Below are 70815 nucleotides of genomic sequence, written 5' to 3' on the forward strand. Positions count from 1 at the left end.
TGAGCAGGACTGTTCTGGGATCTTCCAAATTATTCCCAGTTCCCAATTCTCCAGGTGGCTCCACTCTGTCGGGTTGTGTGGGTCACTGTAAGGAAGCCATGGCCCCAGACAGGGATAGGGGGGCTGCAATCTATCAACCTGATCTATTAAATAATGAAAGAAGAACTGAGGTCTAACTAATAAAAAATGCAGCAACCATCAGAACCCCCTACCAGCCTGCGGTTACCTCTAGCGCTGGGGCTGAAACAGAGCTGCTCAAAGTGTCCAGCACCAGAGCGCTCTACCACGCTTTGGGGCAGAGGGAGACAATAGGCAACAGCGGATGTTTTTAATGCTGAGCCGGATTACGGGCAGATTGCCCTCTGAGCACCTTGTGTTCCCGCTGTGCTAATAGCCTTAGCGGGAGCAGGGGGTCAGCTCTGTGTGCGTGTGTGTGCATGACTCAGTGCATATGGGTTCTGGAGACACGCACAATGGCATGGGGACCTTTTATTAGCTTAACATGGCTCTAATCCTGCTGGTGAAACCGAAAGCGTGGAGCGCCCATTGACAAACTCAGGTCAACGGTCTCCTCTGTGGAAGTCCTGCAGGCGTGGGAATCAGACCCGTCCTGTAGGCTCCTCTCACAACAGAGAGAACTCGTTGACACACCCTGGAGTATCTCCCATCCCCTGTGTCTCCTGATTGCCCGTGTTCCCCACTACACCTTCAAAAGCAGTCGGGTTGAGTTACTGCTTTGCTGTCTGACACACCAGTGAGCCACGAGACACAGGATGATTTTAGGTTTTCTGTCTGAGCTCTCCACGATTTCATCAAATCGTTTTTTGACATCGTTAGCCCACATTACCGGTGTTTCCGAGACTTAGAGTTAATTGGGGTTTTAGGTTGTCTAGCTGTCCTGGCAGAGACATGGCCGTCTGGGATGAGGGCCGCTGTCTGCCAATCTCATTTGAGAAGGTATTGGTTTGGAGCCTCCTTTGAGGGTGATGCCAAAATCACGCCCTAATCAGCTGTGGTATACTCAAGACAAAAAGGGAGCTTATGGAGGAAACGTACAGATAGTGAACTAAAAGAAGCCTAAACTTCTCTACAAAATCTAATTCTGTTTTTCTACCTATTTTGACAGATTTAATGACAAATCCATAGTGGCAGGAGTTTTCCCCACAGCACTGAAGAATGTCTTGATTTCTCTAGCAGTAAAAAAGCCAGGTATTAATGAATTGTAATTCTCTAATCTCTGCCCTATTTCCCACCTCCCTTTCATGGCTGAAGTTCTTGAGCGTGTGAGGGGATCCCAGCTTCAAGACTATCTGTCCTCATCTAATGGGCTCAGACGTTTCCAATCTGGCTTCCGTCCTTTTCCTGGGACCGAGACAACCTCGCTGTGTGTTGTTAGCGACCTCTTGAAGATTATGCTGCTGCTGTTCTGATGCTTTCAGATCTAGCAGCAGCTTTTGATCATGGGATCTTACTTGATAGCCTTGAAAAACGTATTGGTATCTCTGGTATCTGTGTTATCTTTACTTCAATCCTTTCACTCGAACGGCACAACCCATCTGTGAAATATGGAGTTACTCAGGGTTTGTGATGCTATCTGCCCACACTACCCCTGTGCGCCACCAGACGTCCTCATGGCCTGAGTTTTAATCACGCTACAATTCCTTTCCGCTCCGTGCACCCGCTCTTCTCTCTCTGCTCTCATTCGTCACTCACCTCAGCCACAGCTGCCTGCTTGACTATTTAACCCCCCTGGTCACTTCCTTCTACGCTGCATCTTGTATTCCCTTGGTTTCATTTCAAAACACTACTTCTTTTGTCTTCCTGTTACTGATCTCTTCTTCGTCTCTACGACCACCGTCTCCTGGATTTTTTGGATTGGCTTGTTCGCCCCGTGACTGACCTACTGCCTGCCATATTGCCTCCGAGTACTGGACCGTCCCTATTGCCCTGTTTAGCAGCCCACGACCCTTGCCTGTTCCTGAACTCCTCTGATGCTCTGCACCTGGGTTCCTTCCCTTGGTGCCGGTGCTCCTACAGCCAAGGTTAGATCCGTCCATCTTCCAGTGCCTGAAAAATATGATGTCTCACCTGACAAGTGTGAGGGCTTCCTCACACAAGCTCCCTGTACTTCTCACACAAGCCAGCCGCCTTCCACAACGATTCAGCCTGGACCGCCTTCATTATCACACTGCTTACGGGGAAGACTCTACATGTCCCTTACTGACAATGTCACACAGTCACATATGAGCTCTGGTCACGTGGGGTACTAAAAGTCTCTTTGTATCTGCTTTGTTGGAATCAGGGTCAGCGGGGAACTTCATACACAGCATCACCTTAGAACGTCTTGGGATCCCCCTCAATCCCTGTCTCCCTCCTCTCCATATCTGCACTGTGAAACATCGACCCATTGGCACTGGTAACATCACCCGAAGAACGGTTCCCATCACCCTGCAGATCGGACTCCTTAACACACAGGAACTCTCTCTGTTCGTCATTGACTCTCCCAGCACTGACGTCATCCTTGGGCTCCCCTCGCCTGTTCCTGGACTCCTCTGACGCTCTGCACCTGGGTTCCTCTCCTTGGCCGTTACGTGACAGGGTTCTACCCTTTCCCACATTCGATGTAATTTAAATATAGAGCCCTGAGGAGAGATCACTGAGGCTTGTGGTCTGCCGTACCACCAGTATGCAGATGACACACAGCTGTATGTACGTCTCTCAGGAGATGAGGGAGACATGAAGGACAAATGGGGCGGCACGGTGGTTACGCCGCTGCCTCGCGGATCCAGGGGTCCCGGGTTTGAGTCTCAGCTCGGGGTGCCTGTCTGTGTGGAGTTTTGCATGTTCTCACTGTTTCCTCTGGGTACTCTGGTTTCCTCCCACCGTCCAAAGACATGTGGGTTAGGTTGATTGGCCACGCTAAATTGCCCAATAGGTATGAGTGTGTTGCCCAGTGATGGCTTGGTGTCCCGTCCTGGGTGTATTCCTGCCTTGCGCCCTCTTCCTGCTGGGATCGCCAGGACAAGTGGTTTCAAAAATGGATGGATGAAGGACAAATTAGATCTCTGCCTGAAAGAGGTGGACAGGTCACTTAATAACAACTGGCTTACACTAAATCCCTCAAAGACTGAGTTTTGGTGGTAGGCTAGTCAACTACTCTTAAGAAGCTTGGTTACCATTTTATTCCCCCTACGATTAATGGTTAATAAAGCTAGAAATGTTTTCATAGATAACACTCTTTCTTTTCATCCCCACATTAATAAAGTGTAATAAGCTCAAGTACCTGTCTTCTACATAATTTAAAAACTATTAAAACTTTTCTGTCACAAACACTTTTCCAGACAGTAGAGCAAACTCTTGTGAACCTTAAACTGGATCATTGTAATTCTCTTTACTCAGGCCATCCAGCTTGTCTTCAGAGAATACAAAATATGGCCTTGTGTGTACATTGTGGTCTCATACAGATCTTAGAGAACAGATCTTAAAATCCTTTGCATGGTATATAAAGCCTTAAATGGAATAGGTCCTGTTTATCTTAAAGCAAGGCTCAATGTTTGAACCGCTACTGGGGTGCTGTGCTGTAACGGGTCGCTCTGTATTTCCCCTCCTGGGTTCTCTACAGTGGGTGTTGGAGGCTGTGCTTTCGAAGCTCGACAGGGCCTTTTATGTAATTTGCTGTGTGTAGACATCAGGGTCTCCTCTAGCCTCTGGGGGTTTAGGAAATAATTGAAAACCTGGCTATTTAAAAGAGCTTTTGCATAATTCAGACCTGGGGGTGTAGTAGACTATTCATATGATTAATCTGGGTACAGCGAGAGGTATTGTTTTATGTTCTTATTGTTGTTTGAATATTTTATTGTTATATATGAGGGTGTTGTACTGTGCTGCGATGCCTGGTGGCGAGTGGGGCTATAGAAATTGTTTAAATAAATAAATGATAAACTGAATTGTGCAAGTCACATGTCTGCCTGTCTGTGTGTGCTGGTATGTATGTGTGAATATATTATGTATGTCAATTATGCCTTTATCCAAGATGACTAACACTCGAAAGCGCAACTGCGTTATAAATCTACCTGTCAAAAATGACATGGTGCAAAACTGTACTTAACTTAGTTTGATTCAATAAAGAATATACACTATAGCTTACAGTATAATGCAATAGCCTTTGAACCTTTATACGGTCAGTTAATGTAGCTATAAGATATGCCGAAACATCTATTTCAATTTCCAGACAACATGTAACAACCCTGCCGTGAGCACCATTTGATATTTTAGTTTGATATTTTAGTTATTCAAACAGTCGCTCCATTGTCCTTGAAGGCACAATCGCCTTAACACCAATAAAGCACATCGATGAACACCGGCGCTGGAACAGGAACAAGTCAGGATTAGACGCTTTGACCTCCGTTATTGGCGGAGATGTTCTCGGTGCTGAAATAGGCGCACCTCGCCTGACACTATCACTGGGGTCCAGAGCGCCCGATAAAGCAATAACCGGCATAGCTCACTTTGGACAAGAATCGTAATTAAAATCCTTCATGGGACTATTACTGTAATGTTTCTCACTAACAATACATTTCCCAGTCTTCTTGGTTGTTCAAGGGTTAACACCACTTTGTGTTACAACACAATAATGTGTCTTTTGAACACCAAAATGTGTAAATTTAACACATTAGTGCTAAGTGTGGGAAAGAAATCCACAGCACATCGGACTGAACCACCCTCGACACACCAGCCTGGCAGGTAGGCGTTAGAAAGGACGCCGAGGCAATCTGTCCCCTGTCTGCCGCGCCAGCTCGTTCATGTCCAGCCGCTTGGCACGGCGCGCTGCGCTAATACAATTACCCCGGACTGGACCTGCGAGCCACGGCGGATTAGCCCTGCAGTGCCGGGCCGACTATTTACAATCATATTGACGCAGACAAATCTCACACCCGTTTTGGGATATGACGCGCGCCCTGAGGACTCCTGTCAGGCTTATAAAAATGGGACAGATGAGGATGAGATGGATGCAGCACCCAAGGAGAGACGGAGACAGCAGAGTGGAAAAGCACAGCGACAGGTCAGAGCACTCTTGTGACACCAGGGCCAGGAGGTGGACGTGTGGAGCCACTAACCTGCTCCTCAGCGCAAGCTGACACCAGAGGAACTCGGGTATCCAGCTGGGATTCCCCAAGCGCATCGGTGCTCAGTCGTGGAAAAGATCGCCTCCAGTAAAGGGATATGGAGCCCATTGCCTCCCCCGCCACCCCCACCGACACCGGGGCCCACTTTCCCAAGCGGCCCTTCAAGATAGCCACTCGGGGGGCGTCGTCACATTTTGTCGGCAGTGCCATCGTGATCCTGTCGTCGTACGCCGTGACCACCCTGGCCATGAACTGCGCCAAACATCTCAACCAGAAGAAACACAAAGCGGACTCGGACTAGCGGAGGCCCATGCGCCGTGTGGGGCCCAACAGAAAGCACAGAACCAAAAAACAGCTGTTCCTACTTCGGAGAGAAGTTGTAGCTTTTATTTGTAATTAATACTTCCAGTACTGCTGCTTCTACTACTGTTAATACCATTGACCGCCACAGACAGAGCAGGAGCTGTGTGCTCGGACCTGAGCTCAACCTGGCCGGCTCTTGTGCGCGACAGTCGCCGTCTGCGTTGCAGGGCGCAGGAGCCACTGCGTTACCTGGATCGACCGAGCGGTAAAATGCCAAATATGTACATATCTCGTTAAAGGAGGGTTATTAAATCGGACTATAGGGTAGCTTAGGAGTCCAAATGTTTTACAATGTTCTTGTTTATTTATTTATTTTTTAAAGCGTTGACAAATGTCTGGACACATGAAAAGCAAACGCACAAGACGACAAATTATCAATCTTAATCTGCCTCTCTGCACGCCTGGCTCCAGCTACAGCGTCTGTCTCTGCAAGGGGGCGCTCTGCCCAAAAACCCGCCTGGTTGAATGTAATAATGGGAGGGTTTGGAAACGGCGGACACGTGTGTTGGTAGCATGATAACCAAACATATGATCTCCAATCATTCCCTTTAAGCACGAAAAGCCGTGGAAGCGCCTCAGCGTGGCAGACACCCAACCCCGCTTTTCCTCACCTTGTCCACTGAAGAGCGAAGGGGTTTGGAGAGGGGAAAAAACATCAAGTGGCTGCGAGGCATCCGGAGGCCACAAGAGTGCGGCATTGGGTTGTCGCTCATTTCCACAGACAGTCGATACAGCCAATTCAATTTCGCTTCATCAGTTGAAAAAGTGCTTGTCTTGGAGATGCCCCTGACGCCTGGAGGAAACTGCATTGGACAATACAAAAACAACAACAAAATCTTGTTTCCTCTGTTGTGCTTTTCTTTCAGAGGCCTGTTCTCGTCCTGATGTGCTCAAGAGCCGCAGGGTTGTTCTCGCCCTCGGTTTCAGTGTCATTTAGACAGAGTTGACAGCGTGACCCTAACTCTAATCCTTTTGTTTTCTACAGATCAATAAAACCATGTTTAAAACACTCCTGAACAAATGTCACTTTTTCAGCACACGTTTTCTCAATAAAGTAAACTACTGTTACCCCCTTCTTTCTCTCTCTCTCTCACACACACACACACACACACATATATATATATATATATGTATGTATGTATCCATCTATCTATCTATCTATCTATCGACGGAGCAGGGCACTAGTGTCTAACAGTTGTGTAGTTGGCTTACAGTCTTTTAGTATGTCAGCTGTTTGGCACCATTCCGCTTTTCTTCCTGCAGTTTATATCGATATTTAATAAGCGTCTTCAATTTCCAAATACAGCGCGTTTATCATGCATTCAATGTCACTTTAAACTAAGATTTGCTTCCTCTGAATAATTGCGCACAAAATAAAAGGTAAAATGAGGCACTGAGGGCCGGTGGCGGGGTATGTCTCGGGTTTTTTCTTTCAGCACCGAGGACAGCACATGGCGCAGGTTTGTACAGCCGCTGTCTGCGGTCTATTATAACCGACCGGGCCCAGACTGCGTCAAAACATGCATTCATCATCCTCATCTTCATCATGAGCGAGATACTGATACAGCTGATCTTCTGTGCAAGTGAGGAGAAAGCCCCGATATTAAAAGTGTCACCGGGGCTCCTCGCTGCAGCCTCCCTCTCCGGGCCGCAGTTATCCGGGGATTACAGGCGCTGTTTGGACGCTGCTTAGATGCTGTTTGTTTTAATAACCGCGGAATTACCTCTCCGCCTGGCTATGCGCGGCATGTGGCTCTCTTTACCGCTCCTGACATCTCTCTAAAATGACCCCCCCTTCTCTCTATCTCTCAAATAGACTGAGCTGTGAGAGGAAGTGTGTGTGTGTGTGTGTAGTGGGTTCAGGGTCCTCCAATACAAACATGATTTAAGTCCAAAGCCTGTATACCAAATATTATCGCATTGTGGGTTGATTTGCGTTATTTGCTTTCTCCGGCTCGTCTGGCATTATTTATAATCTATCCAAACATTACAAATCAAATATTGCTATGCCGTTTGCATCTCCAAAAAGAGCACAGCTGAATAGTGACCCCAGTAATTGTAAGAAAATCCGCACATCAGCCAATTATTAATTAGGATGCTATTCTACTGATGCTTGTGTTCGGACATTTTTTATTATTTTTTTAAATCAACTTTGTATTGCCAGTTCCACATTTGGGGAGCTTGATGAGGAATTATGTAATCTTTTCTCTCCAGCCCAGCTCCAGCTCAGCTGCCACAGCGAGATAACGCTCAAAGTGATGTAATACCGGGAAATGCGGGGAGAGGAAGAAGTGAATGGAGCAGATTTAACCGCATGTGTCCGGTTGGATTATCGGTCACTGCAAAGCATAAAAACGCTGCGTTCAATTAATTGAATTTCCATTTTGGCGAGGCCGTTTCTGCGTATTACGACACACCCCCAGGCCTGTATGTCAAGACTGTTGGCCAAAGCAGACGTTTGACCCCACAATCACGAATTTGCAAACTTAGACACGTTACTTCAGTAGGCCTACACTACTGCATCGTATGAAACAAACACACAAACTAACCCCACTCGCCTAAGCCTGGCGTCAATCTGTCATTAGAAGTGCGTCGGGTTTTTTGTTTGTTTCTTTCTTTCTCTCCCCCTATAAAAGCTGTGGCATTTCGGGGGATTGGTCTAACCTGACCTTTCTTTAATGTCACACGTTCAGGGATGGCTTTTGACAAAATGCCACCGCGATACAGCACACCCGTCAGGTAGCCTTACATCGCTTTTTCATTTCTATAATGCGCCAGGCTCCTCACCTGTCCCTTCTCATAAAGCCGCCCTCGCCCCCAAAACCTCCCGGAGGAAGCGGCGTGCCCACCATAGTCGGGTGTTTACTCAATTAGAGAAACTCTCATGGCCATTTTTAGTCTCCCTTTCTGAAGTCTAAGCACACATTGCTAACGGGAGACGGGTCCAGTGCAGTCTGCCAAATCAGACACGAATAAAACAAACGGCTTTAATCACTTGCTGTGCCAGTTACAACATTACTCTGCCCGACCACCCAACTTTGTCGCGTTTGCCAGGGGATAATAAACACCCTGAATCAAACAGGGGTCGCGGCGACAGTACTGCAGGACAATGCGTTTTGTCTCCAAGGTCACGGCGCTCGGCACAACTCTGAGCAGCCCCACAGCAATAATCCAATTAAGAAACCAATTAAGTGCACTGGGGCCCAGCTCCGGCAGAAGCAGGTGCGCATGAATATTCCTAACGCAGCCCGGCCGTGGTGGCGCAGATTGGGTTACCGGAGAGACTGTGCCCGGCTCTCACTCACCGGTCTCCGCTGTGACCTGACGCCCAGGCAGCCCGGAGGAGCTGACGTGGTCTCTTTACTAATAGGTTTGCCTCACATTCAAATTATACATTTGAGCAATTACTAGCAGCTCGTGTGCGTACATGTCAATTATAACTTTTCTAACTGAAGAAGAGATCTGTCTATCACACACACACACACTTTTGCTGTGTAGAGTATTCCTAAACATGCTTTTTAATACTTAATGTCTGTTTTTGCACAATGCGTGACCAGACCAAAACAACAACAACCACCACACGTTTCTGTTCAATCTGCTGCTGTTGTTGTCGTCGGGTGTACAGGAAAGAGGCTTAGGACTCAGTCTGATAACGGTTTAATTGCACTGGCATCTTAGCACAACGAGCTCCGGCTCTGGAAGCAGCTAACTGGAAAATCACCAGAAGTCTGGCCGGTCCCCCTAATTGACCGTGACGACGAGCACCCTATTTACGGTAAGCGGCGGTGGCCTGAGTCCTGTCCTGTCAGGGGGGTGGAGGGGCCTTCTTCTCATAAACAACAGCTTGTGACCGAAGCCTGACCCTCCCCTGCTTTGCGCACACATGAGTAGTCCGGAGTGAGCAGCGCAGACGGGGACAAAGACAATCATTTACCCACCGGCTTCCACCGGGCAGGTGGCCTGTGAGAACCGGCACAGAGTGGGGGCTGTGCGGCTCAAAACTAGATTCATTTCACCCAGGTTGTTAGCAAGAAAGAGACAACAGAACCATTTCCAATACAATGGAAAGTTGTGTAACACATTTGATTTGAAAAGAGAACTCGTGTGTTACATTAATAACGGGTCAAATGAGGGTAACCGTCAGAGAACAATGAGATGATCATTATATACCTATTAACGATTCTACTGCAACATTTACCTTTGTGACTTTTCTAAATAAAGAAAGAAGAGAAACAGCCCCGAGAGGATATATTCAGTATTACGAAAAATGATGCGTGTGAAATGTATATCACAATATGGAACAGAATTATTGATCGTCCAGAAAGGACGGGGCTGGAGGCTGGAAACTGGACCCGCAGATAGAGGCGCTGCTGGGGGATAAACACATAGTTAGAAAGACTCCAAAGTCAACCATATATAAAGGCATAACAAATCTGTCTAATTCAGCTGAGAATGCAACGCCTACGCCTATATTATAATATATAGGCCACATGTATCACATTCATCTATAAAAAAATCTATAGAAAACATGGTTTCCTAGTCCACCACAGACCACGACTGGCTACATTCAGGCAAAAACATCTTTTGAGATGATATTAATTTAATATGTGTCAGTATTGTTCAGTCGCCACATAAAAAGACCAAAACCCACCTTAAAATAATATGATAACCATTAAATGCCCTTATCAAGGTGTGCAGCACCATGCACAACTCAAAAAAGCACAGGATACATAATTTACATTAATTTATAGGTACACATTATACATTAATTTATAGGTTTGTGGGTCACACTACCGAGACAACAATGTATGTGTCTTCATTGGACAGGTCTTATATGTGTCTTATGACGCCTTGTGCACGTATGTTTCTTACATGTAACTTAGGAAAACACGCCGTTGGATATCTAGGGCACCGCATCCATCTGCTTCCACGCAAACCGATGCCAAGAGAGCGCTAATTCTGCTGCTGTCGGGATTATCAGAGAGGTGGCTGGTTGGGATTAATATTAAAACGGCGTCTGGGGGACATCTACCCACACCGATAAGAAAAAAGTGGCAAGCAAATTAGAGAAAGAGAGGAGGGGACAAATTGAGGGTGTCTTACAGAATAAACGAAGCATAGGATCAAGAATAGGAAGGCCTATTATTATTATTATTATTATTATTATTATTATTATTATTATTATTATTATTATTATTATTTCTATCTGTGGTCCAGGTGTCCTGTTTGCTCTGAAAGGGTTACAGCGAGGAGTTTGCGCTGCAGAAATACGAGGAGGACGAGCGGCAATGCAGTAGCTTCAGATAGGAAGAGCATCAGATTCCGTTTCCTCAGCAAGGGCACGGAGAGGAGCCGCAGACAGGGCTGGGCTGTAATTAATGCTGCTCGAATTAGTCCCTGACCCGCGGGCTCCGGCGACGTGGGCGCGGAGGGAGATCGCGCCCCGGACGCAATGGCGAGTGACTCGGCACGTAGTCGGCCGCCTGTTCACCATCCATCTCCCGGGGCCCTATTGCCCACTGTATAAACACAACGATTTCACCAAGCTTTTGCCAAAACATTAAACAAGGCAATGGGATATAGTGCCACTGTTTTACACACACTGAATATCTCGGTATTGGGACCTTCTGTGCTTTTACAGGTGTTTGGCGTAATTGCATTCCCAATGCGACAGTGTGGTTAAGGTTATTTTTTAGTGATTAAAGAAGGAGACAAGAAATTAGTGGCTAGCACTAATATTGTGACATGCATGGGAGATTGTACCGACAGCCGGCAATGAAGTGAAACCGAAAAGCAGGACGGATTATGCAATTAAAAGTAACGCAGTCACGTTGCCGGGGACGGTGGATGCGTTGAAGCGACTTGCGCAAAGTTCACCAAAAGAACTGCGTTGCCCACCCACCGTCCCACCCTGTAAACACACCGGGCTGAGCATGACGTTTACAAATCTCCTTTGCCTGCCACCGTGCACAACAAATCATGCACTATTCAATGCTCGCTTATGTATTGATACTAATATGTAGGCAGTAGATAGAGGCGTGAATAGTTCGTCTAAAAAGAATCTCTGTTCTCTGTTCCTATTCATGTGTATGCTTTGTTGAGAGCCTTGCGTTGCCTTTGGAGGGAATGGCGCTATATATATATATAATATAGGTATATAGGTATATGGGTTGGATTGCATATGAGAGCACCTCTGGGAACTCCTCTCGAGTCCTGAAGCACATCCCCTCCACTGTCACAGCCCCGGAGAACTCGTCTTTCATGAGGAGGTTCAAGGGCCCGTACGTGTAGTTCGCGCCTGGGCAGAATAAGCCATGAACTCGAGTACTGGGCTTATCTGTATTTGTCCTGTTTCAGATTTTCCATGACGTGACGCGACAGGTTGAAGCGGGCATGAGTGAGCAGACCCCCACCCCACAGACACGCACCCTCACAGCAGGCTCTGGAGAAGGATTTTGTCTTGGAGACACAAAGAGATGTGTTTTCTACTCGCAATAAGTATCTCCAGACCCCCTCTCGGTGCCTGTGCCACTACTGAGCGCATGATAAACAATGGCTTTTCATCACCGGTAACCTTGATCTGGACGCACGCAGCCAATGAGAGAGAGAGAGAGAGAGAGAGAGAGAGAGAGAGGAGGGGTGGTTTGTGTGTGTGTGGGTGTGAGTCAGTGGGGGGGGGGGGGGGGGGCGATCAAGACGCCCTTCGATAAATCACAGATAAATTAACCAGCCGGAGAGCCGAAGAGCAGGAGGATCTCTGTAGAAGACGCAGCCACTGGGTTCGCCTGCCCGTCTCTCTCGCAGCATCGCAGCAAAGCGGCCGGACAGGAGACTCGCACACACGGGCATCTCAGAACAGGTAGGGCGCTGCCTGTACCCGTCTGCGTTTCTGACGGTACCCCGTAGATGTGGTCCATCATTTTGGGACCCCTAAAGGTTCTAATAATCTTTAAATAGGAATTGTTATTACTATTAGTAGTAGTTCTTGTGTCCTTGCAAGGGAAATTGCAGTTTAATTGTAGCACAGACAGAAAAGGAGAATCACTGGACATGTGTTGTTTTGCTATTAGTTTGTTGATGTATTTTATTGTATTGTACTGTATTTTAAACGCAACCCTGTGGTGTGTGTGTCGTACTGAGGGAGCAGCACTGGGTCGCTTTGGCAGGAAAAGGTTTGAACAGCAGGGCAAGAAAAGAGACGGTTACTTCAGATGTGTTTGACAAGATTCAATGTAGTTTCGCAGGCAGATATAATAGGTATTCAATTATTCCTCAAGTGAAGATGCCACTGATATTGTAATGACGGCAGATTGTAAGGATGAGCGAGCTCTTAGATATATTGCGACACGTTTACAACTGTACAGTGGGCATCAACGGGGAGGATTGCACCTACTTATTCCAGTCACACACTGCAATTAATTTCTTCACGAAAATAAGACCCCAGCCGACGACCGCTTGCTAATTATTTCGAATAAAGTTGATTAACAGATCGGCTGTGTGGGCTGAATGTGATTTATACTGGCGAGTGCACTCAAGGAGCACAAGATGAGAATATATTGATTTATATTCAAGATAATAATGTAGCAAGAATGAATATGTGAGACTTATTGTAGGTATGTTTTAGGTATGTATTTTGTTAAAAACCTTAAGAGAACATGACCGACGGTCTGTTATTGTGACTGCGTGCCCATAATCTGATCGCGTTCCCGACTGTTGCAAATGTAAAAAACAAATCTGGCTTCTTTAATTAATGATCTACACAAACAAGGTTTATATATTAGACATGACAAGCTCAGTTTTTGTGTTAATATCAGCAAACGATTACACGATTTTGTTGAGTTTTCTAGAATAACTGGTCGTCACAGATTTGACATTGTGCTGTTATTTAAAATGAACATCAAATGCGTTCTTTTTTGCAATATGCATTGTAAGTACACACATGTCGACCAGATCTTACACACACACACGTATGCACAATTACAAAACCTCTGACTGTTTTGTACTGAAATGTTTATAAGTGCATAATGTAAGCAATTAAATATGCACATAGACTACAATATGCGGTATTACAAGACCTCGACATACGAATCGCACACTGTACAAAAGACTGAACGTTGGGAGGCGATACCTTCTCATCTGCAAAACTTTTTTTCAACAGTGTTTAAAGCTGGAAGGAAAATCAGGTGAAAACAGAGACCCACGCAGCGAGAACCCGGTGGGCTGTATTGTATTACAGTGTGGCCCGGATCAAGGGCCACAGCGTGGGCACTGACTTAAAACTGCAGAAAAACTCTCGCACGCTCGGGTTGACTAATGCATCGAGACCCATCGATCTGTCTCGACCAGCTCCGATGACCCAGTGCATTGGGGATGAAACGGTCCAGTCATACAGAAGGATTCGCAGAGGCAGGATCGGGCTTCAGCATAACACACTTAAAATAACAATAATATAATGAAGTATGCATGCTTTTACTTGTAATTTAATTTAATGTGTGTAGCGTAAACAGGTCAGTATTTGCTGTCCAAGGTCCTGATTTCAATGGAAACAAACACTATGTATGTATGTATGTATTTGTTTGTTTGTTTGTTTATTGCAGGTTGACGCAGGTGAAAAGATGAGTGCCAAAACGTGGCTGTCACTGGTAGCGGTGTCCTTCTCCATGCTGATTGGTTTGGCTTGGTGCCAAGATGGGGCGTGTCTCCAAGGTGGGAAACACAAAGCCACGCCCAGTCCGGAGCCATACCTGCAGGAGTGCACCCTCTACTCCGACAGTGAGTCCCGCTGCTTCTCCACCTGAGCAACATCCAAACAGACAACTACACACATAAACCACCTGAGCAACATCCAAACAGGCAACTATACACACAAACCAAGAGCCCTACACCTGGCACAGCAAGAGCAGGGGTGGCCAAGCCTGCTCCAGCAGAGCCACACTGGTTGTTGGTTGAATCCAAACCCTTAACTGCCTAACCAATTGAATTATTACTGGACTTCACTGGCTGTCAGAACTGTCCTGACAAATTACTGCCTGAGCACCCTAGCCTACCACTAACTGCCTGAATGCACCACCTCCAACCCTGATCCTTGAAATTGAACTCCCTGACACCCTAGGCATGGGTGTGTCCAGGGAGAGGTCCGGGGTGGCCACAGCCCCCCTGAAATGAGGCTGGCCCCCCCAGTGGGCCCCCTTATTACGACCGAAGAATGAAGAATAAGTGCGCCGCAGTCAACCGCGGATGTAACACTGTCAGCACCCAACCCCCCCCCGTGGCGTTGATGAAATAAGGATGTTCTGGAAACGCCACTGACCCTACGCCCCAGTGCCCAGCTCTCAACCCTTTAGATCTCACAGCCCCGACCCCCTGTGTCCAATCACCAGCTTCCCGTCAGCCACTGCAGTACGTCCGATTCACTTCCCCTTTTCCTGCCGCCATGTTCCGGGTCCTGCTAGCACTGATCTATTTCTGTCTCCCAAAGCCCATAGCATGAACCCAGCCTGTGCGAAACTGACTGGAGCCCTGTCTGACCCAGCTCTGTGCTTCCCCTCCTGTCTCTCCCTCTCTCCCATCATCAGACGCCTGCTGTTCGGAGCAGGAGGCCCAGGAGATCGCCGCCACGCCCGCCTCCCGGGTCGATGATATCTACTGGGACAGGTGTGGCCCCCTCAGCGCCAGGTCAGTCCAACTGCAGGCTACACAGCTGGGTATTGTCATAAACTGCTTTGTGTACCAACCCATGATGACTTACCCTCTTGTCCCCCGATCCCCATTCTCTCCCGCAGCTGCGAGGGGTTCCTGAAACGAGTGGCTTGTTTCTACCAATGCTCCCCAGACGCTGCCCGCTGGCCTCACCCTCACCGGCCGGCCGCCCTGCAGGGGGTGCCTCTGTGCCAGAGCTTCTGCCAGGACTGGTGAGCCAAACCACGCCGTCACTCCCTCCCCCGTATCTGGGCAGACCTCAGCCACACCGCGGGGCCTGATCTTGGCCTCTAATACACTTCCATAAACTGACAACTGCCCGTCAGAAACACGAGCCCGTAATCGCATTGTGTCGCCTGGTTGGCAGCAGATCATAAGAGACTGCTATTAAAATACACAGTGAATTATGCTTCTTATGGTCTATTAGCTAACATCAACATATACTGAACATAAAGCACACATATGACCCTTTAAATAAAGCCCCTATCAACACCGGTAATTGTAAACCATTCCAGCTGTTAGACTCTGCCACCGCCAGCTGGGTAATGGCTCCAATGTTTGATTACATAACGTTATAACATAACGAACCGGGCGCTTCTGCCAAAGACCTGCACTGAATTGGAGTCTTAATTGAATTGGAGGTTAATGAAAAAACAAACACACCAACATCACCATTCGCACACTCAGATGTGGAAGGCTATAGAGAAAGCCCGGAAAAATACACAAAACAGTGGAGAGAAAAAAAAAGAAAAGCTAAGACAGAGGGGGAAAAACAATCTCCCGAAATGGAAATCGCTAATGGGGCCGACACAAGCTGAGCTGTCAGAAAGTGTTACATCAATCTGGCAGGCCTGTCATCAACGCTTCTTCCTGGAGCTGCGCTGCTCCTACGACCGCGCTCCTAATGTGAGGAACGTGCTGCACTTACCAATGCCATTGTGTCCGGGCTCTGAGTATTCAACAGTACCCACCAGGCACGCCGCATTGGCACCGATTTAGCAAGAGCTGCAGTTGGCGTCTGTGGTGCATGTAAGGCTTTTATTGCCCCGCCTGTACGACTGACGTGTTTCGTTTTCAGGTTCGAGGCCTGTAGGGAGGACCTGACCTGCGCACGCAACTGGGTGAGCGACTGGGAATGGAGTCCCCAGGGAAACAACTGCACTGGAAAGTGTGTGCCCTACCAGCAGGTAATTCATCATGGTTTCAATCCTACAGCTCCTTATCCGCCCAGTAGGTCCACTCCACCACTGTGTGTGCCTGGAAGGGAGGTTGTGGGATCTGGCTTGAATTGGTCTCCTACTCTCCTTGTGTATTCCGGCGTCCCTATAAGTGGTTTGGTCTTAGGGGTGAGGTCCGGGGTTGAGCTTTGTCTTCAGCAGGGAGTAAGATTAGTCCTTGGCTGCCCTTTTCCTCTCGTCATACTATGGACTGAAACCGTGGTTCGCAGCTTCGAGGTTCTCTCAGGTGAGTCCCGGCTCAGGAAGGATACAGGAGAGCACAAATCATCTCAGTCTCCACCCCTAGAGAAAAAACACTGATCTGATTCTATGACGGCGATCTAGGAGATGAACAGAACACCCCACAGTTTATTTGTTAGTAATTAGTCAAGCAGGCATTAGTCATGCAGTGGTTAGTCATTTAGCGGTCGCTTTTATACAGAGTGACCTACAGGGAATGATGCTTCTTCGGCACAGTCTGTTACAACAGTTATGCTAAGGGGGGGCAACACAAGGAGACGCCAAGCTGAGAGTGAGTTTCCAGAAGTGGCCAGGGCCGGGTACTTGTGCCGATACCCTGGGCAGGAGGTCCCAGTCCCAGCCGGTGTGGGGTGCTGGTCTTATCACGCTATAGCTGATGTCCACCAGCGGAGGACAGGGATGCCAATGGAGGTGAGAGCACGGCTCAGGAGCAGAGACGGAGCGAGGGGGCGTCCGCTCCACAGAGCTGCAGCGTGTTCGTGTGAGGAGAGTCCCGGGGCCGTGCACAGCTGGTGTGGACTGTGAACCAGGCGCTCGGCACACAGTGCCCCTGTCACATCCCATCACTGTCGCACGGAGCGCAGGTGTGTGCATGGAAGCTCGAGGCGCAGACACACACACATACATACACACACACGCACAATCGATTCACTCAGCCTCATCCAAGACCCGTTGTTCAAGTTCAAGCGCGTTTTGTGACCTTGAATGCTTTTCGGCCTCGTTACTGCCTCGAGGCCCACGGTGCTTCAGCCATTTTCTGCTTCAGTGCACGACTCCGATCTCCTGCTTCCATCTATTCACTGGCTCTGTGTTTTAGCATTAATATCTGCTTTTTATTCGCGGTGTATCAATGTGTTGACATGTCAGGTTCCGTGAGAGTCCAGGTACTCTTGAACACAAGAACATAAGAGAGTGTCCAAGCGAGAGAGGCCATTCACCCCATTGTGCTCGTTTGGTGTCCATTAATAACTAAGTGATCCAAGGATCCTATCCAGTCTATTTTTAAATGTTCCCACATTATCAGCTTGGTTTAGTAATGAGAGAGAGTGAAGGATTCACATTGGGAAGAGGCTTGGAGTTTGTTTCATTAATTTGTTTACAAAGATCAGATCAGATCAGTAAAGGATTCACATTGGGAAGAGGCTTGGAGTTTGTTTCATTAATTTGTTTACAACCTTTTTTACAACTCCACAGTTACGCTGAAAACCATGCCTTAAATAAATAAATGTAAACCTTCCAAGATTGCCCAATGCTACGCTGACTGACCTCCTCTCCTCTCCTCTCTCTGCTTCCCTCTGTTTCTGTTTCAGATGTACAAGGACGGCAGGGAGCTGTGTGAATCGATGTGGGAAGACTCCTTCCGCATGGTGGAGGAGGGCGAGCCAACAGAGGAGGCGTCCTGCGGCTGCCTGACCCTCAGCCCCTCTGACCAGGAGGTGGTGGGGGCTCTGCGGGCCCAAGAGGGCAACCCCGACGAGCTGGACACCACCAAGAGCGGGGTGCCCCTGTACCCCGCACCCTGCCGCCGCCCCGTGCGGCCCCCGCAGGCCCGGGGGAGCAAGCGCAACACCCTGCTGCACAAGAGATCCATCTTCGTGGAAGACGTGGAGGGCAGCGGCAGCGGCTTCTAGGGATGTTCCAGGACCGGTCCGGAGTCTCCCCTGCACCTGCCCTGCCTGTACCCCCGCCCCCCATCCCCTCCTCTCCCTGTTGCCCACGCCCTCGGCTTCTGAAGAAACGCCACCTGTTTTGAAGAGCTGGTTGACTAGGGGATCTGTGTGGCATGATCTCATTGTGCGCCTCGTAAAGTAAGCAACCCAAAACTGCTTGCATAAAACACCTTGTGTACTATTTAATGCCACAAATATATGCATACACATCTATTTATAATGCTCACAGGTACATGTCTTGTTTAGTTACACCCTCAAAAAGAAGCAGCACTTTAACTTGAGGTGTTTTGTGCAACCAGGCTTCTCGGCAGCAGCGGTTACTCTGTGAGGATGACGGACCAGTAAAGCCACATGGGCAACCGTAGAATTACTGGACCATTTCAGCCGATATAAGAAGCTGCTAGTGACGCAACAAGGACACCAGAAGGAAGGTTTTGCGTTGGGGGTATTGACAAGGGCATGGTCTCCAGGGGGCTCCCCAAGCTCAGGCACCCACAACATGTCCCACCCCGAGCCAGTCACCTGACCTCCTTGCGCTCCGTCCTTCAGACAAGGCGAGGCAGACCGAAGTCCCGCTGTCAGTGCCCAGGCCGCAGTCGCTGCTGGTGATGTCATAGCTCACCCTCCAAGTCTCCGAGTCTTTCCCAATTCCAGTGTCTGCTAAATGACTTCGGGTACAGCTCTGCCAGTTTAGGTTCAGCCTTGGCACACCCCTCCCACCCTTCTTGCTAGCTCTGTAATGCACGTGTACTCGTCTACATTTCATAGGGGGAAAACGGCAGTTCCAGGGAGGGAAGCGGCTCCGGGGACATTCCCGTTCATTGTCCCGGTGATGAGAAGTAAGAGCAAAACTTGGATGCAGAGGCGTCGATAAATCCACATCCCTCAGCATAGTAGCTCTCGTGTTTCTTTAAAAACAAAACTACATATATATCTCTCATGTATTCTCTCATGTCTGTTATCCTGCCACAACGCTACTTCCTTGTGGACGAATGCTTGGTGATTTGGCTTTTTTTGTGTCTGTTACTGTTAACACACTTCACTTAGATCGCCCTGTGAAGGACATGCGTGTGAAGACTTGAATGCCATTGCAGATTCATACCGGCTCTTAGACAAAGAAGCACAAGAAAAGTCAACCCTGAAAACGACAAGCTTTTGCACAATTTTCTTTTAACTCTGAATAAAAAACAGAACTACACTCGGCCTCAGGTGTCCAGAAAATCTTTTAAACCATTAAACAAATGATCACTTAAGGCATCTAGAAGCATTATATATATATATATATATATATCAGTATAAAACACGCCTCGGGTCATTTTTCAAGCTATAGCATAGACTGTCAAGCAGGTTTAGTAGTAAAGTCAATCTGTATTTAAAACCCCGCAACAACCTTAGAACACATGAAGACAAATCGACAGCCAACACGTGTCCCGTTGCACACGTCTGAAAGCTCGTGTGTCGGACCGCTTCAGCTGTTGTGTGGTCGATGTGTGTCACCTTCACTTCAAAGTGTACTGTATTGCGTTTCTTTTCTGAGCGCTGAATAAAGATTGGGTTTTAATTGTCTCTTTGAACAGCGTGGAGGTTTCTTTCTCATTTCCCTTTTCTCCTCAGTGGCTTACCTGGAGGCGTGTTTATCTTCAAAGGCCAGATCTGTCCTCCACAGCCGACACGCCAGCGGGGAGCGCATCAATCGTTCCATTTAGCAACCTTTTAATTGTATTTCTTATAAAGGAAACAGTGCACCGGGTCAAACAGTGGCGCCTCAATGGCAAACAACAGCAATCAGTTCAGCGTACAGTACACTTGCAGGCCCTGATTTCTTGGCTTGCGCTGCCACGTGATTGCACTAACAGGCCCACAGCAACAGTGATCCATTCAACACGTTCAGGACCGAGGTGTAGAGCATGAGGAACTCAATGACACGCAACGGGCAGGGTGACCAGCAGTGACCATCGTTCCTGTCCATGCAGTGCTACACAACACACATACTCTATAAACTGCTGTAAGAGTTATACACAACACACACTGAATTGTCATGATTGAACAAGTAGCGTTGCACTAAAATGCTGTTGTAATATATCGTTGATTTATCTACAGATTATAAATATAGCAACACAGTGGAAACAATAGCTTAGGCAGGCTGAATCATCATGGATGTGATTAATAAAAGGCTGTGCTGGTCAAGGACTGACTCATGTAAAGAGTAGAGCTTCAAACGAACATTAACCTGTTGAATGTCATGTAAAAATACAGATTTCCGCCTTATTAGACACATCCAAAAGACATTATTTATCATGAGAGGGCCGTACATAATAACCATCATGCTGCATACTATAATAATGAATATTAAAATATTAAAACTGTTAGAACACAAGCTCAATTGCCTAGTAAAAATATGATGGAAATATGAAATATATATGATATATAAATGTTGAGGAATGGGGTTTGAAATGACTGATATGGCTGGCATGTATTAATCAATAAACTGTCTGGCATCATCTACTGGTACAGTTAGTTAACCTAGTTTGCTACCAGGGATATTAAAATCCGTTTTAATTAGTACATGTTTTAAAATGAAAGCTTAAACGTTCAAACTGTCATGCAACATGCTTCATCGAAATGTGTGTAAAAAATGACAAGGTCATGTAAACCCCGAGGGTCATTTAATCTGGTGCTTGAGCATATTGTTTTGAGTCAAAACACACATGTAAAATCCGCCATTGATCATGCTTAATATACGACCATTTCTATATGTTGCAGCAGTGCTAGATAAACAGTTTGCCAGCTTGTATTAACGTTGGTCTGCATTTTCAAAACGTAGAACTTCAAACAAGACCTGAGAAAAACCAAACATTTCACCTGTCAACTCACGGATATAAAACAAACAGAAACATATATGTGTCAATATAGCCTACTCCATTTCAAAAGAATGTTTGGTTTTGGAATAATATTGCTGTTACTGCAAAAAACAGCAGATGTGTCGTGGGGGGGACAGGTTCAGGTTCAGGCTCAGACAGGCAGACAGAGTAAGTTTGGGATCTAAATTTGAATAAGTGAGTGACATGCAGACAGAGTCAAGGAAGGCAAACCTGCACTGTAGAACAACTGAACCCACCGCCGAGCAGTCGGGCATCGCACTGCAGGTCTGCGCGGCTCCACCAATGGGATCGCTGGGATTCTGCAGATCTGCGCAGAAGCGAAAACGATTAGGCCATAGGGGTCAAGGATGACATTTTTAGAGTCTTTGGGTTGCTTATTTGTTTTGAGGGTGCCCTCTTTTAAGTGAAGATAATGGAAGACAAAAATAAAAATACACCCAGAGCTGCACTTTGTGAGGGGCAGGGGCCATCGCCGACCCCAGGCTTGTTAAAGGGCAGGTCGCCTTGATCGTAAAACCCTGAGCCACGGGTGACGCATGTTTCACTGTAATATGAGCAGTTTCACCACAGCTGATGTTCTTGTGACTTGAGAACTGTTGTTCTGGACAAAAGATGCATGGTACATTTGCATTGCGGTCTTGATGCAAATTAAAGGTTCAAAAGCGCTTTAAATGCTAAATGCTTTGATGTATTTTATCTGTTGATATATTTCTATGGTTGGTTTGCTGGTTCCTTAAATGCTTGTTTAACTTGTGCCAGTCACTGTCTTACCTAATTTTAAGTCATATTTGTGTTCATTATGTTTTTTCTTTCATCTATTTAGTGTTGGGACTCAATACTATTAATTCAGAATGGACTGGCTGCTGTGTGTATTTCCTGACAGGGTAAAAGTCATTCCACCAAACTGGTACGATTTGGTCTTTATTTTGGTAAAATATATAGTTTTTTCTCCTGAACACACCACAACAGACTAGTGTAACGGGCTTGAAGAGACGCAGGACGTCCTCTAATTCACTCAGATGTTCTGTAAACATTGTATCTCTTATATAACCATGTAATGAGGGATCAATTTGAATTTTATTAACCTAACTACAGTAAAAACTAAGCAAAAACAAACAAGACTGATAAAAGGCTTTCTGAAAAAATACATTCTTGGCAAAAGAGGACAAATAAATGCTTACATCAAAGGAAAATGTATGCATTATTTGGATTTGTTTTTAGTTTTATTCTAAGTACAAATTCAATGAAGCCCACAGAGGACATGACAAAATACTAGGTGTCAGTTAAAAACAAGATACTTTTTTATATTTAAGGTTAAATTAATGTAATATTTCTTACACCTCATTACAGGGGACAGATCACTTTATATAAAAAATCCTTTTTAAATGAGATTTTGGTGGCCCGATACTTAAAATATACTTGAAAAGATCAGAGGGACTCAAATTCTACCAGTTTCATGGAATGACCAGAGACCCAGAATGCTGGAACACTGGAAAAAATTACAAAAACGTCCAAAAGAGAGAGATGAGTATTCTGGGCTTTCAGCAACTTGTTTAAATTGAAAATATTGAAATGCATTTAAATTGACTGTATGAATAATGTATACACTCACCTAAAGGATTATTAGGAACACCATACTAATACTGTGTTTGACCCCCTTTCGCCATCAGAGGATGGGTACATGGTGGTCATAAAGGGATGGACATGGTCAGAAACAATGCTCAGGTAGGCCGTGGCATTTAAACGATGCCCAATTGGCACTAAGGGGCCTAAAGCGTGCCAAGAAAACATCCCCCACACCATTACACCACCACCACCAGCCTGCACAGTGGTAACAAGGCATGATGGATCCATGTTCTCATTCTGTTTACGCCAAATTCTGACTCTACCATCTGAATGTCTCAACAGAAATCGAGACTCATCAGACCAGGCAACATTTTTCCAGTCTTCAACTGTCCAATTTTGGTGAACTTGTGCAAATTGTAGCCTCTTTTTCCTATTTGTAGTGGAGATGAGTGGTACCCGGTCGGGTCTTCTGCTGTTGTAGCCCATCTGCCTCAAGGTTGTACGTGTTGTGGCTTCACAAATGCTTTGCTGCATACCTCGGTTGTAACGAGTGGTTATTTCAGTCAAAGTTGCTCTTCTATCAGCTTGAATCAGTCGGCCCATTCTCCTCTGACCTCTAGCATCAACAAGGCATTTTCGCCCACAGGACTGCCGCATACTGGATGTTTTTCCCTTTTCACACCATTCTTTGTAAACCCTAGAAATGGTTGTGCGTGAAAATCCCAGTAACTGAGCAGATTGTGAAATACTCAGAGCGGCCCGTCTGGCACCAACAACCATGCCACGCTCAAAATTGCTTAAATCACCTTTCTTTCCCATTCAGACATTCAGTTTGGAGTTCAGGAGATTGTCTTGACCAGGACCACACCCCTAAATGCATTGAAGCAACTGCCATGTGATTGGTTGGTTAGATAATTGCATTAATGAGAAATTGAACAGGTGTTCCTAATAATCCTTTAGGTGAGTGTACACATCTTCTACATTTTAAATTGAACAGAATCTGTAAAAGTAATAGCAGTACTAAGTTAGTGCTACAATGGTTTCACCCAAACTGTTTCCTTTTGCACTATTAAGGAGAGCTTAGTTTTCCTAGGCTTGCTTGGTGTTTAAAAGTCCCCAGAATCATTTTAGGTCCTATTGATGTTAGAAAGGGTTCAATTTTAAACCTACTAGTGTTATGCTGGGGAGCAATTTGTGGAACTGGGAGCCAAACCGGTGTCCCCATGCCACACTTGTGTGTCTTGAATTGCATGGCGAGCGTTCGGAGGCGTTCGCCCGTGGCGAGAACAGCACAGATAGAAGTTTCTGTTGGAGGAAGTCTGTACAGAGCGCCATGCCCTCTAATTATACAGATTTGTAGTAACATTTGTTCTTTACAACTGTAGACTTGATATCAGAGTTTACAGATGGTCTCTGCTTGCAGGAACCTGTGAGACGTGGCAAAGAAAAACATGATTGCCTTCCAGTCTTCAGCGCCACGAGGAAACCAATTCCAGGACCCGTTTCGGGAGTTCATCGGGAGGATCCACAGAGCGGGAGGTGCAGGAGGAGAGCGTCCGTGCCTGGGAGCTGTACTTGAACAGTAAGGATCTGTGTTGCACGAATAATAGAATACAGATTTAGTTTTGTTCCCGAGATGTGACGCGTTCCAGAGTCTGCACATATACAAGCCATCAACATACGATTTTATATATGATCTGGTTTCATTATATCGGATTTGGCTGAGCAGCAAACTTTGCTATTGGTAATCTTTTCTTTCTGTGATTCAGAGGAATTCCTGTATTTTGACTTTAAATATTTGCCATGAAATTGGGTCATGTTTTCCTTTAACCATGATTACTCTACATGTGTATAAATAATAACGCTGAGGATGTACACTGTGTGAGTCATAGTTTATATTAATACTCCTTTGCCTGCAACAGATGAGAAAATGACGTGACATTTGAAGACCTGTTGATGTTCATAACCGGCGCTGATGCCAGACCTCCTCTGGGATTTCCAAGCAAACCTTAAGTGAGGTTCAACGCCACAGGCCTCCAGATGCCTCATGGGACAATCCTCCCCAAGAGGTGCAGAGGAAAAACATGACCTAAAGGACTTGAGAAGAGTTCCCAGCACAAGGAGGCGTCTTTGAGTGCGATTGTCTTTTAATGATCGACTCTCTGCCAGCAGCTGAAGCCGGGTTCTTCACATGGTCATGTTACGCGGTCGGGTCTGTGAAAACAGCTGCAGGTCCCTCTCAGTCTTTAACTTCCCTTTTTTCCCTTTTTGTATTCCACACAAACCTTCCCATTTGCGTTTCAGTTGCTCCGGCTGATGTTCTTCACTTCTGATGTTGCTCTGATTTCTCTCTTCCAATGTGTTGCTGTTCTGGTGTTCCTCGCCCAACGCCAGCTCTAAAACCACTCTGTCACATAGTCGAAGTCTCTGAAGATATCCCGCTCCTCCGCGGAGAGGTCCCTACCCTCGGGGGGCGGAATGGGCGTGGGGGGCTGCTCATGTGCACAGGGCCTCGTGACCTCGTGGCCTCACTAGAACCAAAATTAAGCCATACCTGTCAAAATCTTCACTGGCTATGTATTCTCCTTTCTTCAGCACTTTGACTGCAAACCTTTCACAGGGGTTTCTGGCCTCTGCAAACCTGTCAAAGCAAGACCGATTTAAAGATGGGAAAACTGGCGTTGAGCAGATATCTCTTCTCCACTTTCTCGATTGGATTGCTGATCGTTTGGTGCTTCTCCACATGATAACCACTATGACTCGGGTCACTGGGATGAACCTTTCCACAAGTCCCCTGCCCAGCACAGCAACACATTCAAAGTCATTGAAGCCACCCGGAAATTGACGCTGATCCCTGAAGCAGAGAGCGTGGTGGGGAGTGAGTTAATCAATAATTAAATTCAGCCTTTGTAAAAATAGTAAAAATTCACTGAAATAATCCACTGAGTTAGTATGTTGTTGTTCCTGACATGTTGCGTTATCATAAATTGACATCCTGAAACTGCTTTAAAATCATAGGAACTTCTTGAATGGATCTTCTCGACGGGCTCTGACCAAATCCTCGAGCTGTACTGCACTCCGTTCGCTCTCTTATGGACAGAAATCGAAGTGCAGATTTATTTTCCGATGCACCAGGGTCAGAAAGGGTCAGAATGGAGTTGAAACTGTTCAAAAGTACCTGATCTCTGTCGTTCAGGAAGTCAGAAGCCAATCCATCCTGCAAATTGGGCACTTGCGTGTTCAAAGCAACAATAACAGAAGTGTGGCCCAACAACCGTTGTGTTCCCTGGGGTTATTAGTTCTCTGTTCTCCATCTGCTACAGCAAAGCACACCTGCCACAGTGCATCAGCAAAGAGTCTGCACTGCTCCTGGCTCAGGTACAATCCTGGATTATAGGCAGATTTTAGTCATTTATATCGCCTAATCATATAATAACTGTATATTTGACCTGCACTTCTGTAATTATATTGTTTGATTTGTCATTTTGTATTGTATTTTTGCACTGTTGTATTGCTCTTGTATCGCCCTGGAAAAGGGTGTCTGCCAATAAATAAACTTAGTTCAAATGTTTATATACTGCAGCAACTGCACTTTCTTCAATTCAGTTTTAAAGCCACCATACATTTAATAAAATTGACATTTGTATACACTTGAAAAACAAGCTTGCTCTCCTCCCATCCCCCCTTCAAAAATCATTATTATGGGTGTTCACGCAGGTCGTGTCATGGGTAAACATTGACACAGTGGGGTCTGCCAACACACACAGCAGCGGGTCACTAAATATTTGGTGAAGTTGCAAACCCAGCAGGTCATTATCATCCGAATAGTTTAGTTAATTTCTTCTTAATCAGAGGAATCTCTCTCTGGGGGTGTACGGGGGCCCTTTGGCACCCAAACTGGCTCCCGTCTGTCTCTCCACACGTGCTCATTGTCAGAACAGGTACTCCAGAAATGGATCCAGATACAGAAAGGCTTTCACCGTAACGGAGGACAGTGGATCGTCTTGCAATGTGTGCGCGTCAGCACAGCAACTGAATGAGAATGAGAGCGGTTTAGTGACATCACACAGGGGGGTGCTGGTGGCCTGTCGAAGCTGCCAGGGGTTTTATCCTCTTAGACGTGGGGCAGACAAGGTACCTCACAGACCGAGCGAACCCAGTCTCTCGTACAGATGCCCGTGCTTTACGCCCTTCTCAACAGTCCGAGCGTCCGTATGCTACATCTCGGTCACAAAACACGTACCGAGCTTCGTGCAGGGGGGCTGTGTTGCTCACACTGACACTATAGGGCTTATTATAATTGTATTTCTATTTTCAATGCTTCGATTGTAGAAAGACATGCTAGTGCGTTGGGTTTATTTGTTAGAATAATTCTAATAGAATTAGAATTATCGTGTAGGTGAGCCCTGGGCTGACTCTCCCGTCCTCCCTTTCGGCCGCGTTGGAAAAGGCAAAATCATGATTTGTATTCCTCGTTTGCGTTGAGCCCGGCGTTATTGATGATCCCTCTCAGAGCGAGCCGGCCGCCGGGCCTGACACGCCGTGACCACAATCTGCGCAGGGCGTCCGCGCTGTCCGCTCTCATCACTCCGCTCCGCGCCAGCCCGGGAACACGGGGCCCCTGGAGTCACCACGCACGCGCAGCAGAGCTCGGCTCTCCGCAGATGCCACCCACGCGATTATTATGGATGTTTTTTTAATAGGATCAGCTTTCCCCCGAGAAAACGGCCTTCTGGAGTGAAAAGACAGATCCGCACTGGGGCCGGGTTTGAAGACACAGACGGGCCGAGGGGAGAAATTGCAATTCACATCGTTTAAAAATGAGGTTTAGCAAATAAATACACACAAATGGTGTCACCGTTTGTTTTTTTAATAATTTCTTTCACTTTTGTTAAAATCCCAACACAAAATATTAAAAAAAACATAGAATATTGTACAGTAGATGACAAGTGGGAGGGTCTACCCACACAGCGCTGTGCTCTCCATCCCCCTGGGCAGCGCCGCCTCGTCTCTGGGCCTACAGACACGAACACAGTTGCGCTCTATCTACACACAAATGGGAGCCCACTGTTGTGTCTCCCTCTCAGGACGCTGATCCGATATGAAGAAAAGCTCGGGGGCTGGTCTCTCCAATCCAGCTCGAAGCTCCGATTAACGCAGCATTTAGACACCACCAGGCTGACAGCCAAGGAAGTCACAGAACCGGGTGCACGAGAGAGAGAGAGGGAGGGGTGGGAGGGAGGGAGTGCTGCTCACAAGCTGTCCACCGCCTCCAGCCTCCTCTCGGTGAAGTAGCGGTGCGGCTCCCTCCCGGCGCTTTCCGGTCTCTGGCGCCGGAAGTACGACAGCATGGAGGTGGAGTTCTGCTGGGCCGCCCCCTTCGTCCCGTCCTCCTCATCGTCGTCCCTGCCAGGGGCAAAACACCCGAGTCAACCAGCCAGCCCGTTATCAGATGTGCCTGGGACACGCCCCCCGGCTTGCCAGTCCTCGGAGGACTGGCAAGCCGGGGGGCGTGTCCCAGGCACATCTGGAAGACTCCCTTTTGGCGCAAGACCCTCACCAGTGCACCGCCACGGCCTTGCCGTCCAGGATGGTCTGTGCCGTACTCCAGCTGAAGCGCACGAACTGCGGGTAGCCGAACACCGGGTCCAGGTACTTGGCCATCCAGGCCTTGGTCTTGGGGTCTGTATGGGACAGAGAGGGGTGTCAGGAGTGCGAGACGCCCCAGGAGGAGGCACCGCAGAGGGGCAGTAAAACAGCCGCTGACCGTTGGGGTATCCAGAGCCGTAGTCTGTGTCCACCTGCCCCAGGTCTTCCTTGAACGTCCAGGATTTCACTACGCGGTCCCGGGCCACCTGCACAACACAGTACAACACAACATGCTTTATACACTCGCTGCACTGAGCACCAGAGCACACACACACTAAAACACAAACATTTCACTAGATTTTGCTTGGTGTTGTTAGTTTTCAATCCCGTGGGCCACGCTGCCCCCTGCTGCTCACACTGAGGAATTGCGTCACGTCACAGTGCAGGACTGACGCCGCTCGTCTCTGAAGGCTCTTCTAGTCGTATTGCGTTTATTTTATCTCTCTTAAGCGAGTCGTTTCAACGGGCGGGTCACCGCAACCACGCCAGGCCCACCTTGGCACAGATGCTGGCGGCGCTGACGACTGGGAAGAGCGAGTCAGCTTTGGGCCGCACCGTCACCTCCACCCCGGGGAAGCGCTGGGACAGCTTGTCCTGGTACTTCTCTGCTGGGCCCACCGTGTCCACAAACACCTGGAGAGAGGGAGAGAGAGAGAGAAGACCAGGGATTAAAAGAAGACGGGATGAATGGAATTAAAATTAATTAAAAACTGAAAGCTACCTCCTTCAGCTGCACCCCGCAGTCCAGGGCGTACTGGACCAGCCCGATGGCCGCGTCGTGGGACAGGGCGTTCAGGTTGTACTTGGCCCTGAGGGAGGGAGGGAGAGAATTAGAATCAGAGAAGCTGATGATTGATACGTCAGTGCATCTGTGTGTGGAAGCCTGAATTAGTCAATCACTGGAGGATTGAGTGCTTTCCACCAGCTGCCAGCATGGATTCAAGCCTGTGTCATTGTGTGTGTCTGCGTGTACGTGTGTCTGTGTGTATGTGTCTGCGTGTACGTGTGTGTGTGCGTAGGCAGCACACCTCTGCAGCATGCTGGTGGAGATGGTGTTGGGCGAGAGGATCTGCAGGGCCCAGCCCACGAAGCCCTTCGACTCGTCCAGCTTGGCGAACAGGTTCTCTCTCTCCTCCTCCGACAGGGTCTTCGAGTCTGGGGGGGGGGGGGATAGAACCGGCACGTGACGGCCTGTTGCCTAGAGACCAGCGAACAGCCCCTGCGAGAGCCGCCCCCCCAAATCTGTTCAGTCAGAGCTTACAGCTGACGGGTAAACACATCCCACATCTCTCCGGTCATGTTTTTACAGATTCTCCACGTGTACATACACTGTCATCAGCAGTTATTTAGTAGAAACCTTCCGCCAAGACAACATATGAATAAATAAATAAATAAATACACGGCATTACCTGCAACTTTCAGCTCCTGGAGACCTTTCTTCTTCGAGATCGGACAGAAGCAGATCCCATACACCATCGGCCCTGAGAGACAGGGAGTTCGGACATGGAAGTGGATTTGTAAATGAAAGTTCCCTCCACTGAACATGGTGACTTGGTGAATTAATTGACTAACTAACTTAACAAACCTAAAAATGGGTGACCCCACAAAGCAAACTGGACTGGGGCCCCCACGCACCATGAGACCAGTCGTCTACTACAACGTCACCCACGACGCCCCACTCGCTCACCCAGCACCGGGCCCCTCCCGGCCTCGTCGATGCCCAGGCAGCAGTCCTCCGTCTTGCACGCCTCCGGGATGGCCGAGGCCAGACGGCAGCTCCTGGAGTTGTCCTCCTCAAACACACCCAGGTCCATGGCTGAGGTCCGGGCTCTGACACGGGAAGGAGGCGGGTTAGAGGGTGCGCCGGGTGGGGGGCTACTTTAGGAACAATATGAATATATACACCGATCAGCCATAACATTATGAGCACTGACAGGTGAAGTGAATAACACTGATAATCTCGTTATCATGGCACCTGTCAGTGGGTGGGATATATTAGGCAGCAAGTGAACATTTTGTCCTCAAAGTTAATGTGTTAGAATCAGGAAAAATGGGCAGCGTAAGGATCTGAGCGACTTTGACAAGGGCCAAATTGTGATGGCTAGACGACTGGGTCAGAGCATCTCCAAAACTGCAGCTCTTGTGGGGTGTTCCCGGTCTGCAGTGGTCAGTACCTATCAAAAGTGGTCCAAGGAAGGAAAAGCGGAGAACCGGCGACAGGGTCATGGGCGGCCAAGGCTCATTGATGCACGTGGGGAGCGAAGGCTGGCCCGTGTGGTCTGATCCAACAGACGAGCTACTGTAACTCTAATTGCTGAAAAAGTGAATGCTGGTTCTGATAGAAAGGTGTCAGAACACACAGTGCATCGCAGTTTGTTGCGTATGGGGCTGCGTAGCCGCAGACCAGTCAGGGTGCCCATGCTGACCCCTGTCCACTGCCGAAAGCGCCTACAATGGGCACGTGAGCATCAGAACTGGACCACGGAGCAACGGAAGAAGGTGGCCTGGTCTGATGAATCACGAGTTCAAGGTGTCGACTTGGCCTCCAAATTCCCCAGATCTCAATCCAATCGAGCATCTGTGGGATGTGCTGGACAAACAAGTCCGATCCATGGAGACCCCACCTCGCAACTTACAGGACTTAAAGGATCTGCTGCTAACGTCTTGGTGTCAGATACCACAGCACACCTTCAGAGGTCTAGTGGAGTCCATGCCTCGACGGGTCAGGGCTGTTTTGGCGGCAAAAGGGGGACCTACACAATATTAGGCAGGTGGTCATAATGTTATGGCTGATCGGTGTAAATTACGCGTTTTCCTCCAAGGTGCCGTCCTCTAGAACAGTTTTGCTGGGGCTCATACTGCAGGCACACAGTAATGTCTAAACTGCAGGGTTTACAGGCTTTCTGTGCAGGACTTGTGTCCATTTCCTGCCATATTATTCACTTATTATTTATTTTCAGTGTGAATCACTCATTTCTCTGTCTCACCCTCATTAATGTCTCTCCCAACTGGGGAGGGGGGCAGATATTTTAATAAGAGACCATTGAATGCGTGTCACTCACCATATGACGGGTTAAGTTAGAAAAATGTATAATTGCTTAATTAGATTATTAATTAGCATTTGTATCTCTGCTTCCTCCGCTCGGCGTTGACGTCACCAAAGGTACTATTGTAATGCAGACACCAGTTATCTTCTAGCAAACGGTTTCTCGCATTCAAACCCCATGTGCAATGCTATAATGTATTTATCTGTTTTATGCACTGTATTATTTCCACGGCATTTCGGTAGGTCCGTTTACTGTCTTTCTGCAATAGTTTGGGGATATCTCATTGATATTAATGAAAAGATTTCAAAATATAGCGCCCGCACAGAAGAGAAAACGGCTCTCAATCTGCCCCACGCGTGTTTATTCGTGATCGTTGCAAAACACAAAGCTATAATGATATTACAACCCCTGCAGCATACTTACAGACACAGCGCAGCAGTGCACTATATTCAGCTTTCCCCGCGTCAAAGCAGGTTGACCTTTCACCCTTTGCGTAACGCTCGCTTTGGAAATTAAAATACAAATCTTATTTACGCAATGTTAAGGGTTACAGCTGTTGCACTGTAACACTACACATATCATAGTTTTATATATTGTTTCATCAGAATATAAAACAACGAATTAATTAAGTTATTTTTAACGCAGTGCTTTCTGGGATTTGTAGTTGTCGCTGATCTCCACTCCGAGTTCGCCGTTATAACCAAAGTGAAGAGACGATTTTAATTCTAAATAAGATAGATAGATAGATAAAACATACTTCGAAAACAATGTCCTTTTACAACAGTGGCACTGGACAACTCCGTCATTTTTAAATAAATTCAGTGTCATTTATGTATTATAAGACACGTCGCTAACTCTCGCGAGACGTGCGGGCGACGGTGTCCACGCAGGGTCAAGGCGGTAGTTCTTCCTGGCGACGCAGCGCAGGAGCGGCGCACAGTGGAGAGCGGAGTCGGACGCGCTGCACGCTTTACCGGAGCCGAAGGGATTCATCCAGCCTCACACCGCTCCATCACCCGTGAGTGAGCTGGAAGTGTTGCTGTGCATGATTTAAAAGTGCGCCTCCATCGAATACACATGCATTCATTTAATTGCGGGGTTTATGCGTTTACAGATAGCAGTCGTTCTAATTAGATGCGTTACTTTCTTAGGTCTGCAAAGTGTGCAAAACTAGATGTGTATTAATGCGGCCGCAGACAAAAGAAATGAATGGTCGCTCTTTGCTGTTGGTCTGGAAAGTTATAATACTCTAAAGTACGTGTTGTTTTATTTTGTATTGTATTGCGGGTTTAACGAGCTATCTCTGTACTGAGGTGTGCAGTAATTACGGCTCATGCATTGTACAGGTTGGTGCACATTTACTAGTTCATGCACTTCTATATCATCGTAATCGTATCACATCTTTTATTGGGTCATTGCTTATAATAATTCACTGCATCGGTAATGTTGCATTGCTTTGAAGCATCTATTTAGATGCGTGTGTTAACTTTATTTTATTTATTTATTTTTTAATGCAGCAACGTAAAAAAAAACAGCCTAGGAATGGTTTAAAAGCCTCCATTGTGCAAAAGCCAGAGGCTGAACAATGAGACGCGGTTACATTTCGATGTGTGACGTCGCTCACACGGCGAGAAACGGTCTGTGGCGCTATAACGTCCAAATGTGTTTGTGGCTGCAGACGTCATTAATCCTCCAAAAGTTTTATTCCATTGATCTTAAATTTATATTTCTAAAATTTGATTGCTCGTGTAGTGGACTTAAAATACATCAAAATGTGTGTTTGCTTTTCCTAATCTGTTATAGTATTCAGAGATCTCAAAACGCTTGTCAGTGGCTGTATCAGTCACTGTGGACAGAGCAGGAAATCGGACATTAACCAGCAACACCTTTCTGTATTTCTCTCCTCCTGAGTTTGTAAGCAGTCATTAGGAGTATAGAATTGGGGAGACTTGAAAGACAGTCCATTGAGTGGTTAGGGCTCTGGACTCATGACTCATCACTTCGATTACTCCAGTAAAATGCCCAGCTGTATAAATGGGTACAAATGTAAGTCGCCCTGGATAAGAGCGTCAGCTAAATGACAAAAATAATAATAATAATAACAAGTGACTTCTGTGTGACTGGGCAGGGCTGTGGGGCTTTGCTTGTTTAAAATGTTTTGTGTTAATCTGGCATCACAAGGGCTTGACGTCCTGGAATAGTAATCCAGGAAGCACATGACCGCAACTTCTCAAGCCCTGCTGTGTGACTCCCCCCCCTCCGTACCAGACCTCTTGAGCCTGGAGGGGCTGTTTCACAGCTGCCCTGGGTTCCTGTGTGAAGAAAGTGGCGTGAGTGCAGCGCTGCGTGTGGGAGATTCACACACGCACAATGCGGGGAAAACTAAAAAAAAAAAAAACTCCAGTGTGTTTCTTCATATGGGGGCGAGTTTTGCTTTCCTGCACTTCAGAAACCGAAACCATGCCTAGTAGTTTCAACCCAAATAAACAAATGTGTGACAAACCCGCTGCACAGCCGTCTTTGTACTGTCTTTTCTTTTGTTTTGTTTGTCTTTCTTGTGGTCGATGCCCTCTGCGCCCACAGGTTGCACTTTCACTCAGCGGCAGTCAGACACAAGCAGGTGCTGAGGGTGAAGCCCGTCTGTGTGTCTTGTATCTCGGCGCGGTGAAAGCTCCCGCCCTCTCCGACCGGACGCGTGTCCCGGCTATCTGACGCCGACCAACCCTCTCAATCTCTTGCAGGCACCGGCCGCCATGTCTTCTGGGAACGCCAAGATCGGGAAGCCCGCCCCGCACTTCCAGGGCACCGCCGTGGTGGACGGGCAGTTTAAGGAGATCAAGCTGTCGGACTACAGGGGTGAGCCGTCGAAACTCTCTTCCTTGCCGTCTGTGACGCGTGTTGCGGAGCGTGCCTCTCTTAGCCCGGCCTCTGAGAGTTATAGGGGCTTGTGCCTCCCAATTACACCCCGATTCTTTATCCCTGCCCACTCTCTCTCCCCAGGAAAGTACGTGGTTTTCTTCTTCTATCCCCTGGACTTCACCTTCGTCTGCCCCACCGAGATCGTGGCCTTCAGCGACCGGTCCGAGGAGTTCCGCAAGGTCAACTGCGAGGTCATCGCCGCCTCCACCGACTCGCACTTCAGCCACCTGGCCTGGTAAGGCTGGGGACGAGGGGCTGTTAAGGATCGGGGGGGGCAGGAGCCCTCTGCTCTAGATTGTTCTCCGCCAGACGCCGGCCGGGGTGTGTCTGCGGTTTGCCGTTGGCCGGTCCCGCCCAGTCCTTATCGGCAGGAGTCAGGGTGGCGCCGGTGGTGGTCCTTGTCGGTGATAGCTGGGTGGCTGTAGGTTCGGGTTGTCTGAGATAGATAGCGGGGTGGGCACGGGGATGTGGCGGGAGACGGTTGTGGGGGGGTGATAGAGCCGTGCCAGCGTGCTGCCTGACGCGTCTGCCCTCCAGGACCAACACGGCCAGGAAGGAAGGAGGTCTGGGCCCAATGAAGATCCCCCTGCTGGCCGACCTGACCCAGTCCATCTCCCGGGACTATGGGGTGCTGAAGGAGGACGAGGGCATCGCCTACAGGTCAGTGTGACGCACAGCATAATAAGATGCCCACTCAGAGTGGCTCAGTCTGGCTCTCTGTCCTGGAAGTCAAGTTCCTGACGAGGAGCAGGCCAGAGGGATCGGAGATCTGGCATCTAGTTGGCCCCGAGAACCTGATGCATTTAAATAAACCTAACTGCAGAGGGGGTCCCGCCGTATAAATAAACAACTCCTCTGTCCTCTCGCCCGGCCGCCGCAGGGGCCTGTTTGTGATCGACGACAAGGGCATCCTGCGCCAGATCACCGTGAACGACCTGCCGGTGGGCCGCTCGGTGGACGAGACCCTGCGTCTGGTGCAGGCCTTCCAGTTCACTGACAAGCACGGAGAAGGTACGGGGAGGGGGGAGGAGAGCAGGGCGAGGGAGGTCGGGTTCAGAACACGAGAGAGTGTCCAATCGAGAGGAGGCCATTCGCCCCATCGTGCTCGTTTGGTGTCCATTAATAACTGAGTGATCAAGGATCCTATCCAGTCTGTTTTAAAATGTTCCCAAATTGTCTCTTCAGCCACATCGCTGGGGAGTTTGTTCAGATTGTGACGCCTCTCTGTGTGAAGAAGTGTCTCCTGTTTTCTGTCTTGAATGCCTTGAAGCCCAATTTCCATTTGTGTCCCGGGTGCGTGTGTCCCTGCAGATCTGGAAAAGCTCCTCTGGTTTGATGTGGTCGATGCCCTTCATGATTTTGAAGACTTGAATCGAGTCCCCACGTCGAATGCTTTAAAGAGCTGATGTGTTTGTCCCCCCTGCAGTTTGCCCGGCGGGATGGAAGCCCGGCAGCGACACCATCGTCCCCGATGTCCAGAAGAGCAAGGAGTACTTCTCCAAGCAGAACTGAAGACCCCTCTCCCCCGTCGTCCTGCTGACAAGTTCCTCGATTGACACCTGATTCCCAAATAGTTCTGTTTGTGCCCCCCCACCCCGCAGTATCCTCTAGTTTTATTTTTGTTTTAAGAAACCGTAAAGCACTTAGACTGCGTGTCCTGAGACACCTGGTCAGGTGACCCACGTCAGTATAAACTCCCTCACCAGGTCTAATAAGCTACTGCAGCCGCGGCAGGCACACTTGGCACTGACGTCTCGGCTGCTGTTCTCGCCGAGCGAGTCCGACGCGAGACGGACGGGTTTTGTTCTTTGTTTGACTTGAACCGGAGAAGTAAAAGTTGAGTTTGATCAAATGTCTTTGTCTCTGGCGCCTTTATTTATTGAAGTCTGTTTTCATATTGGACTAGATCTGTGTGTTGGGCTCCTGACCCACTGCATTCTGGGAAACTGGACAGGTGTGGATGCCCCTAGCATACATGTACGCTATATTAGTTGTATTTAGGAGGCAGTCGAAGTGTGGCCGCTGTTGTCCACCAGAGGGCCACATTGGCACAACTTTCTGTTCAGATGTTCTTAGAAATCCGTGACTCGAGTGGGGTAGGTGTCTATGTTCCCCGATTGTGTGCTACAGCTTGTACAGAGCCCAGAGCAGCCTTGACGCACATCACACAAGTGCAGAAAACAAAATGGAGGTGGGGGACTCTCTAAACACCCGTGTGTGTAGTTTGGTGCAGAGACTCGTCCAGATGGTCACACTTGAGGCTGATTTTTGTGCCTGAAAGCTCGTTTTCTTTGAGATCCTACACAGTTACTGTAAACGTGTTATAGTCTAATACCAAGTGTACAAAATGCCTTGTGACTAATACGGGCAAATGAACTGGCTCCGACTGCAACCGTGGCACTGCAGCACAAACCTGAAATGTGCTGTTTGTCGCCCACTAGGGGGCACCACACCCTCACCGCTGGAGCCCTGAGCCCGCCTGCGTTGGCTTCAGCACATTTCTATTTTTGACCCGCCGGCTGTCGGTGTGCTGGCAGTGCCAAAGCCCTGGTTTCAGTTGTCGGATCTTCAAACCGAGACCGAAGCGGCCGATTACGGTTAGTGCAGGCATGTTCGACATGCAAACCGTGGTGGTGTTTCTGAAGTACGCCACGTAGGGCACGGATGGCCGGAGCCATGTTTCGGCACACGCGCACGGAGAGGCCTCCACCTGCCTTCAACCTGCTGACTGAGGCGCTCTCCTCCCCCGAGAACGACCCGCTGACCTCTCCGCTAATGACTGTTTTTGTGGGATTAGTGTGGGCTGCCCGCAGCTGATCCATAAATGGCCCTCTGGGAGAAGGCCTGGGCAGGGCTAATTACAGGCCTGTGTGTTACAGGTCGCCTCCCTCGTTCCCCTCCACCCACACACACACACACACACACACACCTGGAGCCGGGAGACACAGACCTCGCCCCAGCCCTGTCCCGGGACGAGGAATCAGCACTCATGTGTTCGTGTCTCCGGTCGAGAATCAAGACACTGTTCCTGCCAGTGTGCTCTATGTTCCCCATCCTGTCAGTCTTGTGTGTTTCTCAATTCTAACCTCAGGAGCTCCCGGTTTAAGCTCTTAATGGCTTTCAACCCTTAAAGGGAATTGTGTGGGTGTGTGTCTTTTCTGCCCTTCTTGCTTTTGAGAAGTGACCTATTTTCTTTGTCTATCGTTGCCCAGACAATTGGCCTCATAACCCACCTCCGCCCCCCCCCCACACAGCTGCACGTACATTTTTAATCGGTAACCAGTAAAATGATGCACACAGGCGCCTATTGTCCTGCGCCAGACGTTCCCCGCTAACGCTCTCGCTTCTCAATGAAGTCCAGGCCCGAGCGCTTCGATCGTGGGCAGTCGAGCGGGGCTGTAAAACTGACACTGATGACAGATTGTGGAAAGCGCAGTGCTAGGCAGAGTGTGACAGCTTGCTGGGAAACTGTAAAAGCAAAACTCCCCTTACTGTACGCCTCCTGTGCGGTGGCCTTCTTTGTGATCACCCTGGTACACACAGGTGGGTGTCAAGCAGTAATGTTCAGACTGTACAATACACTAATTAGAGCTCATCTGGATACTGTGGACAGTTCTGGGCTCCACACTTCAAGAAAGATATTGCTGCTCTAGAGGCAGTTCAGAGGAGAGCAACCAGACTTATTCCAGGTCTGAAGGGAATGTCCTACTGAGAGACTGAGGACCTGAACCTTTTCACCCTGGAACAGAGGAGACTACGTGGGGACTTGATCCAAGTCTTCAACATCATGAAAGACATCGACCACATCAAACCAGAGGAGCTTTTCCAGATCAGCAGGGACACACGCACCCGGGACACAAATGGAAATTGGGCTTCAAGGCATTCGAGACAGAAAACAGGAGACACTTCTTCACACAGAGAGGCGTCACAATCTGAACAAACTCCCCAGCGATGTGGCTGAAGAGACAATGTGGGAACATTCAAAAACAGACTGGATAGGATCCTTGATCACTTAGTTATTAATGGACACCGAACGAGCACGATGGGGCGAATTGGCTCCTCTCGATTGGACACTTTCTTATGTTACAATATGTGCCGTACCACTCAATGGCACTCGGGCCCATACCCCCATATGTGACACAGATCAAACACCGACCGGGGAGAGCGTGGAATTACCCGAGGTGACGGCAGCGTTCTGCGCCTGGCCAGATGATGGCCGCTTTGAACAGAGTGTGTGGGAGAGCGCTGCTGAGCACTGAGGGGAAGTGGAGAGGGAGGCGAAGAGCTGAGGCGAGGTGGGACTGGCTGAGTATGAGGCGGTGCGCGATGATAACGCAGGAGAGGAAACGCTTCTCGGTCGGAGATAGCAGCCCACTTCCCCCCCAGAGGACGTCACGAACGCGGTGCCGTGTGGCTTGTGGGCAGCGCCTTCAGGAGGGGAGAGCCGCAGGGTGCCAGCGGTGGAGACCCGGGGGTCCATAGAGCGATGGGAACCAGGTTTTCACAGAACACGTCATCTGTTCCAGAGCTGCGGAACAAACATCTGATTAGACAATTCGCCAGCAGGGCACAGAGACGAGGATGTGGATATCAGACACGTAGCCTGTGACATCAAACTGCAGCGGGTTTGGGGGGGGTGGTGTTATGATTATTATTCCACCTGGAAAGACACCAACTCCTCACAAACTGCATAGGTGGCTTGTGCTTATGTTACCACCCAAATATGATCATTATTATTATTACCACAACTATAATAGAAATGAGCATACAGTAACCACAGCATATATTACACAGTATAATAGATAACACATTGAGGTCTTACTGGCCATGTCATCGATTATTTACCCCTGGACCGGCCCGTAGTAACCCTGGCTGGTTGTTAGTGTCAGTCATTCAGTCATTAAAGTGGCAATGGCATGTAACAGGGGACAGGGACGCGTCACAGGGGACAGGGGCATGTCGTAGGGGACCAAGTTGTGTGGTAGATGACCGGGGTGTGTTACAAGGGAAAAGGAACGTGTCACAGAGGACAGGGGCATGTTACAGGGGACAGGCCTGTGTCAGAGGGGACAGGAACGCGTCACAGGGAACAGGGGTGTGTTGTAGGGGACCGCGACATGTTGTATGGGTCAGGGGCGTGTTATAGAGGACAGGGCTATGTCACAGGGGACAGGGGTGTGTCGTAGGGGATGAAAGTGATGCCACCTTATCTTGGGCCCATATAATAGTATACTAGCTTATTATATTGTATTATATTATATTATATTATATTATTATTTGATTAGTCTGTGTGTGTGTGTATGGGGGGGGATTCTTCTTCACACATACACAGTATATAAGTACAGTACAATATAGTGTATGACAGTACAGTGTGTCGTGCACTACAGCGTACAGTGGAGAATATGAGGAAGAATATCCTATATGTCCAGATATTGCTATCCTATTAAGAATAAGAATAAGAATACTATTCCGTTGGGACGCTTTCTCCTCCACAGCCATTGCACAGCACATACAAAGCTTCACACGGTGATTCTGCCTCAGACTTTTCAAATTCAAATTCAACGTTCTTGTTTTTACGAATTATTTTTAGAAAAAAATGCCAATATGCGAAATATATGTGAGAATTTCAAAAAGCAGGTGCACTGATTTATATACTGCAACCTAATGTAGGGCAAGAATACAGCCGAGAAGTGCCAAACACGCTGGCTATTCAAGACATCATAGTGGGCGCTGAATGTGAATAGCGGTTTGTACTGTCCTAGATAAACTGGGGGCACTCTTTTTAGACATGTTACCAGTTATCTTCTATTCTGTCTGAACTTAATAAAGATAAGACAACTATGATTCATTTATTATCTGAGCTAAGTTACACCACACACAAAAAAGTAATAACACCGACACCTCTTAAATGTCATTCGGTTTCAGTGCGCTTTCAATTCATCATCATCATCATCATCATCATTATTTATTTGCGTTTCATGTTATTGGCTCGTTTTAACTTCCTTCTCCAACCACATGGGCATTCCTCCATGCGCCGCGACCACCGGCATTCGGCCTTGTTGTAAAAAAAGGGGGAAAATCAAAGAAAGTGAAGAAGATGTAAAGAATCTGTCTCCCTGCTTCCGCACAGTGAAAGTTTTCGGATTCTTTCGGAGCGACGCACTCCCAGCTGCTGGCACCTCTCGGCCCCTCGCCCCCTCAGAGCCGGCCGCCCACCCCCGCCTCTCCAGCCGCCGGCAGGACACATCGGAAAGCCCCGGCATTCCTCGGCGCACTCTCACTTCCCTCTCCGCGGCCGGTTATAAATATCACCATTTATCCAGCGGGGCATTAAAGCCCTCTCGCATTATCCAAGCATGCTCGACCCCCCAACCAACACCGCCCACTCACCCACTCCGGCAGGAACAATCCCCCTGTTATACTGCGCCGGACCCGCACCGGGCTCTGTCCAAGTGCGTCAGTCTAACGCGTTATTCGTGTGCTTTCAGTAGCACCATCTCCATTATAATGTCACGTAGCAGACCTGCTAACTTCACATCAGTTTTCAGAGCCCATGCATTGTGTGTGTGTCAACAGAGGGAGTAAGTCAAACTGGCAGTCAAACCCTATAGGCAGTCTTTCACAGCTGGTCAGATAGACAGACTTGCACAAATGCCCATGCTCAGCTCATTCAGGGGCTCCAGTGTTAGTGGTGCTGGTGAGTGGCCCTGTTTCACAGCGCTGCACCCCTGTGTGTGTGTGTGTGTGTGTGTGTGTGCGAGCGAGAGGGTGATTGTGTGTGTGTGTGCGCTATTTGTCTCCATCACACCTCAAAGGACAATGCTTAGCCAGCAGCCTCCCCAGCTAAAGCCCGGCTATTATTGGACGCCCAGATCTCCGGACTCAGCATTCTCCATCAAGCCACGCTGGATTCTTGATAGGGCCAGGAAAGCTGACAAGCAAAGTGTGCTCTCAACTCCAAAAACTATGGTCTGCGGTGTGAAAACTATACACACACACACACACACAGGTGTCTGCTGAGAAATATCACACTAGTGTAATAACTAACGGTATAATCTCTATTCTATACTCTCCACTGCTTCCGTCAACCTATACACACCAAGTGTTACTGGAGAGCAGAATATAAGATAGTAGATAATATAGCTACAACGGGAGAACAGTAACAATATCAACACTTATGCTTCGTATACAACAGAATACAATACAATGCACACAACAGAAGCAGAGAGAGAGGAAGGACGTACAGGGATGCAGACGGAGAGAGATGCTGCGATTTTCCCAGTGACTCCAGCTGGCGGGGGCCTTGATTGCTGTACATGAACGGAAATACAATAATTGATAAATGCTTCAGTGGCAGCCAGAGCAAAAGTAAGAGTGCAAATCAGATCAGCCCTGAACGAAATGCTCTGTCACCAGTATCAGTGGTTTCCTTCATTAATTCTGAAAACGGCCTAATTGTTTCCTTATCTTCAGCCCGGTGAGCTGCTGTGTGCGCGCAGTTCTTCTGTGGTGAAATAGTGCGGCTGTTCTGTGTTTTATTGAATAAAAAAAGAGATCAATCATAACGATGATGAGTTTAGATCGATTGCCAGGCGGAGTAAACGGCGAGACTCTGTAACTGTAGATCATTCCTGCACTTCGTTGGGATCTAAAAGTTGTACATCTTAATGCACTTCTTGCAGATTGGAGATGTGAATAAATACATCCTAAATGAAACCTGTAGGTCTGCAAAATCAATTAGCGGGTGTAGTCAAATGAACCTTTTTGATTAGTATTGGTTTTGTGTAGTCTGAATTGTAATGAACTTAGCACGGAATATTGCATGAACTACAGCAATTAATGGTATAATTGCATCCACAACACACCTATTACCAATTAGCACAAATAGATATGCCAACAACATGTTTCATTTTGGGCTTTTGGACAACTGGACTCTTTTCTGCTGGGATGGGTCTGGACTGTAAGTGACAGGATTATGCCAGACATGAATGCTGTATGTCATTTTCTTTTTGCGCAGACGTACTTTGTCTATACACCATGCATTGGGTGCAGAGTTGCAAGTCTGTCTGTAAAAACCCTTAGGTGTGTGGAAACGCATGTTCACCTGAGTGCTGTTGTTGTTGTGAGCAGGTCGATCAAATCTTGTTTTCGATCTCGGACGTGTCGAAAAACACGCAGGGCGAAGTGGAATTTTTCCCCTCCATGCGCCGTTACAGCGGCTTTTTGCGCACTGGCTGGAAAATCTAGTGTGTCGTATTTTTATCTCGGCTTCTCTGACACTCACTGTTTTTAGCACAGCGCAGCGCCGGTATACTATCTGGGAAACTCCCCCGGCCTGTGTGCGTTTCTTTCGCTCTCGTTTGACATTGGCCCCGAGATAACGGAGAGGACTTGAAAAAAATAACAAAAAAATAAAAACGGCCTGACTGGCAGCGTGGGCGGGGGTTCCCGGAAAGCTCCCCTCGCCGAGACGTCACCGGCGCAAAAAGGTCTATATATGGACGGGCTGCTGTGCGTCAATAGGAAAAGACCCCAACGCGCTGGCGTCACACGTCAGGACCGCCCGTTTGAGCCTCTGTACATGTGTGTGCGCATGTTGAACTTTGTACAATATTGGCGTGAGGTTGCAATGGCCCAGAGTCTTGCAAACTTGTCTTTGCAGGTGTGATGCAAACCTTTACTCTAGGACAGGGATGTTATTCATTGACAGAGTGATGGTGTATAGCGATAACACTTGTCAAATTAGGTGACACCTCTATAGGTACAAGATTAGGGTGCCTTATCCGTGTATAGCTTCGTTATAAAGATACACCACCCCGCCTACACTAGATAGTCCCTGCATCCACACCCTTATCCCTGAATTGCATAAATGAGATCAGGTTGAAAAGGAATTGTGATACAGACTGCATGCTCTAAAACACCACACACACTATTTTGTTGTTGTTGTTTTTTAAAGATATTTTACTTAAATATCCCTTGTACAAAAAACAAAGACCGTAAACATGTGACATAACGATTCTGTGGGTCAACCCCCAGAATCCAATAATTTAAAACACTTGGGAATGCAGCATTAAAACACAACAGAATAAAAATGAGAATAAATTTAAGACAAACAGAAATCATCCCCCATCTATAGACATCCCCCCACAAACACACACACATAATGTTGATCTGAATTAGTCGAATATCGGCAATGTGTTAAACCTGCACAACGATGCGCCAAGTGTTTCTAGAGTCACTGGTGTAACACTGAGGGTCACAATGCACCCTGTGCATCTGTAGAGTAAACCGGAAGTACCATTCAAAAAGAATCCATACAAATATAGAACCATATCTTTTTTTTGTTTTACATACTTCAGATTATTGTTATCTACAAAACAAAGAAACAAAAATACCTCAGCCGGTAATTTGCTCATTTTCAAAATGAAAAAACAACAAATGGCTCAATATTCATATTGACAATACAATAGTATATTCCAGTGCTGCAAGTGCAAGAAGGTTATTGTATCTTTTGGTTTGTTTTACAGAATAAAACATACACGGCACAGAAGTCTGTCCTCCAGTGTTTCTTTCTTTCTCTCTCCACGCTTTCATGGTGTGAATGTCTCTGCCGCCGCCGCGCTTCAGAAGGACTCCATCTTGGTGGACAACATGAGCTGACAGCCGCTGCTGACGTGGGTCAGGACTTTCTGTTTCAGCTGGGCCACCTGCTCCCGCAGCAGCGACGCCGTGTTGGACAGGCCGGCATTGTCCGTCTTCAGGATCTTCACCTTCTCCTCCAGCCGGGCGATGCGCTCCAGCTTCCGTCGGCGGCACTTGGTCGCCGCCAGCCGGTTCCGCAGCCGCTTGCGCTCCGCCTTGATGCGCTCCTGGTTCTCCATGTCGATCGGCGACATCGGCGGGGACCCGTCGCTGCTCTGCAGGTCCGGGACGGTCTGGGGCTCCTCCTTGAGCGCGACGAGCCGCTGCGACTGCAACGCCGCCGCAGGAAGCGAGGGCTGGAAGTGATGCGCTGCGTGCGTCGGCGCCTGCGGCGGCTGCTGGTGCTGGTGGTGGTGGTGGTGGGGATGGTGGGGATGGGGGTGCGGCAGGTAGCTGATGGTGGCCGTGGGGAAGTTGGAAGCCGACGTGAGGTTAGTGTTGGGCGCGTAAGTGTTCAAGGTCGTGTACACGGGCGGCTCCGGCTGCAAGGAGGCGCCGTACACGCTGGAGGCGACGGTGCACGTCGTCACCCCGCCGGCTCCGATGGAGACGTTGGGCGGGGGCATCTGGTTCATCTTGTGCAGCTCGTCCAGCGCTTTCACAAAACCATCGGCGAAGCCCTCCTGCTCCTCCGTGATGCCGCGGCTGTAGAAGTACTGGCCCGGGGTGGGGGTGGTGGTGATGACCCCGTTGCTGTTCTGGATGATCAGCCTCTCCAGCTCGGGCGAGGCGAGTTTGAGGGAGCCCACGTCGGCGCTCGCCTGGTAGAAGTCGGCCTCGGCGGCTCGCAGCTGGGACTTGAGGCTCCGGTAGGGCTCGCTAAGGTTCAGGCTCATATTCTGCTTCAGCAGCTTGTAGTCGGGGATGGCAGCGTCTGGGTGGCCGTAAGCAGAGAGAAACGAGTCGTCATGATAAAACGGTTGTTCCATTTTTGTAGACATATGACTTTAGAGCACAGATAACAGCAGCAGCAGTTGTCACAAATAAGGCTACTAACTACCCAGCGGTAGTCGAGTCTGTTCTCTAAAAGGAAGCCCCCTTTAAGTGAGTTTAGGGGCAGTTGGTTCAGGTGGTAAAGCAGTCAAGAGAGATGCCCACAGAGACCTGGGCACACTTGTCAATGCCGCACAGGCAGCACTGTTGTCTACCTGCTGTGTGTGGGTTTAGTAAATCAGCAGTGCCAGTCCTCTGCAATCACCAGCATGCACAACAGGTCCACAGTACGGGCGCTTATTGATGAAGACGCCTCCTGCTGAACAAATACAAGGACCAGCCTTCTGTATGCCCTTTTCAGCACTGAACACAGGAGAAATGTCCCGACACGGCACTTATAGTCAGCCCAGCTCAGCACAGAGTAAATCAAAAGCACTTCCAAAGTATAGTTGAACTGTACTGTACCAAGTCAACGGAAAGACGCAGTTTTCTGACAGCCAAGGTACAACGCAGAATCCGTCGGTTAATTCTCGATACCCCGTTTCCTTTCCTTTTTGTGTGTTGTTATTTTGTTTCAGCCGGATAACTCCCAAACTTTTTTTCTCACAGGCGCATGTTATCTGTTTGAAAGCTACACACATGCCTTTATATATACACTAGCACTTATTCAGGCACTCTCCGCGGAGGGCCGCTGATTGGTCGGCGGGGCCGGTGATGACGCAAGCCCCGCCCCGGTTCCGACCCGCGACGTCACAGAGGATGACGCGATTGCCAGGAACTGCTCGTTTGTAAACAAGCCTCCGGGCGAGAGGCAGCGGCATGTCGCACACATGTAGGCTTTTTCAAGTGGGAATGCTGCGCCGGGATCAGCGTTGCCCACGTTGCCTTTTTTAAACGCACTTGAAACGCTCATGCCACCGACGTCGTGTTTTTGTCAGTTGTGCATTTCATTAGGACTTGGTTTTGTTGATGTAGTGGCTTATTTCAATGGCTTTCCGTTTTTGCAATAGCGCACTGTGCAGTACTTGCACTGCCCAGCTACACCGACCGCCAATTGCCTGTTTATATCGGTGCATATTAATGCATTCAAATCCAGGAATGACTGGGGTTGCGATGTAAGACCTACCAATCAAATACAAACTGTGTTAATAGCCATATCGGTTCATTATTGCCTATATCGCGTTTCTATCCGCCTTTCCAGTTTTGCCTGAGATCGCGGGCATTGCTGTTGCGTTTGCTTGAGTCGTTTATCAACTTGTTTAGCCTTCTCTCCGGTGTGAACAAATACATAATACATGCGTGACTTGCGGAGAGTAGGCTGAGGTCTTGGGTTGTAGAGATGCAGGGAATAACATTTAAACGGCCACGCAATTGGGCTAATAATACATCACATGGCGAAAAAGACGCCTCTGTACCTCTGCTACCAAACCATTCATTATAATAATAATAATTTTAGCTGCCATTAATCATCAATAGTGACTGTATTGTCGCTTTATACGTAGTGCGTCCTGGCCCGGGTCCTGAAATCGGTGGCAATTGCTTATATCAGCATAATAGGCGGTAATGACTTAAGTGGAGGTGATTGTTGACTGCATACAAAGTAACAACACAATCGTTGCTATTGAGAGCTGCGCTGGTATCTCTTGTCCTCTGGCAGCTTGTGTATAGAGAAATAGTCTACTGTTCCTCATTTGTTTTCCTCTGTCAGGGCAATATCGGTTTCCTTCTCCTACAGGGGGGACGTGTTTCAAACCATAACCGACCCTGAAAAGTCATTAACTCAATTGATCTCACTGACCGCTCCGCCACTGTTGCTCGGATATGGTTAGATAAATACATATCTTAATCCAAAATAAATAAAGAAATAAATAAAGGTGAGGTGAGCGACCTCGCCAGAACGACACACCCACTGTAATAAAACGAAGGGCGTAGACAAATGCTTTCACGATTTGAATTTCATATTGTTAGCTCTGCCCCCGGGTGTTGGCACAGGCGACACTCTCCGCGCCAGGATATGCTAAACGTGCCGGGGTGCCAGTTAGGGACAGCGCCGGGCAGTCCGGCTCTCCTTCGGCAGGTCTGGCTGCAGAGACGCCCGGATAAGCGCTGAATCCGGTTGGCGCGGACTGCCTGTCAACCTGGAGCAGCACGCCTGTATGTTCAAGCATTACTTCAAAGCACGATAATTATACAACATAATATTTAATCATCCTCATAATAAACACAGTTTTTGTTTATTTTTACAGTGAAAACATTTCCTTTTTAATTGCCCACTTGAATTGACGGGTGGAACCCATTCTGAACAATTAGGATCCCTTTTTACTATATAAAAATGATTTGTGCCGACTGCGGCGGACACTGTGGACGTGCAGGACTTGTTGCGGTCTAGTAGTGGGTGAGAGGTGAACAGCTTCCACTGAACTGCTTTCTCGATATCGCAAAGGTGGAGTGTATATTATAGTTTAATGAGGTTATTACCAGCAGTAGTCTACTGTGCTGCACGTATTCATAGACCAAAGTGTGACTAGATATAGCCTTCTGTTATTACCGAGACGCAGGCTGTTTTGAGTGTGTTTGTCATTACCCCCCCCCCCAAAAAAAAAAAAAATACTATTCCATGTGAGTATACAATAAGAAAAACAGTTGTAGCGTCTACGATAAATAAATACATAAATGCAAATGTAGTCAGCAATAATCTTAAAGCTTCTACATTATACAGATTTGAAATGAAATGCATAAATCATATGATATATATGCAGTGCAGTCATTGTTATTCTTAATACAGACCTATTATTGATGTAGTCAATAGTTATTGTACCGAAATAAATGCCATATATCGCAATATGAACCGGTGTTTGGTCAGATCTGGGGTAGAATCACCAAGGAACACAGTTATATATCCGTAAAAGGCAAAACGTGGAGATGGGGGCTATCCACGCAAACCTGAATAGAAAACCAATACCAATCCATATGTTTTATAACCGTGATCTGGCATTGAGGAAGAAAAAACATGGCTGTGCACAGGAATGAGGAGATCGGGAGAAGAGGAGCGGGCAGAAAAGGGGAATGGGAAGACCCGGTGCGGGATCCTATAACGGACGCGGTGCCTCGGACCTGCACCGCCGGGCAGCTGGCGAGGCGCCCCGGGGGACTGGACTGGACTGGACGGGATGGGATGGGACGGGACGGGGTGGCGGAAGCTGACTCATCCGGCGCTATACATTCCCACTCCGTATAAGGGCCATGAGCGCGTCAGATCCTCCGGGAAGACCGGGAAGCCTCGCCCCTCGGCCCGGCTGCGCGTCATGCCCTGCGGGGGGAGAGGGGCGTGCGCTTGGCAGGCGCCCAGGGAGAGCCGGAGCGGTGCGGGCTGACAGAGCAGATGTGTGTCTTATCACCTGAGCGGGGTGCGTGTCTCGGCATGCACAGAAACGACAAGCAAATCACAACCCGCCACTGCTGACTCGCTCCTGTGCAGTCACCTGGGCTGAGAGGCATCCGCGGCCGTGCCCGGCGGTGCCACGGTGCCCCACGCCCGCGTAAAAGCGCAGTGCAGCAGGTGATGACTTACAGCAGTTTGATTCTGTGTACCAGGCCTACGGTTTCCAAATGACTGGACGCTTTCCCCTGCTGTGTTGGGGGAAATACTGGACCTCAACAATTATTATTATTATTATTATTATTATTATTATTATTATTATTATTATTATTATTATTATTATTATTAGCTTATATGAGGTTTCACTCTTTTGCAACCGCCATCCCTCATAAGACTGATGGGTGTTTTAATAGCCTAAGGTTGCTAAGCTCTATACGGCCTATTTTAACAGACACAAAGCTTATATGACTTCATTCCAGAACACCTTGTTTGGATTCCTTGGAAGCACAATTTAATTAAATTTTAAAAGTAGCTGGGTTTCAAGTGACTATTCACACCCACAGGTGAGGCCGCAGAATCGGACCAGGTAGACCTGACCTCCGGCAGCCACCGCCTCTCGACCGGCAGAACCGGATCAGCCGGTACCAGGGGAGGCCGAGATCTTGCTATGACGGGGCTCAGCTCGGGTGATCCCTGTCTGCTTTGTCTCTGCTGTAACATCAGTACGCTATAAACAATGCGTCGCCACCAAAAGAAAGACACAAACAAACAAAGTCACTACGATTCGCAGAACTACTACACTACTCACGTCCGGGTAAAATCACCTGTAGTCAGATTTTGTTTTCCTGCTAGAACTGATGTCCCTTATCAAATGATGACAATAAGACGTGCACAAAATTAGCATGTTTTCAATTCAGTCATTTGGACCTGTCACAAACTGTCACACTTGTTTACTTTTTTGTATATCATTGTTTGCAGTCTGGAGATCAAGCCGATTGTACAATATGCAATATCCGCCAGAAGTGCCTAAAATTGCATAATATTACAGTTCCTTACTACAATACATTGTGTTTTTTTTTACAATTATTTAATTAACAGTCTAGTCAACGCGTGCCACTTGTATAAGCATTGGCTCGGGTTTGTATAAACAGAAGTATGGTTCTATTATCGAATGACTCAAAACTTTAAAAACTATGCGCGGTGTTGGTAGGCCTACCCAGAATATGGACTATTTACTATTTACAAGACCATTGAATAAATCATGTATTTATTTTACACGTGTGTTCTCTTTCATATTATAAAACAGTATAGTCGTTAATTCGGTTTCATATGTCCGTAAGTGTGAACACCTGTTCTTTACCTATATTCTCTCTCTCTCTCTCTCTCTCTCTCTCTCTCTCTCTCTCTCTCTTTAGTTTGATAGATTTTTCTCACGACTGACGTGTTGAGGGTGCTTTTGGGGTGGCTGGTGTTCAGTCAAGGATAGATGCCATTCCGAGACTCATTAGAAATGAACAGCTGGAGTACAGACGGGCTGCACACCTGTTTGTGCTCTGGAGAAAGGAGCTACTGTCTCTCCTGTATGCTAATGAGGGCTGAGTCACTCACACCTGCGCTCACCTGCACCCGTTCAACTCTTTCCTTCAGGTCGCGCCTCTGACCTCCCCGAACCGTCTTTGACGCCTGATATCTCTTGGCAGTAGCTCTGCTTCTGTATTCTGGCCGTGTTTAACAGGAGGAGAGTCTTATCAAAAAACAAAATAAAAAAAGCCGAAGTTCATGCACATATCTAGGCCTCCAGCAGTTTATGTAAACACCATCACTAGTGCTGCTGTTATTCGTTTCACTACTCCCTTTAGTTACGAAACTCCCCATTTCGTTGTCCAGATGCGTGTTTTCCATTTGCTTTGTCGTGCTTGGCCTCTCTACCAGTGCTTGTGTTACTTAATCGGGCAAACTCCAGCAGTGTGTGTGTCTGTTGTGTGTGTTGATATGCTGCTTTGTAAACACAGTCTGGGTCTGGTAGTAAAAGTAGTGAATCAGACCTCATAAAAGCGTCTGAGCGATATGACTCGCTCCCCTCTGCCCGGGCTGCTCGAGTCATCGGGACTACCTGTTTGGCATCTCTGCTGCTCCTCCGTTGAGTCACCCGCTATGACTTTTGGGGTTGAGTTTGCAGGGACTTCTACATTTTGAATTCATTATGATAATCGGCCCAAGTTCGCCTCTAGAGATTCATGGCTGTTTTAGGCAGGAGTGTTGTGTACGAGTTTGACTGTCTTCTCCTCCTCCATCGCAGTCTTCCCTTCCCTTCCTCTGTGCACCTCGTGTCCCGCAGCCTGCTGCCAATGGAGACCTCGGCTGGGTTAAGCCTGTCTCCAAAGGCGGTGACCGGGTGGTTTTTCGGGAAGCCTTGCACATGGAGAGAGATGTATAAAGACATTCTTCCTCTGTGTGGCAACGTCCGCACTAGTGCATCTTTACATCTTTATGTCATGAGAAATACGTATTTAATTGTAATCCTATTTAGCCAAACTGGACCAGGAGCAGCTGAGTATATTAGTCAAAGTGTCCTTTATTTATTCATAGCAGGGTTTTTTAAAATACAATTTTAAGGGGTGCGATTGGGGATTTCCACCGGTCTCTCGTTTACTGTGCCATTGGCTCCTGCTCTGGGACTCCACAAACACCGGCCTGCACAACGTGACACCGGCAACGCGATGCCTCCCCCCTCCACCCTATCCCCGCGGGGCCAGATCACCTTTCGCGAGGCGCTGTAACCCGAGGAGGTGTGACTCAGGTCCGGGCTGACTCGGCCAGGGCGGCGTTGTCATGCGCCCATTGTCGCTGCCCGTCCGCTGTCCCCCAGGGAGCTGGGACCATTGTGTGATTATTAATATTGACTGTGTTTCTACTGGGAAATAATGGTAAAAATGTAGTTTATGCACATATACTGTAGTAAACTGATATCAAAAACCCTACCCATATATTTGTTTATCCATCTATACATTCCAGAAGACATTTCTTTATGAACATGTATTATTCATTATTATTGTTATTCACTTCCTGGCTCTGTGCTGCTCCTGGTGGATTTTTTAATATGTCAGTGTTACCGGAAAAAAGACAAGACCCAGACAACTTGTCGGTAAATGCTGAGTTCAGTCTGTCACCCTGAGCCTCGCAGCCCTGAATCGCACCCAGTGCAAACAGCCCCGTGCAGAATATGACTCTGATTGCACCCGATATTAACGAAGCCATTGCATCAGAGTGGTTAGCGAAACAACACAAAAATAACAGCACTGCAGGCAATAGCTGGGATGCCCTTTTTCTTTCTGCATTTTCATAACCTTCCTACCGCCTACTGCAGCCCGACTGCGCGAAAGGTGTTACATGTGGCATCGAGATGTGAGCCATGTCGCGCGCTGCAGGTGGCAGAGGCTGTGTCGGTGCGCGTGCGGCCCACTCGGAAACCAGAGCCCCTCCGCGCTGGGATGAGTTTCAGTAAATGACACCCTTGCTTTCAGTGCCGCTGTAAGGGGAAGCGAACGCTGGCCGGTGCAAGCAGAGCTCCCTGCCTGTGCTAATTGCTGCTGCTGTAATTACTGCTGCGCCTGCAACTAAACTGTCACTGCTTAATGCTTCTGCTTTTATTACCCAAACTCCTGCACTGTTGCTGTAACTTCTACTAATACTACCACTACTACTGCCTCTACTATTGTTAGTAAAACTTATATACTGTTGCTATTGATACTACTACTACTACTGCCTCTACTATTGTTAGTAAAACTTCTAGACTGTTGCTATTCATACTACTACTACTACTACTGCCTCTACTATTGTTAGTAAAACTTCTAGACTGCTGCTATTGCTATTGCTACTACTGCTATTGTACTATTATTAGTCAAATGTATACACTGTTGCTAATACTACTAGAACTACTACCACTACCACAACTACTGCTTCTACTACTGTTAGTAAAACTTCTACACTGTTGCTACTGCTACAACTAATATTACCACTACTACTGCTTCTACACCTGTTAGTAAGACTTCTACACTGTTGCTATTGCTACTAGGTCTACCATCCACCACTACCACTGCTCATAACGGCCGAGGTACGAGTAGCTGTACTATCTAGAAGCAGTGGTAGTTGCTAGTGCTATTGCTATTCCTATTACTCCTTCCGTTCACACCTCTACCGCGGACAGTGGTCTTTTACCGTGGGTAATAATAAACCCCACGTCTGTGACTTCACTGTAGGCAGCATCGCAGCTGTAGCCCGGAGTGTTTCTTCGCACTGTGACGCAACAGGCCGTGACAGGTTCACTGGCAGCTCTCCGTCTCTGCGGCCCCGCTGCGCATTTTGCAGTTGGCATCGTTCACAACTGTCAACGTGTGAAACAGCCGGGTCTTTTTTTTTCTCTCCCTTTTTCTTTGAAGTGTGAAGTGAGTTTCATGCATTTAAGTCCTGCCACGTTTTCCCCCCCCAAACCTTCTTCATTATTAAAGCAATTCCCAGCCATTACCGGGGAAATCGCCACGCTTTATTATTTACAAAGGTGCGCCGAGGCGGACGGCTGTCATCTGCTGATGGGATTATTTATTAGGTATAGGGTTACCTTTCACTGCGTGTGTGGGTGAGGGTATGAAATCCACACGTTGACAGTAAATGTGATTGTGTGTATTATATTAACACAGACATGTACACCTTCCCTTCGCCCCAAATAAATTACTCTAAAGACATAAAAGCTTCATTGCAGGATTATTTTGGTGCTGCACCTCTCAACGCTATTAGATTAATTATAGATGATGGGGATTTATTTACTGATGTTGTAATTATGAATAAAACAGCAGTACTACCCCCCATCCGTACTTGTTCCGTTTATTGTAGAGGATGTAGTAGGATTATCCCACCTGTGTTACCATGGCACGCTAGGTAATATGAAGGAGGGCGAATGAAACTCAACACAACCTTTGCACACAAACTGTGAGGGCAACTGGGTAGGGCAAGCCGAGGGTGTGCGTGTGAAAGTCATTTACGATAAGAGAGAGATAGAGAGCAGGAGGAGGGGAAGAAATCTGGCTTTCCTGTGTCTGAAAACGAGGGAGAGTGCGTGTGTGGGCGGCTGTGGAAGCAGGATGCTCATATATCCACGGGTGCCAAGAAGGACGTGAAATGTCGGTGTCGGCGGATTTGCACTCTCAGAAAAAGTTGCATTTGCAGGAAATATTAAGTAACATGTGTTTATGTTTGCGATGAGCGCAGCCTTTGTCATCCCGAGCGGCAGAGAGGATGCCAGTGGCCATGCGTGAAAAACGAGACTGCGCTCCACACTCCCTGGCAGGGGATCTGTCAGAGATCAATGCGTACGTTGGGGCCGTCTGTAATCGAGCCAACGGTGGAAGAGTGATTCGTCACCATTCGTCATCATCTTGGGAAAAACACCCACCTCCACGTGGTTTTAATAATAAGGGTTTGTGCACTGGCCAATTAAGAGGCATACATTTATGGGAACATGAATGCGACTTATTTACTAATTCTGAAATATGGATGTTTCTCTCTCATGGGATGGGCGGCGTCCTTTCCCGCTCATTGATTAACGGCATCTGTTAAACATTAAGTCATAAGCAGCCAAAGCACCCAATAACGGGACCATAAAACATGAGATAGCAGCTCAGACGGGTCCATTGTGCGTGCCTGTGCTCTCATAAACCCCTTTCACAGCCGCACACCAACCCAATACACGAGTTTCCTTAGTGTGAATGCGCAGCACGGGTGGGACACGGTTTTATTTGACACATTCTGCGTTTGTTCAAGGACAGCGTCATTCTCTGTTCAAATGCACCAAAGCACAACACAATAATGTCTTTTTAAGTCTGTGTGGGGAAAACACGTTGTTGCGTTAAAAACTGTCTCGTGTGCTGTGAGCTGCAGTTTGCACCGGCTGTGGGCAGTGAGGGCGTGGCTTTGCTATGCCCTTTGACCCCTCCCAGAAGAAAGCTCCAAAGCAAGAATACAAGTGCTTTTGTGCTCCCCGTGACATCATCGCCTAATAGTGCCGTCTTACCAGTTGAGGGCTGTGGGCGACGGTAATTAAGCAAAGCACATGCTGTACTTTTCTTTTTTTAAATTTTTCTGGAAGATTTGAATGTCGAATTCTGAATGTCAGCTGGATTTGGTTATGTGTTGCCAGCTTGCCTATAGGGCCTCCAGTTTGGGAATCCTGACTGACTGGAAACAGGGCCTGTTGCAACACTTATGCAGGTGTCTTCTGGTAACAGCATCGGCGGTCCTGTCTGAACCGAAGCCGGGGCAGGTCAGTGGATTGGTTTAGCAGCTGCATTAAAAACAGAAAAAACGGATTTCATTTGCCCTAGGGGAAGGCAGCGTTAGGCGCAGCGGACTCAAATGAGGAATGTAATCTGAGACACCAGCACGTATTCGGTTTCCCCTCTCCCTCCCTCGGCGAAAGGGTTTTCCCCCCAATTCCACAATCTCGTGTCACTGGCGGCCCCACTCTGCTTTCGTTGTCAACGCCCGGCCTCGTCAATTCCCCCGACTGATATTTATCAAGAAGAGCAGAAGCAGTCGTTTCTAGCTCGAGCTGGTTTTGACCCTGTGCATAAGCCATGGTTATTCTTTTAATGTATGGCCTGTGGGAGTGTGTGTCTGTGGCGTCTGTGCGTGTGCGAGTGTGTTTCATGTTGTTCTCCGACTGCCAGCGTGAGACAGTTTATCGACTCATTGTGAAACTATGATAGAGCACTTTTTGCAGAGGGAGACTCAAACCGTACCGCGCTTCCGGCCCTCACAAACAAAAGCACTGAAGTGATTGCTTAGCGACTGCGGATCAAACACGACAGACGGGGACAAACCTCTGCGGCGGCTGCCTGACGTCCATGCTCTCTCCATCGGCTCCTGTGCTAATGAAAGAGTCCTGCGGTTCATATTTCTCTCCCTCTGGGTCCACTGCTAGCGTTTCGATCGTATTAGTAATCTTCTCCCTGTGCTGTCTGGGGGGTGGGGGGGTGTTTTTTTTGGTGCTGTCAGGGAAGAATTTGCTCTCCGTATGTTCACATTGTGGCCCGTAGCCCTGGGCAAGGTCCTGCTGGGCCCATATAAAGTCATGTGCCTCTGCTCCTGCCAGCCCGAGCGACGGAAGTCTGTGGAAATAACAGGCTGTGAACGGGAGATGTGAAAAAACACACTTCGCAGGACCGGATCTGGCACAGTGAGCTGGGAACCGTGTCGGGCCCACTGAAGTCATGTTCGACACTGGGGAGAGAAAGAGGGGAAGAGGGAAATGAAACTAGACAAGTTTTATTAAGTGTGCATTTGAAGTAGATTGGTGATGCTGTTCGTTTGCCATCAATTAACCAATTAAGCCAGGAGCGAGCGACTTCACAGGGCAGGGTGTGGATGATAAAAACCACAAACACCTTCGGGTATATTCCTAGTTTCGTACATTCACCGCTCAAGTGTGCCGACAAGCCACACTCTGTATAGTGGTTGTACTGTGTATAGCTCTGTTGTGTATCCCTTTGTAGTTCTGTTAACCCTACAATCCGTTTGTGTTTCTGAACGTGAGTCAGACCAAAAGCATCAGCCGCATAACAAAATCAATAATAACAGTAATTACATACAATACCACTCTTATGGTTGTTAAAAAAGACAACAGACAATCCGGACACCTGTTTGTTTTGTGTGTTTTTCACCTTCGTAGCATGCAGGGTTGTGCGTCAGGGCCTTGTGAATAACCCTGGCTTTTCCCACACGCTTGTGCGCCGGTGGAACTGTTCAGCCTCGGCTCTTGATCTGCAGATGCCGTGGACTGGGTGTGCTGAAACCGAAGAAGTGATATTTGCATTCCCGCCTGGTGGGTTTGTGAGGTTCTGCTTTGCGGTGGGACAGTTTCATGTGCTTTCATGCGTCCAGACCTAATAGCCTAAAAATGGAGAGGGTGGAGGCTGACACATCTGTTGACACATCTGTTGACTTGTACCATCTGTAAGCGCATCCCCGCTAAACCTTAGCGGCTCACTGCTGGGGAATAATCGGGTCTCTTTGCTGTGTGCGCTTTTGCCTGCCTGGCCGCTCCGTGTCGGAAATGCCGGAGATGTCTGAGGGAGTAAGCCCTGGTCCAAGAAGGTTGGATTTAATTTGTCTCCAAAGCCCGCGGATGAGCAATTCTCTCTTTAAGAAGTGACACCCACGGCTTTTGGCAGAGATTCGTTTTTTACAGAGCCAAGCACTCTCTCCGGCAGCGGAGCCAGGACTCGGCAAAATCAGCTGGTGCTGCAAAATCAGGAAGAGCTTGAAAACAGTCACGTCCTGTATTCCCTTGAATGTATACTCCTGAATGTCGCTTGTCCCGGTGTCTGCCTGACATCTAACCCCTCCCGAACTGAAGAATTATCAAAAGAACCCCAATCCCTGTTTTGCAGAATAACTCAGTTTACCACCAGGCTGGCATTTATCCATCTGATGCATCTGAACACGTTTTACCATCAGTTCTACTGCACTCGAAAAAAACAATCGAAAAAACGATAAATATCTTGAAAAGAAAGTGGGTTGTTTCCTATTTCTTGTGGTGGAAACTAACTGGTCTTCAAACACAACCCCTTACGTTTAACGAGCCCTAGGTCTCTCTAAACTGAGTTGTTTAGCGAGATCAGCACAGTTCAAAATTGTTATAGGTTCAAATGGGAAACTAATGGAATTCTGATGGACTCAAAATAATAATGGGCATTCTAACCATTGGTTATAACCATTGACCATATTCGGGACGCTGTAGACATTGACCAGGTAACTCCTCTGGGCCGCGAGGTGAGGTGGCGGTGCAGTTTCAGGCTCTTAGAAGTGAATCTCTTTCTCACAGTATACAAAGTGAGTTCAGAAGTGTCAGAAGATATGGGGGGGAGATTAGGGATTTATCTTTCTGTGATGCACATCAGCTCAGACCTCGTAGAACCTTATCAATCCTTTCCCTGATAGAGGTCAGTGAGTAACATCCTCCCTTTGGCTCAGATCCCACCCACCCCCGCACTGTCAGTCCCGAAACCTGCGTTTTTGCACAGTTTTAATTTCCAGGCACGGGGCCCAGCCGTTCAGCCCTTTCTTTCCATGGACGTCAACGGCGCATCAGCCGTGTTGAAATCTCCCAGATCTGGACCTGCTTGTCTCTGCCTCCCCCCCCCCCGCCCCCCACCACGTGTCTTCCCCTGGGGCGGATCGGATGCTCTGATTGGCAGAGGTGCCGCACGGCCGAGCTCGGTCCCGTGGCCGAGGCGTGGGGCTCCTGAGATGGTCGGTTCGTGTCCCACTGCCGGGAGGAACTGACCGTAGATTGGGACGTCTTTCACGGCTCTCGACAGAGTCCTAAACAGGCTGAAACCAGAACCATAACCAGAACATCAATTTCACTTATCCTTGCCATTTCTTTCTGAAGCCCCCCCACTACAATTGTGTTGCTTTTTGATCTGGTGTCAGGTGGGGGGGGGCTCTGACCTTTATCTCGAGCCAGGCGTTCCCACAGTTGCCCTCCCTGGCCCCCTGTCATCAAAGCCCAGCGTGTGACGGCCTTGTTTTGTCCCGGCTCGGGTTGGGGCCTCGCGTCACAGTGGTGACTCACACGCGCCCCCCCACCCCAGTCCCTGCCAATCAGAGGTCAAGCCTCCAGACGAGCAGGGTGACCTTCCCCTGCCCCCGAAGCCGAGTCCTGCCCGGGCCGGGGCCTGCCAGCGAAACCTCAAAGGCCCCCAGTGTTCTCTCCATGGGCCCGAGAGCCCCTGTCACTACCCGTGCTGAGCCTATTTTTAGGGCCTATTTAAACATCACCGCAGCAGCTAAGATGCCGAGGACTTCTTTCTTCTCTGTCTTTTTGTGGTCAGCGCACTTGTGAAAGACAATTAAAGAGCAACACTAGGAGTTTGATGTCAGCCTCACATGATTATGACTGCAGCGTGACCTTGTTGTCCAATTCAGACTCCACTCTTGGCAGAATTGGCAGAATATCAGGTTTTTTTCAGTTTGATCTTTATTTTCCCTCCACGGGTATCAAAGCACCGTCAAGATGGCGGCCCTGAACTGACCATTGAAGTGCCTGACCACACCGAAGTAGACTGAGGGTGACCGTTCATTCCAAAGGCTGTGGTGATTCAAGACGCCAAACCGATCAGTTTGGTGCTAGACACAGCAGGTGAAAGTTGAGGAGGTGATCTGTTGGGGGGGAATCTGCAAAACTGGAGAAGCCCATGTGTCTGCTGTGCTGGAAATACGTCCGGGCAGATTGCTACCTCCTTGTCCCCAGCCTTTCGCATTGGCTCCAATACTTAAGCTCATAACTCGCCCTGTACTACTGGTTTACTACCCCCGGTTTAACCAAACAGGGCATGGGAGTGGGCCGTGTGGGGATGTATTGTATTGTATTGTAAGTATTGTATTTTATCTGACTGTTTTAGTTTCTCTGATGCGGTCAGCAGCTGCAGCTCTTTTCCAACGCAGCCCTGACTTTTGTAGATTCCTCCTTATTTATGTTTCTGTTTTGGAAACAGTTATTGTGTGTAGAGTGTGTACACTTTTTTAAAACAAATTAATAAAAAATGTGACCTGAAATACTTGTGTGTGCATGGGTGTGTTTATTATTAATGTCTCTGAATTCTCTGGTTTCCAGAGGAATGTGATAAAATGTAAACCTCCACCTAACCCCTGATTAAAGCGTGTTGTGGGAATCAATTCCGCTTGTGCTCAGAAGGCGTGGGTGTTATTTACACAGTCCATACAGCGGAGCCCTGGATAGTTTTTTAAAGATGCCTGTTTTCGTAGAGGAGATAAGAAACGCAAACGATGACTTTTGTTATCGTTTTTTCTATTTTGTTTTTATTGTATTTTTCAGCCACATGCTTTTTTCAGTATTTTAAGGAAACGCTGCCCTGGTAAAGATGATGCATCACACACACACAGACACACACACACACTTTCGTAAGCAGCTCATACATTCAATTTTCTTCATTTTGTGAGCGAGCGGCTGATTGAGGTCGACAGTTCTTTGCGGCAGGGAAGGTACAGGCAGGGCTGGGGAGGGAGAGAGGGGAGCAGCCCGGGGTGGAATAATCACAAACGCTCGTGAGTAAACTGCCTTTAACCGCCCTGTCAGACGGCACTTAACCTGTTCAGGAACCATTAGCACATCGCTGAGCGGTTCGGCGCTCACAGCTGCAGGCAGGGCGGCCCACTGGCAGAGCAGGGGAGGGTGGCATGGCCGCAGTGAGGGATGCTGGGAGAGGAGAGCAGGGGAGAGAGAGCGGTGAGGGAGAGCTTGTGTGGAGCTGCGGTTTTCTATCGGAACGGCCTCCATCTGAGCTGCGATGGTGGGTGAGAGGTGTGCCCACTCACCGGCACCTGAGTGCTGCTGTAAAACACAAAACAACCAGAGACGGAGGTGGAAACTGACCAGGTGTCAAAATGTTTCCAGAAGGACAGGTCATATATTCACACAGAGCAATATTTCCTGTTTAATTCCCTCCCCCGCACTGATGTAGGCCAGTTCAGAGGAAAAACACACAGGAGATGTTTCATCCACTAGCCCTGCTGCTCAACCTTTCACCTCCCATGGATGTAGGCTGAATTTCAGCAAAGCAGGGGCGGCGATCAAGCAGACCCATCTTATTCAGCGCTTGTCCGCGAGACGCTGATCCCCAACTGGCCCGTGGCAGGCGTGAGTCAGGTACCTCGGCAGCCCTGTCCCCGGGACGGCCGCTCGACGCGCCGAGGCAGACGTCGGAGGGGTCAGCGGTTTGTCGCCAGCAGACGCATTCCTGCCTTCGTTATTCTGCCGCCCCTGGGAGAGTAATCGCGCTAATGAGCGGGGTCGTAATGGGTTCCCGCGCTCGGCCCTGCGAGATAATCGTCAACAGCCTCGTAGCAGCTGGAGACCTTTAAGAAAGAGGCAAGGGGAGACACGACGCATCTTGGGACAGCGGAGGGAGCATCTCGAGGTCGGCCGTGTGACCTGCAGGCTCGTCAGGGACGGAGCGGAGCGTGAGCGCAGTGCTCATTAAAGATTGCTTTCTTGTGCTTGTTTTTTTGCCCTTTTGTTTGTTTTAAGATTTCTAAGTATTTCACATGCTCACCACAACAGATGTTTTGGGAAGGCATTGCCTAATTGTGTCTTTTTGTCCTACGTAGTGTGTGTGGGTGATCTTGCTAAATCAAGGGGACTTTTTTAATCTTTTCTCTCTTCTTTATTTCCCACCATTTTTACTTTGTTTATATTTATATTTCAGAGAATGACCATAACATCACCACAACATATTTTTCTACATAAAAGAACAATTTTAAGATAGAATTCAGCCAAAAAAACTGAATTTCACCCAGGATCATGTAATTAAATTAGTGTCATGATTGAAACACACCACAGGTCTGAGAATTGTGCTGTTGAATTTGCCATTGTTTAGATAATTTCTTATTCAGTGTAATGGGCCTAGTCTCTCTATGACTGCCCTGCTTGCTCAGGAGATGACTGGGTGAGATTCTGGTTTCAATCTTACATATTATATTTTGAACATCGTTTGGACAAACTACTTTCAACGGCTTCGCAGCGAAGACTTAAGTGGACAACCCTGGATCTCGTCAAAATTCAAACTCCTTTGACAGTTTAAGTCCACTTCCTGTGTAATCCCCTGGAAACTGTCCCTGTCATATCTTTCACATCTCTGCTTGTGATGAAACCGTTTTGATTCATCTGTTTAAATGAGAAGTTTCAAAGAGCTAGTTTTGTGTTTGACTAATACGCTATAGTCTACATAAAAGAACCATCTCCTGTGCTTCCTAACAGGGCCAAGTGAGAGGTCTGTCGGGAGAGGTCACAGTTCACAGTGGCAACCACCCAGGTGCGAAGCCACGGCTCCTGGGAGGAAAGTGATGTCATCAGTCGCAGTGACCGGAGATTCCAGTTAGAGAGTGAAGGTGCGAAAGAGGTGAGTAACCAACGACTGACACACACACACACCACAAGCTCACAGACAGACACACTCAAGAGCCATGAGACTCATCCCTATAAGGTAACCGCACTGGGGCACGTCGAGTCTGCTGTGAACGCCGACTTCAGAGGAAGACACAACAAGGGGCGAAAGCTAAACAGAGCTCGTGAGTCACAAACCTCTCGGCCCTGTCGGCGTCCTCCCAGCCCGCCAGAGCGGCATTGGGCCGTGGCTTTGCTTTCGCAAGACACCATAACTCACGCCAAAGCTGAAAGTATCAGCATTTTCTCATCTGATTGTGTTTTATTTTATTTGCCCAATTAGTGAAATGTAATCTATTTGTGAGGCAGGGAGGACTTTGCTGGGGTCCAGAGCGGGATGCTGTGAAACTGGTCGCCTCCTATATTTCACAAGACACGTCTTCTTCTTCAAACCCAGCTTATGGTTTTTCTCCCACTGAACTCTCGAGCCGGCTGGAGGTCACGCCAGGGTTAGGGAGGTGTGGGGGGGTGGTGAGCATGAGAGATTTGTTGCACAGTCACTGCCTGTCCAGCCCAGAGAGCGGGGATGGGGCACAACTGCACAGTTTTCAGTCTGGTGGGTCCAAACATTATGAAGGTGGTTCTGCGAGGAATTCATTATTATTATTATGAATATTTAATTTTAATTAATTTGCTTAAACAATCAAGCAAGCTGTTTGGGAAGTGTAGCAAGTGTGTGTCTGTGCTGTCTTCAGAGTGTGTGTGTATGTGTTTAGAGTTTCCAGTAACATCCAGGCGACTTCTAAAAGCAGTCCAATGATGTGGAGAACGAGTGAATTTCCCCAGTCTCCAGCGCTGGTTTCTTCCTTCCTCACTTCCTTTTCCCTGGTGCGGTTGGCGGATGAGGGGGCAGGAAACGCACGTCCGCCAGCCAGGCAGCCAGTGGGCCGCAGCCTGGGCCAGCGCGGTGTTTTCCGCCCGGTTCCTTGAAGTGTCTGAGACACTCAAAGCAGCTTGGGGAAGGAACATAAGATAAATAGAAAAACACCACGACTTCACTTTCTCTGAATCTGTCTAGAACTCGCCTCCCACGGCGCGGCGCAGACACGCTGAGCGGCCCGGAGGCGGTTGGAGTCCTGAGGGGCCGGGGAAGGCGGCACTGTTAGGCAGCCTGGCAACACCCTGCCGGCTCCAACGCACCCTCCTCTTCGCCACTTGACCCGGGCCCTTGGCTTTAGCTGTTAAAGCATCCCATGCAGCCCGAGCATGTCTCCCCCACGTCTGCGAATCCCCGTGTTGGCTTCCTCGACGTGCTCGGCTTCAACCGACAGCTACAGACAAGTCATTGTGTGTTGTCTGAGGAAGTTATTTGCCGACGATCTCACGTTAAACTGATCAAAATATTTTAAATATAGACACACGATCTGAAAAATACAAGGATCACACATTTCTATCCTATATTAACAAGATCTCTTTCCTCCGTATGGGGTGACTGGCACCCACTTAAGTCAATGACAGCGGGGTGGGCATGACGGACCCTGAGGACCCCGGGGACGCAGTGGGGGGGAACTGCGCTGGCCTCTGGACACCGCGGCTAAATGAGCAAATATGTTTTTGTGCCTGTGGTCTACTGTCTCTGAACACAGGATGCGCTCGGGTGTCTGGATGCATTTAGATCTCGTTGACTGCGGTGGGAGGTGGCCACGTTCCCCTGTTTGGCAAGGTCTACTCGTCCCTACTGTGATTTGTTTTCCTGTGTCTGATCCGTCCCCGTGCTCAGTGGAAGGGTGTCTCTTGGCCCGGGGGGAAAGGAGCGGGCGTCCTGCAGGTGAGATGTCTCTTCCCCTCACGTCAGGCTTGGTGCCGGGTGTCAGGAGGAATCACGGCGCTGTACCCACGCTGGGCCCGCGTGCCACCTCGGCAACACCGTTAAAAGCATCATCCTGTCAGAGCGTTACTGCTACCAATCCCCTCTGACGCCCCCGGGCACCGCGACACGGCACTTCAGACAGACTGCGAATGGGGGGCAGGCAGATACAGAGGCGAGAGAGCAGTTTGGTCCCGATGCACTTTTTCTTTTTCGTCTCTTCCCCGTTCGTGTGCAAAACAACGGTCGTTTCGCCAGGCTTTGTTGAGTGACGCTACTTTAAATAAACCAGACTTTTCTTCTAGTGTTAACTTGCCCCTACTGTTTGACTTCCTACTGCCTGACTTTCATTTTTGAACACCCACCCCCTAGATAAACACACACTCACTCACACACATATTCTGCAGGATGCAATGCCGAAATCCCACAATCCCACACTCCTCTGGTGACTAATTGATTGAGTTATCCTTCGTACCCGAACTCGGCGAACGGGAATGCCAGCGCCTGCCTGGCATCCGTAAGGTTGACAGGCTATGTAAACATCCCCGAGCATGAATCAGTCATCAGTGCAACCAAAGACTTTAAAGAAAACAAAAAAGGGAAATAGTTTATCTCTGTAAGTTGCACAGTGCAGTGTGTGAAGTGTTGGCTGATGGTGTGACTTCAGAGTAACATCTCCAAAGACTCAGTTCTTGGAATCTGCCGGTGCGAAGGTGGTGATCTACAGGCCAAACAACACAGACAACCTCTCGCCACACTCCCGACGCAGGGTTATCTGAAGGGATTGTGCTTTTCAGAAAACGAGGCCCGTATTTTCTCTTGAGGTGACTGTCGCCGACCTATTTTCAGTTGTCTGTGACCTGTGTGGAGCTCTCTGACATCACAGTTCAACTGGATACAGGAACGTATTCACCTTTGATCAGGGCGCTTCCTCTCAATGCGGGCCGTAAATAAACACAGCCAGATCTTGTCGGCGTTCTGGAGAGGGGAAATGACTCTCGTAACTGTCTAGGTGTCTATTTACCTGAAACCACAGCATGCACTCTTGAAGAACGCCCTCCCCCTCCATTTCTTAAAGAAACTTGTCTGTACGAGCCTGCCTTCCTTAATGATTGAGGCTTGTGAGTTACTGAGCAGCAGCCAGGTTACTTTGGGTCAGCAGTACTTCAAGATAACATTTTGCATCCTGTGAAAGAGTGCTGTGGCGAATATTCTGACTTTATAAGGCTGTTCTTGCAAGCGTGTTGAAGATGTGAATTGTTGACCATGGTTCCTATTTAGAGCAATCACAAGTGGTTGAATTGCTAGTATATATCAGTGCAAAGCAAACTCCCCCTACTCTGGCCTCTGCCCAGGATATAACACTGAAAAAACACCAGGTTATTTACAGAAAACACACACACACACCACACACATGGCCCAACCCTCTTCCTTGCATCAATCAGCCCGGTTCAAAAGAATTGCTTTGTCTATGTGTGTGCATGTGTGTGTGTGTGAGAGAGAAAGAAACAGAGAGAGAAAGCCCAGGCCAGGCTGAGATTATGTGAAAGTGAGGAGGCGGACAGAGGTATATATAGACGCAGGTTCTCATTGCAAACTAGCCGCCGCCCCAGGTCTCCGAGCCCTCTCACCTCCTTCTCGTCAGTAACTTGACTTCCAGGAAAGAAAGTGAGAGAGGGCTAGAGAGAAGAGTGAGAGAGAACGAGAGACAGCACCGTTTCGCGCTGCAGAAGGCACGGTCTGTGTAATCTGTTTATACCCGTTGACCTGTGGCCTCTCTTTCTCTGTTTGGGCTTGAACTAAACCCTCCCACCATAACTAACAACCTCATAGCGGCCCAGTAAGCGTCACTGCCAGGAAACCCCAGGAAGTACAGGAAGGGGAGCTCAATTAGTGCAGCACCGCAACTGCTTGGCCACACCGGAATCCACACCTGCTCTTCCAAGGTCTTTTCAGAAACATTTTAACCAGCGGCCCTCGCCACAGAGAGAGATTTAATCCATTCAACATTCACAGCACAGAAATAGCTCTGATATCCTTTTCACAACCCACTATCGCAATAAAGGCAAACAGCCGAGCGTAACGCCATCAGTGTCTACTGTAGGACAATTGTCGTGGACTGTTTATAATCGCAAGTGGCAAAGTGAAGCGTAACACAACATTTTGGTTTAATTTCATCCCTTGCCATTTGAGATCTGGAGGCAGAGAGGTTCGCTGGCCGGGGGTGGCACATGGGGGCCGGGTGCTGGTTCGGGGAGGGGTATGAGATGGATGAAGGCAAAAATGGCAACATGAGGGTGCAAGATTGGGCCAGGATCACCGTACGGCACCTGTCTCCTCCCAGCTCCCCTCCTTCCCCGTCCTCAGAACCCGTTCATTTTTTTTTTTCCGAGAAAATGCTCGGTGATGGCAATTCTGGCCCTGTCTTCGCTCTTATCTGTGGTTTGAACACACACACACGTAATAATAATAAAGAGAAACAACCAGAAGAAGAAAAAAAACTGTCATTCCTCAAAACCTCAGAGCCCTGCCACACTATCACTGGAACAATACCAGTTTCTCATTCTGAACACCAGAAACACAAGAAATAGGTTACTTATTTTCACAATCGGGAAGAAGGCCGGGCTGGGTTTATGTTGGCTGGCACAGAGAGAGAGACAGAGAAAGAGAGAGAGAGATAGAATAGAATAGAATAGAATAGAATATTCTTTATTCATTCAGAAAAGACATCAGAGATGCAGAGCAGAACTACATTATGAGCCTGGCTCCATATAAAAACACAGATAAAAAACACAGATATAAATAACAACAGATATTGTAACCTAAAATAAAATAAACCTGGATCCTAAATAACTAAATAAATAGTGGGTATTTCTCTGGTGTATTAGAGATAGAGAGCCCTGCTAAGTCATGTGTGCAGTTTTGTGATTTGCTTATTCGCTTTGCCGCCTGTTATTTTTGAAGAGGTATTTTCCGCAGATGTTTACAGCTGTTTTGACATGTCAGATTCTAAAAAACAAGAGCGATGGCTGAGTGTTGGCATTTCAGACACTCACTGGGTCTCTCTCGGACAGCTGCAGATCACTGCCATTTTCAGGGGTCTTCCTTGGCTATACCAACAAAAAAAACATCATGAATCTTTGCACAAACCCTGTGTTTGGCTTTGTAGTGCCTCTGGTGACGGAAGAGATTTTGTTTTTCTCTCAAGATGCACATCAGCAAAACGGCACATCAGTAAATTAAATATTAAATTAAAAACAAATTAATATAGTGTCTTTTCATAGGAGAAATTTAGTGGAGAATCCGTCCACCATTCGCCCCATGGGATCTTTCTGTGGTCGCTCTGCTGTTTGTTTATGTGACGCCTGTGCCCACCAGATGTGCAGCAGCACGGCGGGATTAAATCAGCTGAGCGGGGAGCTGTGGGAAGTTGTGTGTCGCGGGGTCCGAAGAGGGGAGAGGCGGGAATCTGCAACAAAACCGGCGTGTGATCTGATCTGAAGTTGTGTATGAGCTGGGGGTCTTTGTCGGCCACTGCGTATTAGTGTGCGTTGCGTTGACGAGTGCGTCGAGGGGCTGTCGGGGGTTAGAAATCACTTCAGTGGGACTTCAGACCCAGAAGATAGGAGCAGAAACGTTTAAGATGTGATCAAGTTTGTGTTCATTGTGTTTGGGGCTTTACTGCAGATGCAGATATGACTTCCTGTGCCTGCGAAGGAGGTCGCTGGCCCCCTCCCCTTACCATCCCCAACCCCCCGCCTTCTTCAGTTCAACCGCAGCTGCACCAGAACTCACCCGTCTCGCTCTTTGTGTGTCTGTCTCTGATTCAGACCCCCCTGCCTGCTTGTGTTGAAAGCTCTCCTGCCTGAGAACTGACTGCAAAGTCCCCCGAACACTCTCACACTCTCACAGATATTCACTTTTCTCACAATGTAACATACCAAAAAACACACAGTCATGGTGTGAGAAATAATTTCCCCGTGCTATGAAGACAAGAAAATCCCTTCTCTCTGCTCTCGGGCATCTTCCAGGACCTTTGTGTTCATTGACACTTCTGACTTACACACACAAGGGCCAGACAGATCTGACGGGGTACAAGACATGACTGCGTTTGTATCTGATAAAAGTATAATCTAGAAGTGAGATTAATGGTTCACACTGCGCGAGGGGGTGTTAGTTGCTTTCAGAAAGTGAGAGGACAGAAATCGTCTCCTGTCTTCTGCACGAAGGTAATGTGAAATGGCCTCAGAGCAGCTCCCAGTACAGTTCACTGTATAGACCGTGGTAAAACTGCAGTAAAGTGTAGGGGAGGACATTCAAACCCAGGGCTGTGTATGCAGAGTTGTAGTATAGTCTACCGCAATGCCAGCAGTGGAGAAACAACTGGCGAAGCAAAGAGCAGGGGTGGCAGAACCAGGGTACAGTTGTGATGGATAACTGGGAGCTTACTGGGCAAATTTTCCATGGTGAGCTGTCTTAAGCGTATCAATCTCCCTCCCTCTCGTTCTCCCACTCCCTCGGCCCCCCTGGGTCTGTGATGGCTTTGTGTTCCTCTCTTAATTGAGATCTGGTCTGCTTAAAGGGGAAGTTGACAGTCTTTTACTTCTACCAGGATACGGTAAAGGGGAAGTTTGTAATTGGTTCCTTTTCCTGCGACCACACTTTTTGGTTTTTGTTATATTTTGAATACATGCTTTAAATGTGCTACAGGCTGGCACTTGATGGCTTTAATAACTGGGTCTTATCCTGTCCTCTCGGGGTTTGTATGATGCCCCGTCTGTGTGCAAGCTCACTCTGCTCATCAACGACAGTCACCTTTAAAATGCTGTTGCACCATTTTTTATTTTTAGTGAATGACTAAGGATAGTGACATCATTGCTGAACCCCACAGTTTGCCCCTCGCAGAGACACCCAATCACATGAGGCAGGCAGCCTTCAACATTCATCAGAAGTCCCGCTCTTGTTGATTTTAGCTGTCTATGCAGTCGGTGTTTAGATATCAGTGGGCGAACTGCAGGGCTTGGGACGGGTCAAGATCGCTCGGAAGTGTCACTCACAGCTCCTGGAGGAACACAGATTTCTTTGTATGTTTCCAGCTGGTGCACTCAATTAATCAATTAATTACATCTGTAATATATAATGAGTAATATATGTGAAAAAGAGAAGCTGTAGGTCAAAGTAAGTGGAAACATCTTGGGGAGGCCTTCATTCAGCAGTGGATCTATATAGGCTGATTGTGATGTGAAATATATTTATATATAATTAGGCTTATTTACTATATAGAGTTGATAGTTTAAAATATGTTGGTGTATTTATTGAATTATTGCACTTTGTTGTGTAATTAGACAAATTAAATAGCTGAAAGCTGTGCTGGGAATCGCAGGTGAGTCTGGGCGGAAAATACAGGGACACCTAAATCTTCAAACCCCTGATTGACAGTGCCTTAATCCTAGGGTGACCTGACACACATCCAGGCAGCGTTGTCTCTTCTGGGACAGGACCTTTATTCGCAGCGCTCACTTAAACCCTTATCTCAACGATAGAAAGTAACAAACACAGAGGAACTTGCAGGCAGACGTTTGGGCGCCCGGCTGCTCGGATGTTTCTGAAACTCTTAACAGCTAAAAATGAAGAAAAACAAGTTTCAATCAGGAGACCACAGTTAATCAAATCTAGCCAGCATTTAAACGGTTAACAGTTTTTATGTGTCGCACCCGAAACTCCGCTTGCCATCAGAGCGGTGGTGGGGGGGCGGCGCTCGCTGCTGGCGGGCTGCAGAGGAATCGCGATTGCTCTGGGGCGCTTTCTGACTCAGCACGGGACCACCGGGGGCCGACCCTGGGGGCCAATGCCGGCTTCCCTGCACCCGAGCACCAGGCTGCTCCCGCCCCCCCCACGCTGCAGGAGAGCGGCCAAGATTGAGTCTCTCGGAGCGGAAACCGCCGAAGCAGATAGGAAGCACACCTAACAAAACCACAGCTCAACAGCAAGACGGCAGAAGGAGAAAATGCTGGGTTTTACACACAACCCCACCCCCACTGCTTCCTCCTTCCTTTTTCTGTTAACCCTTTATGGGCTGGCGGGCCTCAGCGGTTGAGAGGCTCAGGGCGTCAAAACATTTAATGGGAAATCCTGGTGTGTTCGAGGCCGTTTGTCCGTGGCGGTTAAACCTTCAATCACGCCACATCTGTAAAAGTTAAGAACTGATCTGGAGAGCGTGGCAAAGCACTGCTGGGGAGGATTGTTCTATAGTTCATTTATCTCTCGCTTTCAGCTTTTAGAAGGGAGGCCCGTTATCCCAGCCGTTGTAGTCACACACTGCGGTACTAATGCACACGACTCACACTAAATGGTGCGTAATTCGACAACAGATACGCAAAGACTCATGTGCAAGAGACAGCATGGCCTCTCACAGGGATGAGACAGTTCAGAACCGTTCAGAGAGCTTGAACAGTGAAACGAGATGTAACTGAAGATTGCGACGATTGAATCATGACTCTGACAGTGACGTTCAACAGCACGAGCCCCCCCCAGTGATTCACACTGGCACAGTGGGCAGAGGTGCCGAGACATGCCAACGCACTCTGGAGAATTAAAATGAGTGGCTTCCCGAATGACAGGACGGTGGATCGATTCCGCAGTCTAAACAGAAGTGAACGGAAGAAAAGTAGCTCAACTTCTAGATATATTGTGATTGAGGAACTGGGTTTTTTCGGAGGAGGAAAGGTGGAATTGTGGGATACAGGAGGACCAAAAACTATATATCACAACAACAACTCCTTTGCTGTGTCAACCTGCCTTTTAATCTGTTAGTTGTAAAGAAAAGCGAGTTATTAAAAACAACAGGGGCATATACAAATCCTGGCTATTTCTCCTATAGCAGAGAGAAACAGATGTTACAACTGTCGAGCACCTGACCGGCCCTCTCTTCCGGACCCCAGCAGAGTCCCCCCCACGGGCTGTAATGAGCAACAGCAGCAAAACACAAACAAGCACAAGAGAATAAATAAACAAAGGATTGTAATTACCGTAATAACAAAGATCATAAAAAAGAGACGCAGAGGTTCTGGATCGAGCCCAGATGTTGTTGTTGGATCTATCTCTGAAAGCCACATCAGAGAGCACAGCTTTAACGAGCACCTGTGTAATTGGCCCAAATTACATTGCCTGTAATGGCCTTGTTTGACTGCGGGGCATTCTCCCTGACAGAGCGAAAAACAAACATCACGGCGTGGGACTGATGCTTATGGACTCCACCGTGGATCAGAGAGACACCAGTGGAAAAAGGTGGGACACAAGAAAAAAGCATCACATTTGTTGAAAGCTTCAAGCACCTTCAGTTCCCCACAACCATTTCAAGATGCAGGACCCAGATCACATGACGTGGGGGTTTGTTATCAGGACAGTGATGAAAACCAGTATCTGGGTCTATCTGCAGCAGTGGTCTACTACTTTAGAAGCCTAAAAAACAGGTTAATCTGACTTATGGAAACCAGAAATTGGCGCCATCACGTCTCTACACCTCTCTGAGTCAAGGGGTTTGCAGATCCCAGGTCTGGAGCGACAGCCAAAGA

At 48.1% G+C, this 70815-nt stretch overlaps 4 protein-coding genes across 6 annotated transcripts; 2 read left to right on the plus strand and 2 right to left on the minus strand.

The window, feature by feature from the left end:
- Positions 1–12190: 12190 nt before the first annotated feature.
- rtbdn (retbindin) lies at positions 12191–19902 on the plus strand. The gene is made up of 6 exons (XM_066707934.1): positions 12191–12348; positions 14087–14261; positions 15065–15164; positions 15272–15400; positions 16267–16375; positions 17977–19902. The coding sequence occupies exons 2-6, from the start codon at positions 14105–14107 to the stop codon at positions 18295–18297; spliced, it is 816 nt and encodes a 271-aa protein (XP_066564031.1). The 5' UTR covers positions 12191–12348; positions 14087–14104; the 3' UTR covers positions 18298–19902.
- Positions 19903–27638: 7736 nt separating this feature from the next.
- Positions 27639–32000, minus strand: rnaseh2a (ribonuclease H2, subunit A). The gene is made up of 9 exons (XM_066707935.1): positions 31904–32000; positions 30121–30263; positions 29843–29914; positions 29462–29588; positions 29155–29242; positions 28929–29066; positions 28552–28639; positions 28345–28468; positions 27639–28190 (listed from the first exon to the last, which is right to left on the minus strand). The coding sequence occupies exons 2-9, from the start codon at positions 30245–30247 to the stop codon at positions 28037–28039; spliced, it is 918 nt and encodes a 305-aa protein (XP_066564032.1). The 5' UTR covers positions 30248–30263; positions 31904–32000; the 3' UTR covers positions 27639–28036.
- A 372-nt stretch (positions 32001–32372) lies between these two features.
- Positions 32373–36251, plus strand: prdx2 (peroxiredoxin 2). Of its 3 annotated transcripts, none has more exons than XM_066707936.1 (6): positions 32373–32498; positions 34222–34336; positions 34481–34634; positions 34937–35059; positions 35280–35410; positions 35826–36251. In XM_066707936.1, the coding sequence occupies exons 2-6, from the start codon at positions 34234–34236 to the stop codon at positions 35909–35911; spliced, it is 597 nt and encodes a 198-aa protein (XP_066564033.1). In that variant the 5' UTR covers positions 32373–32498; positions 34222–34233; the 3' UTR covers positions 35912–36251. The 3 variants fall into 3 exon arrangements, with proteins under 3 accessions (XP_066564033.1, XP_066564034.1, XP_066564035.1); XM_066707937.1 differs by having other exon boundaries at positions 32380–32536; XM_066707938.1 differs by lacking the exon at positions 32373–32498 and adding an exon at positions 32716–32734.
- Positions 36252–43888: 7637 nt separating this feature from the next.
- On the minus strand, positions 43889–45659 carry LOC136752534 (transcription factor JunB). Its single transcript, XM_066707940.1, has one exon. The coding sequence runs from the start codon at positions 45040–45042 to the stop codon at positions 44023–44025; it is 1020 nt and encodes a 339-aa protein (XP_066564037.1). The 5' UTR covers positions 45043–45659; the 3' UTR covers positions 43889–44022.
- Between the last annotated feature and the right edge of the window lie 25156 nt (positions 45660–70815).

The sequence above is a fragment of the Amia ocellicauda genome, chromosome 7 (assembly GCF_036373705.1).
Source record: "Amia ocellicauda isolate fAmiCal2 chromosome 7, fAmiCal2.hap1, whole genome shotgun sequence".
NCBI lineage: Eukaryota > Metazoa > Chordata > Actinopteri > Amiiformes > Amiidae > Amia > Amia ocellicauda.

Coding starts and splice junctions, on each gene's coding strand:
- prdx2 (XM_066707936.1), top strand. CDS start 34,234: ATGTCTTCTGGGAACGCCAAGATCGGGAAGCCCGCCCCGCACTTCCAG. Junction 34,635..34,936: donor CACTTCAGCCACCTGGCCTG/GTAAGGCTGGGG, acceptor TCTGCCCTCCAG/GACCAACACGGCCAGGAAGG. Junction 35,060..35,279: donor GACGAGGGCATCGCCTACAG/GTCAGTGTGACG, acceptor CGGCCGCCGCAG/GGGCCTGTTTGTGATCGACG.
- rnaseh2a (XM_066707935.1), bottom strand. CDS start 30,247: ATGGACCTGGGTGTGTTTGAGGAGGACAACTCCAGGAGCTGCCGTCTG. Junction 29,589..29,842: donor CCAGGAGCTGAAAGTTGCAG/GTAATGCCGTGT, acceptor CCCCCCCCCCAG/ACTCGAAGACCCTGTCGGAG. Junction 28,191..28,344: donor AAGGCCGTGGCGGTGCACTG/GTGAGGGTCTTG, acceptor TGCCCCTGGCAG/GGACGACGATGAGGAGGACG.
- rtbdn (XM_066707934.1), top strand. CDS start 14,105: ATGAGTGCCAAAACGTGGCTGTCACTGGTAGCGGTGTCCTTCTCCATG. Junction 14,262..15,064: donor GTGCACCCTCTACTCCGACA/GTGAGTCCCGCT, acceptor TCCCATCATCAG/ACGCCTGCTGTTCGGAGCAG. Junction 15,401..16,266: donor CAGAGCTTCTGCCAGGACTG/GTGAGCCAAACC, acceptor TTTCGTTTTCAG/GTTCGAGGCCTGTAGGGAGG.
- LOC136752534 (XM_066707940.1), bottom strand. CDS start 45,042: ATGTCTACAAAAATGGAACAACCGTTTTATCATGACGACTCGTTTCTC.